This window comes from Megalobrama amblycephala, linkage group LG9, assembly GCF_018812025.1.
Source record: "Megalobrama amblycephala isolate DHTTF-2021 linkage group LG9, ASM1881202v1, whole genome shotgun sequence".
NCBI classification, from domain to species: Eukaryota; Metazoa; Chordata; class Actinopteri; order Cypriniformes; family Xenocyprididae; genus Megalobrama; species Megalobrama amblycephala.
The window spans coordinates 4,884,598-4,956,686 of record NC_063052.1 but is presented as its reverse complement, the minus strand read 5'-3'; the positions used below and the strand labels follow the sequence as shown (position 1 = coordinate 4,956,686).

The 72,089-nt window shown below is 37.2% G+C and overlaps 1 protein-coding gene across 14 annotated transcripts; it reads right to left on the bottom strand.

Annotated features, from left to right (window-relative positions):
- Nucleotides 1–14,326: 14,326 nt before the first annotated feature.
- On the bottom strand, nucleotides 14,327–70,208 carry fam49al (family with sequence similarity 49 member A, like). Of its 14 annotated transcripts, none has more exons than XM_048201280.1 (15): nucleotides 70,194–70,208; nucleotides 47,050–47,092; nucleotides 46,603–46,709; nucleotides 38,555–38,647; nucleotides 32,012–32,092; nucleotides 31,502–31,581; nucleotides 27,775–27,896; nucleotides 26,148–26,253; nucleotides 22,935–23,071; nucleotides 21,176–21,253; nucleotides 20,780–20,896; nucleotides 20,600–20,679; nucleotides 20,351–20,477; nucleotides 16,364–16,434; nucleotides 14,327–16,260 (listed from the first exon to the last, which is right to left on the bottom strand). In XM_048201280.1, exons 6-15 carry the CDS (start codon nucleotides 31,572–31,574, stop codon nucleotides 16,197–16,199), a joined length of 975 nt encoding a protein of 324 aa, XP_048057237.1. In that variant the 5' UTR covers nucleotides 31,575–31,581; nucleotides 32,012–32,092; nucleotides 38,555–38,647; nucleotides 46,603–46,709; nucleotides 47,050–47,092; nucleotides 70,194–70,208; the 3' UTR covers nucleotides 14,327–16,196. The 14 variants fall into 14 exon arrangements, 13 of the variants coding, with proteins under 13 accessions (XP_048057237.1, XP_048057234.1, XP_048057236.1 ...); XM_048201277.1 differs by lacking the exon at nucleotides 70,194–70,208 and adding an exon at nucleotides 51,099–51,432; XR_007186325.1 differs by lacking the exons at nucleotides 46,603–46,709; nucleotides 70,194–70,208 and adding exons at nucleotides 17,459–17,509; nucleotides 51,099–51,435 and having other exon boundaries at nucleotides 16,129–16,260.
- Between the last annotated feature and the right edge of the window lie 1,881 nt (nucleotides 70,209–72,089).

Here is a 72,089-nt window from a genome sequence, read left to right as displayed (position 1 = left end):
CATTAAATATGAGCCGATTTAGGCTGCGGCCCCTTTAAATGCTCACGCTCCCCGCCCACAGAGCTTGCGCTTGCCTTTAACAGCATAAACAAAGTTCACACAGCTAATATAACCCTCAAAATTGTTCTTTACAAAGTGTTCATCATGCAGCATGTCTAATCGCGTAAGTATGGTGTTTATTTTGATGTTTACATTTGATTCTGAATGAGTTTGATGGTGCTCCGTGGCTAAAGCTAACATTACACGCTGTTGGAGAGATTTATAAAGGATGAAGTTTTGTTTATGAATTATACAGACTGTAAGTGTTTAAAAATGAAAATAACGACAGTCTTGTCTCCGTGAATACAGTAATAAACGATGGTAACTTTAACCACATTTAACAGTACATTAGCAACATGCTAACGAAACATTTAGCAATACAATTTACAAATATCATTAAAAATATCATGATATCATGGATCATGTCAGTTATTATTGCTGCATCTGACATTTTTTGCTGTTGTCCTTGCTTGCTTACCTAGTCTGATGATTCAGCTGTGCACATCCAGACGTTCTGCCCTTGTCTAATGCTTGAACATGAGCTGGCATATGCAAATTTTGGGGGCGTACATATTAATGATCCCGACTGTTATGTAACGGTCGGTGTTATGTTGAGATTCACCTGTTCTTCGGAGGTCTTTTAATATGCGATTTTATATTTAAAAAAAGGAGATTTATATAAAAAAGGAGGAAACAACGGTGTTTGAGACTCACTGTATGTCATTTCCATGTACTGAACTCTTGTTATTTAACTATGCCAAGATAAATTCAATTTTTAATTCTAGGGCACCTTTAAAGCCAAAAATATGTATCAATGCAACTTTCATGAAGTAAACTTTCACAAAAGCCTTCCTTCCGCCGGAAAAATTGTCCGTGAACAGCAACAGAAGTTACATTATTACGCCATTAGATGGCGACAAAGACTGTTTTTATGAGTGTGTCAGTCAGTAGTGAAGACTTTTACATTGAAAAGATTGAATTGTGGTGAACACAGAACAAGAGGCAAAAATGCTTTGACTAGCGCTGTCAGTCATGGGAAAACCCCTTAACTATTAAAAGGACAAGATAATACATCAGACATTTAAACTGATTTTTTATTATGAACATAGGACTGACCTGAAGGAAAAAGCTAAATCTGAATGCAGGTAATAAACTCGCTCACTCGATCTCTTTCTCACAATACTCTTCTACATAATACAGTAAGCTTCAATGAACAATATCAATTGAGAACATACAGTTTACGTTACTAAGAGTGGTTGCTAAGAGTGTTGTGTAGTGATACACAGAACCGTTAAGTGAAGCGGTCATAGCCGTGTTATATCGTGAATAAAACACGGCTATTGACCAATCAGGATCAAGGACAGGAACTAGCCGTTTTATAAATAAATATATATTATAAAATTATACATTTATGCATTACGCACAAGCTACTTGAATCTTAGTTCTCTCATGTATTTCATTTATTATATTAATTTCAATCATTTTATATAATTTTTCATTAATTATATTATGTAATTATTTATGGGAAGAGCATGACATAATTTTTAGCTGTCATTACACAACCTAATCCTAATCAGAATCAAGCGTTCCAGCAAGATTTATGGAGCTCTTGTTAAAACTTTGGTGCATGTTGTTGCAATTTTGATAATTTGGTGGTGTAATGGCTTTTAGTAGCTCAGAAGTGTGCAAAGACTTGCTTTAATACGTCATGTGTGACTGTGTAAGTGTTTTCTGGAGGTGTCAGAGCATTACGCTGTCTGATTGGATGAGGCAGATGCGTGTTGGCAATGTGAAGTGGAATACTTCATTCTCCGGCTAGGTCAGAGAGGACGCATGCCGCTGATCTGATGTGAGAGGCCTGCAGGGAGACATCTGAGGTTCTGCTGTCTGCTTTGTGTGCGTGTCTGTCCTTGTGTGAATGCCGCTATTACGAGGAAACTGAGGGCAACGAGTGCAGTAAGTTTAGATGCATTTACCGAGTCTACGCGATTCTGAGAGAGCTTAATTACCTTGCGTTTGCACACTTAAAAAATGTCTCGGTGGGAAACAAACAGTATGATCCCAAACAGTTTTTGGCAAGCCAATTTGCATTTAATGTTGCGTAAGAGCGTGTATGTGCATTCAGATGCTGGGTTTCATGTGACTTTGGCGTAGACTGTTACAGCGCTGCAGATTTCCTGCCGTGTTATGTAATCCGAGGGCAGTGGGTTTTTTTTTCCCTGCACTTTTTTTCCCCTTCCTTGAGCAGCTCAACTCCTCTCTTCCAGAACTTCCTGTTTTCTCAGTGGCCCACTGAACCCTTTCCCAGAGACAGGATGAGAGGCGCTCAGCTGGAAGACACTCCCACCATGACTCACAGAGAGCTGGTTTTCCCCCAATACCCCCGTGTATTACTCAGCCTTTCAGTGCGCATTAAAAATAATTTGATCATAAACACTTAGCATATATCCCGGATATGCCCAGTGCTTTGTATTGTTTGTTTTTTTATTTATTTCTGAGGTGAAGATCACTATTGTTTTCCTCATATTTAAGGTTACACTGTGTCACCCTGTCAAGGCTTTTAAGTTAATAATGCACATTTTATTATTTTTATAAGACATGAGGTGTAGTCATGCATAAATGATAGTATCACTCTTAAAAACAAAGGTTCTTTATTGGTGTCTGAAGAACCTTTACCATTCATTTCTATTGCACAAAATGTGAAAAAGGTTCTTTATATTATTAAAATGTTCTTCATGCTAAGAAAAAAATGGTTCTTTTAAAGGTGCCCTAGATTCAAAAATTGAATTTACCTTGGCATAGTTAAATAACAAGAGTTCAGTACATGGAAAAGACATACAGTGAGTCTCAAACTCCATTGTTTCCTCCTTCTTATATAAATCTCATTTGTTTAAACGACCTCCGAAGAACAGGCGAATCTCAACATAACACCGACTGTTATGTAACAGTCGGGGTGTACGCCCCAATATTTGCATAATGCCAGCCCATGTTCCCAACATTATGAAAGGGATTACACAAGGGCAGCCAGTTAATGTCTGGAGCTGCACACAACCAAATCATCAGACTAGGTAAGCAAGAACAACAGCGAAAAATGGCAGATGGAGCAATAATAACTGACATAATCCATGATAGCATGATATTTTTACTGATATTTGTAAATTGTCTTTCTAAATGTTTCGTTAGCATGTTGTTAATGTACTGTTAAATGAGGTTAAAGTTACCATCGTTTCTTACTGTAATCACGGAGACGAGCCGTCGCTATTTTCATTTTTTAAACACTTGCAGTCTGTATAATGCATAAACACAACTTCATTCTTTATAAATCTCTCCAACAGTGTAGCATTAGCCGTTAGCCACGGAGGACAGCCTCAAATTCACTCAGAATAAAACTTTAACATCCAAATAAATACTTTACTCACATAATTCGAAGCATGCATACAGCATGCATGACGAACATCTTGTAAAGATCCATTTGAGGGTTATATTAGCTGTGTGAACTTTGTAAATGCGCTGTAATATAGTCGACAGCTCATGTGGCAGGGAGCACGCGATTTAAGGGGGCGGCGCCGAGTGTAAATCAGTGCATTGTTAATGATGCCCCAAAATAGGCAGTTAAAAAAATTAATTAAAAAATCTATGGGGTATTTTGAGCTGAAACTTCACAGACAAATTCAGGGGACACCTTAGACTTATATTACATCTTGTGAAAAAGCATTCTTGGGCACCTTTAAGAACTGTTCACTGAAAGGCTCTTTGGAAAACACAAAATGGCATTTCTGCAAAAAACCCTTTTTGAACTTTTATTTTTAAGAGTATAAGAAACAGTAGGGAAGTGTTTTCTAGGACAGAACTGAAGTGTGTGTGTGTGTATGTGTGTGCTGGATGAGGTAAGGCATGTGTGGTGGTTGGTCTGGTTGTGATTGTTGGCCCTGCGGCTAGAAAGTGTGGGAAAGAGAGCTGAAGGAATGGCAGCACTCCTCTATGCCCAGTCACATTCACTTCATACCACAACACTGTCAAGTCATTCCTACTATGCAGTACATTTGCAGATCCCAATCCCAGTCTTAATATACTGGATGAAAGTCAAATCTAGTTTTCTTTCATCACAACTAACTGTACTCAATGGTTTAAATATAAATAGTATTCAGCCAAAAATTGTGAAATTCATAATTTACTCACTCTCATGTTGTTCCAAACCAGTTTGGGCTTTTTTTCTTCTGTGGAACACAGAAAGAGAAATTTATAGCGGAATGTCCAAGCTGTTGTTTTCCATATAATTAAAGTGATCCAGGAGGATTTTCTGTCAACAGTGGTTGAAATTCGGTATTTTCCGTATGCCATGTCACCATGAGACTCTGAATTTAAAGGTTTAGTTGAATGGGTGACTTTTATAATGCAATTATAGTGGTTTTTAGTCATGTTGTTGTTGTTGATAGAAAATCCTCCTTGATGCCCGTGGTCACCATCTTACGGAAGAGGATTAGGGCCAAGCAATAATAAAAAAAAATAAAACCATCTCGAGATTAAAGTTGTTAAATTTCGAGAAAAAACGTGTTAAATTTCGAGAAAAAACTCTAGATAAAATGTTGAGAATAAAGTCATTAAATTATGAGAAAAAAGTCGTTAAATTACCAGAACAAATTCGTTAAATTACGAATTTGTTCTCATAATTTAATGACTTTTTTCTCGTAATTTAATGACTTTATTCACATAATTTAATGACTTTATTCTCAACATTTTATCTTGACTTTTTTCTCAAAATTTAATGACATTTTTCTCATAATTTAACGAATTTGTTCTCGTAATTTAACGACTTTTTTCTTGTAATTTAATGACTTTATTCTCAACATTTTATCTCGACTTTTTTCTCAAAATTTAAAGAGTTTTTTCTCGTAATTTAACAAGTTTATTCTCAACATTTTATTTCGACTTTTTTCTTACAATTTAACGAGTTTTTTCTCGTAATTTAACGAGTTTATTCTCAACATTTTATTTAGACTTTTTTCTCACAATTTAACGTTTTTTTCTCGTAATTTAACGAGTTTATTCTCAACATTTTATCTCGACTTTTTTCTTGAAATTTAACAAGTTTTTTTTCATAATTTAACGAGTTTATTCTCAACATTTTATTTCTACTTTTTTCTCGAAATTTAACGAGTTTTTTCTCTAAATTTAACAACTTTAATCTCGAGATGGTTTTATTTTTTTATTATTGCTTGGCCCTAATCCTCTTCTGTACCATCTACTTTTATTGTTACACTTCTAATTTACATACTTTCTTCAAAGCTGCATTTGTATTTTACAGAAGTCATACATGTTTGTAATAACATAAAAGTAGATAATGACAGAATTATTACTATTATCTATTATCATTTTTGTGTAAACCTTCCTTTTAATAAATATTCCAGGTATTTTTTTTTTATCAATATCACTTTACATTCTGTTTGTGGTTTGTACAATCATGTTAACTAAAACCAAGAACTACATCATCCTCCAGGAAGTGACATCACAGTGCAAATGCAGAATGGAGTATGGAGTGCAACAGTCAGGTTCCAGATATAAAAAGAGTTGATGCCATCTAGAACCTCAGTTTTGACTATTTACTGTAAAATGAAACTGGAGGACTTGCACAATATTATCATACTATTAATACTGAAGTGTTTCTTGTTGCTAGACTGATGGTTTTGTACACTGTAATGGGTTATAATAATTTAAAAATTCAGGTAAGGATATTTTCAAATCATTATTTCATGTTCCCGTCATCATTTATTTGGTGAAAAGATGTGTATTAAGCAGTGGTGTAAAGTATTTGAGTAAATGTACTTAGTTACTGTACTTGGCTACTTGGTTAGTTTTACTGAGTATCAAAGATATTAGCAACTTTTACTCTACTTAACAACATTTTTGAATAAGTATATGTACTCTTTACTCTGTCAATTACTTGTTACATTTTGCATGGCACCTAACTTTTTCTGCAGCAGTTTATTTCTGCTACAAAAGTGATATTGCCATCTACAGGGCATTGAAGGTATTGTATCTTGTGCTTAATCACCCAATTTTGTCAACAAGGCTACTCTACACAAATGCGAGTGCATAAGCAGGTAGTTGTGACTCGAAGGTGTTTCAAATATGCAATATTTATCCGTAATAGTGAAGAGACCTTTTTGAAGGATATTGGTTTTCTTGTGCCCTTTTTGAGCACTTGAGCTTAACCAAGACTTGAGTGTTTGTAGACATTTAAGAGGCTGTTTATCAACCTTGATTTATTGCAATATTGAGGTGTACAGTTTTATTTTGATTTTAGATCAACGTTCTTATTTTCACTGGCATGTCTCTTAGGTGCTGAGGACTACTGCATCTTTGAGTCGACATTCAGTACCAGTAAAAGACTAAAATCAGAAGCTCTAAGACTTTTACTCATGTCGTATTTGAATTGGTGACTTGTAATGGAGTCATTTTCACTGTAAGGTATCTGTGCTTTTACTCAAGTGTGGTTTTCAGGTATTCTTTACACCTCTCGTAATAAGTGATATGACTGTGCATTATCCTTTTAATGGTCTTGTTTAAACTTGTTCGTTCTTCTAGACTAGATTTTTTTGATAGGAACTGTTTTTCTTTGCGTTTAATGAGCTCATAAAATATTTCAGCGCACATCAATATTTTGTCTAATAATTGCTGTGTAATGAACGGGATAATGTACATCCAGTCGCAAAGCGGAGGGGTCTTGTATCACCCTGAAGGGTTTATTATGCGATAATAACCAGCTGGATGTACATTATCCCTCACTTAATTTATAAACAATTGTTTAAAAGTGGAATTCCTGGTGGAAAAACTACATTACCCATGATTCTATACTGTCCTATACTCTCAAACTACTTGAATATATACACATATATACATATTTTGCAATAAATGTATAATATATTGTTTTCTATATACATAACCAACATCTTAAAATCAGTAGTTTTATATTTTTCCATTGCTTTTAATACAGTTGTCATTCACAATGCTTCATGGGATTGTAGTTCTTTCCCTCATTAAAGTACACAGTCTTGTACCTTTGCCTTTTTTATCAGAGAAAAAAAAAAAAAAAGATTAAAAAAAAAATTGCTTCAAATCAAAGTTACTAATATTATTTGACCACGTAGCTGGTTGGTTTGGGTTATGACTATAACACTTAAAGTCCCTAATATGGTAATAAACTTCAAGTTGACAGCCTGATTTAAGCTAACTGTGAATGCCACACCGAATAATGGTTAAATTTAACTCTTTGTTCCAGGTTCCAGCCTGTTAATTTTCATGTCATTGTATAAATAGGATAATCTGAGCTTGACCAGATCATATTTCTGAAAGTTCCCTTTTATAAAAGCACTTTGTTAAATTACAACACATCCACATTTTTAATAAGTTACACAGCTTAAACAGCACTGCGTAACTGGAATGACTTGTTTATGAAAGACTCTATGCGCACTCTCACACACGCAGGCAACCCGGCAAAAATCCCGCCAAAAAAGCCCTCAGCTGCACTAATACACTGTGTATTGAGGAAATAGTTGAGGGAAAACAGTTTTACACAGCCTTGAGATTAAAGACATTGCAGTGTTAGTTTGTTCTGTGTCTTTGTTTACCTGAACAGTTTTTCCCTCACAGTCTATGTTTAGTTTTGTCAATATATGGGTCAATATGCAGTAAAAGGCACTTGGTGTGTGTGTCGTCGTATTAAATAACAGCTCTGCAGTCTCTTTTGTGTCCTGCCTTGTTCTCCACCTCTCATTTAAAATAACCTTTTATTTTTCAGTGCGTTTCGCGCCAAAACTAGGGAGAGAACAATGTGGGCGTTAAACATTTCCTTTTAACCCCTACAGCGCTCTGGGTGTGTGTGTGTGTTTCTGATATGTGTGCCATTGCTGTCTACTGCATGAGTCTTTATATGGGTGTGTTTGTTCAACACTATCTCTTTCCTCAAGCCGTGTATGTTTGTGCCAGCGTGTTTCGAGATCAAGGCTGAATGTTTTCACTGGTTGCCTGGGTACGCCGGGCCGTTGGCCACCGGTTGCCGCGGGAGACAGGGATGGGAGTGGCCAGAGCCGGTCTGCTGCACTCTAGCTGCAGTTTAGCGCGCTCGCTTTCCCGCCATCAGATCCCGCCATGAGGGAGGAGCTTTGGCACAAAGACAGAGCAGAGAAAGGAGGCTTTCCCGCCAAATGCCTCATATGCAAATAAGCTGGGAGGGGCATTCAGCCTTTTGCAGAACGGTTAACTGTTTCAGTGCTGAAACCTACAGCAGCCTTCACAACCCTCTTAACCTATAAAGATGACTTAAATATAAGCACACAATTTCACTTTGTCTTATGTTATGTAACTCAAAGAAACTCTAGCTTGCATATGTGTCAGTAACAAAGAACTTATACTGTAGGTGTTAGGTTAATGACTTTACCATGACTGGAAATATATTCTTATGTCTGGACTGAAATGTAAGAGTATTATGGTCTTTAATACACATTAGTATGGGAAATTTGCATGCGGAATGGCTAAAGTTTTTAAGTAATTGTTAAATGTTTATAAGTAATATGAGCTACACTGCTGGGTATTGAGATGAATGATCCAATTTCCATTACGTTTGAATAGATTTCTGAAGTTAAATCTCTGTGAACATTTTGTGTTGGCCCTCAGAGAGAGAAATTGTCTTTGTGATAATCTTTTCAAAGTTTTGCCACAGTATCTCAGGGAGAGCCTCTTTTCTTTTTGCAATATGCGTTTCTGTGCTTTAACACTAGAATGAGACCTGAGCAGTATAGAAGAACAGAAATGAAAGGAATATTTTGTCAGGATTTGCGTTATTCCAATAACTGACTTTTCCCCACAAAAGTAGAAATTAAAGAATTTCCAGACTGCCTTTTTTCCATAATTGAAGCATATTGTGAGTCATCTCAATGGCAAAATGTGTCCCAATCAACCTGAATTCACCCTATAGATATACAGAGACCTATCCATTTATCTATCTTTGATTGGGACTCTTTTTGCCATTGAGATGACTGGAAAAAAGTGTCCCATTCACCCTATAAATAAATAAATAAATAAATAAAATAGGTTTGTTTGTATATGTATATGTATATATATATATATATATATATATATATATATATATATATATATATATATATATATATATATATATATATATATATAGGTGTGTGTGTATATATATATATATATATATATATATATATATATATATATATATATATATATATATATATATATATATATATATATATATATATATATATATCAACAATATATACAGTAGTCAACATTTGAAGTGGATCAAAAAATTAATCAAAATTGTCCTAAGAACTAAGTTGTCCTAAGAGGAAAGTTTTAGGACAACTTTGATGAAAGGTTTTGATCCACTTCAAATGTTGACTATATATATATATATATATATATATATATATATAGATATATATAGATATATATAGATATAGATATATAGATATATATAGATATAGATATATAGATATATATAGATTTTATATTGTACATTATATATAATTATATATATAATGTGTGTTTGTGTGTAAACTTGTATGAACTTGTTATTTGTGTAAAGTACTTCAACTTAAAATGTATATAAAGTAAAATATTTGATGTACACATGCTTTTTTGCATTAAAAGAAATTAAAGATATTTTATTGTGCTACTGATAGCCTTGTTTCCTTAGACACAAGTGAGCTTCCATGTAAATGTTTTGAGTATAATTTGCTGTGTAACCGCTCTGTTGTTACAGTTGGTGTGGGTGTGGACAGGGCAGGTGGAGGTGATGACGGTTGGGGAATATAACCACAGTTCATTACAGCATTGTGCCAAGATTTCCCACCGATTCCGCACAACAACTGCATTGTTAGTTACCTAGACTCAGGGTTACAGGAGTGTACTGATAAAGTGCGCTAACGTTAATCTAACGCAGTTATAAGACATGCACACTTCCTTCAACCCTTAAGGGCCCCTGTCATAAAACACAGCAGGTAACTGTCACAGTCTGTGCCCTCCAGATAGAAAATCCACACTTTACTTCCCTCTCTTTCTTCTGTTTTCCTCTTGATGTTGGGGGTGGCACGGCCTGGTACACGTTAAGCCGGTTTGTGCACCTGCCAACGGACTAGCTCATCCTCAAATTACCTGAAGAACTTTGAAAAATACTGCCAAAGGCAGATCCTAGTCTAACATGAGTCTTCGGCAGGAAGGGTGATATAGCATTCTCATAGTCTCAATGGACAGATCTGAGATGATGAACTGCCTGCATCTTTACTAGGTCAGCACTGGACACGTCTAGACATGTCAGCTCAGTTTATGACAGGATAATCAGTCACTGATAAAATATTTATTTTCGGATGGATGCGAGTCTTGAATGTACAAAGGTACGGAGGGCTGAAATAAACATTTAATCTATCTATGAATAATGCAGTGCAGATGACTAGTGAGCTTTAATTAAACTGTAATTACAGTAAGGGTATATTCCAGGCAAAGTGGTTGAATCATTAAGTTTATAGTGTCACAGCAACACAAATATGAATACGTTGCTTGGAGATGGTGCATTTAAATTACGAAAAACATTGGACTGTATCTTTTTCCTCTCTATTATCACAGAAAGGCCTGTGTACATGAATCATATGTGTTTTCAGTTTATGTCTTGGCTCTTCAGTGTTCCAATAATAACCACACACTCCATCTCTCATCTCCTGTGTGTTCTTCTGGCCCAGATTATTAAAGCTCTCTTTGCACTAATATCCACCAGATCCTCCTCAAACTCGCTGGGGTTTCTGTAAAGATGTGGTAACATTTATATACATATGATATATGTGGGTGTAAATGTTTTAATAAGAGCTGATATGAAGCTATAAAAATTTTAGGGCCCCCTGATACATATGAGCAGTGAACAGAGACAAGAAATCTCAATTTTAATACTTTGCTGCCCCCTGGTGGTTAGATGTAAAGCTAATATACACCCTTTGAGAACATTCTTCCGGTTTGTATTGCAGAGTTGTAGTGCCACCTTAAAAGAAAGGGATTGGAGAAACAGATTACTTTTACAGTTCTCATAATGTCATAAACCAAAACACCAACATCGTAGTCTAAGGGGAAAACAATACTTAAACATTAAGTGTTTTTCCCCTATGCTGAAACCAGGTGTAAAGAAAGCAATTTGCATGAAATGCAAAAAATTTATATTCTGTGAGTCTGTTTAAATACCCACACTGCGCACTTAACCACTTTGTCTGCTTAAATGACATATTTCCTGTATTTGGTGTTCAAGTGGGCGTGAAGACCACAAATGTGTGTAGAAGATTTGATTACCTGATGGGACACACTTATGGTGTGTAAAATGCTTTTACAGAGCTCTGAAGTGGTATTTGAGGTAGTGTGGGTTTAGTGTGCTTTAAGGGCACTTGAGCTTTTGCAGTTTTTAAGACCTGGGACAGTCTTGCACACTTGCATCCTGTTGTGTGCACACACTCTCAAGTTGCCCAGACTGTAAGTGTGGGTACAGTCATGTGAAAAAATAAGGACACCTTATTGAATTCCATGGTTTTTATGTATCAGGACATAATAAAAAGCATCTGATCATTAGCAGGTCTTAAAATTTGGAAAATAAAACAACACATGACAAATCACACCATGTCATTATTTATTTAGCAAAAAAAGGCAAGATGAAAAATCCATGGGTGACAAATTTAGGACGCCATATGATTCAGATCCACTTTTAGCATCAATAACTTGAAGTAATAATTTTCTGTATGACCTTATCAGTCTCTCACATCGTTCTGCAGGAATTTTGGACCATTCTTTACATGTTGCTCCAGTTTATTGAGGTTTATGGGCATTTGTCTCTGCACAGCTTTCGCCACAGCTTTTCAGTCGGGATGAGGTCTGAACTTGACTGGGCCATTGCAACACTTTGATTGTTTTCTTTTTCAGTCATTCTGCTGTAGATTTGCTGCTGATCTTTAGATTATAGTCTAGTTGCATGACCCAACTTTAGCCAAGCTTTAGCTGTCAGACAGATGGCCTCACATTTGATTCTAGAATACTTTGGTATAGGGAGGAGTTCATGGTCGACTTAATGACTGTGAGGTTCCCAGGGCCTGTGGCTGCAAAACAAGCCCAAAATCATCAGCCCTCCACCAGCATGCTTGACTTTTGGTGTGAGGTGTTTGTGCTGATATGCTCTTTTGGTTTTCACCAAACTTGGTGCTGTGAATTATGGCCAAACATCTCCGCTTTGGCCGTGTCTGTCCGAAGGACTTTGTTCCAGAAGTCTTGTGGTTTGTTCAGAAGCAACTTTGCAAACGCTGTGCTGCCATGTCCTATTAGAGAGAAGAGGCTTTCTCCTAGAAACCCTTCCAAACATGCCATACTTGACCTGTCTTTTTCTAACTGTACTGTCATGAACTTTATCATTTAACACGTTGACTGAGGCCTGTAGAGTCTGAGGTGTAGTTCTTGGGTTGTCTGCAATTTCTCTGAGCATTACACGGTCTGATCTTGGGGTGAATTTGCCACTCCTGGGATGATTATATCTGTTTTGAATGTTTTCTACTTGTGAATAATCTTCCTCACTGTAGAAGGAAGGACTTCAAATTGTTTGGAAATGGCCTTATAACCCTTCTAAGATCAATGGCAGCAACAATTGCTTCTCAAAGATTATTGCTGATATCTTTCCTCCTTGGCATTGTGTTAACACACATTTGAAGGCTGAAGATGCTCAAACTGCCAGAACTTCAGCTTTTATAGAGGTGCTCAAAGGTATTTGATTAGCAGCACCTGACTGTTATTTACCCTCTTAATTCCTATGAAAGCAGTAAGGATGTCCTAAGTTTGCAACCCATAGCTTTTCCATTTTGGCTTTATTTTTGCTAAACAAATAATGACATTGTGTGATATGTCATGTGTTGTTGTCATGTGTCGTTTAAACAATTACTCACCCTCGTGCTGTTTTAAACCCGTAAGACCTTCGTTAATCCTCAGAACACAAATTAAGATATTTTTGTTGAAATCCGATGACTCAGTGAGGCCTCCATAGCCAGCAATGACATTTCCTCTCTCAAGATCCATTAATGTATTAAAAACATATTTAAATCAGTTCATTTGAGTACAGTGGTTCAATATTAATATTATAAAGCGACGAGAATATTTTTGGTGCGCCAAAAAAACAAAATAACGACTTATATAGCGATGGCCGATTTCAAAACACTGCTTCAGGAAGATTCGGAGCGTTATGAATCAGCATATATAATCATGATTCGGATCGTATGTCAAACCACCAAACTGCTGAAATCACGTGACTTTGGCGCTCCGAACCGCTGATTCGACACGCTGATTCATTATGCTCCGAAGCTTCCTGAAGCAGTGTTTTGAAATCGGCCATCACTATATAAGTCGTTATTTTGTTTTTTTGGCGCTCCAAAAATATTCTCATCGCTTTATAATATCAATATTGAACCACTGTACTCACATGAACTGATTTAAATATGTTTTAGTACCTTTATGGATCTTGAGAGAGGAAATGTCATTGCTCCCTATGCAGGCCTCACTGAGCCATTGGATTTCAACAAAAATATCTTAACTTGCGTTCCGAAGATTAATGAAGGTCTTACGGGTGTGGAACAGCATGAGGGCGAGTAATAAATGACAGAATTTTCATTTTTGGGTGAACTAACCCTTTAAGTTGAATTTATAAATTATCTCAGTGTTTGAGTTGAATTTCACAAGTCATCGTTCTTTACACATTGATAAGTTCTTATTATCAATGTGTAAAACACTTGTGCTTAATATTGTTACTGTAGATAACCCAACTTGTGTGAATATACAGTAGTCAACATTTGAAGTGGATCAAATAAGTTCATCAAAGTTGTCCTACGAAGAAAGTTTTAGGTCAACTTTGATGAGAGGTTTTGATCCACTTCAAATGTTGACTACTGTATATGCTTGTGTAAGTGTTTAGTTGCAAATAATTGTATTCATAATTTTGAGACATATTAATTCTCTGAACTGATAATGAATAGTCTGTCCTTGCAGTGATTAACATTAATTGAGTGTCGTGTGCTCGGAAAACAGCACCATGGACAGCAACTCAGAGCACTTATTTCCTTGAGTCGGTGTGATTCAAAGCATCATTATATATCTTAAACCTTACTCAAGAAAAACATTTCTGTGCTTATTTTGACTCTGCAGGTGGAATAACCTTTTATGAGGGGGGAACAAGGGTCAATAACAAAACGCAATGTTGAATGTAGTAAATGACAAGTTTATTTCTTGCACAAAATGTACAAAATAACAAGCAAATGGACATCCCGTCCCCCCACCCTCCTCCCTGCCCTGTTTGAATTTCCCCGCTGATATGAAGTTGAAGATCTGGAACAAATGTCTACGGCAAGTCCGATGGTCCAAGCCAAAACGCATGGTTTTCTTAGAGACAACACATACCCAATTCAGATTCACCGAACAATTAAAAATGAATAAAAACACCATATTTACAGTCTTGTCTGAACTTTTACAGCATGCCATCTATATATTCATACAGAGCTTTTGTTTTTCAACAGCACTCCATATAGAAAACATATTAGAAGATCAAATCAAGTTCGACTAATGGCGAGAGACACTCAAAGTACAGCACTGCGTTTGTCGCGGTAATCTTTTTGATTCATTCTTTTGTTTTTAAACCCACATCTTTTTTTTTTTTTTTTAATTCTGTAATTCTAACAAAGAATCTCTATTGAACATTTGTTTAGGCCTCATAAGATTCCACAAGAAAATCCTCTTATTTACACCAAGTCAAGTGTTTTGCACCTTCAAGCCTGTTGTTTTTTGAGTGAATATAATGCTAGTTTTCCGTCTCAGGAGATTGTGTTCATGACAAAACGAATCGCTCGAACGTCACACAGCGCATCACTTCTATTTATCTAAAAGGCAATGTTGCAGCCTCACTTGGCAATGGTTTGCTTTTGAATACAGAGGAAAGCAAATCCACATCGCTGTGTTGTCATTCACAATGGTGTGATTTTTTTTTTTTTTGTTAACTTTCTACTGATGATGTTTGTTATATGTCGCTCCGTCTGGACTGTGAATGAGACGCAGTGGTACAGGAAGCAGCTATGGCACAGGGCAGAATGTGTGTTTGCGTCTGAATTTCAGTTTCATGGCTTACTCGCTCCGTTTTAACGTCAACTTTACAAGATCAACAAAAAAAATCAAGCTTTTTAAAGGATTGTTCGTCTAATGATATGTACAACTGGCCTTTAAACTCCACAGACGAGCTGTTAGCATTATCCGGCGTCTCGTACGTTGGCATGAAGGCATTTCAAATGAACGTGTTTGCAGTTGTCACCTTGGTGGTAGAGTATTGCTGTACAGCACTAGTGAAGAAGTCTAACAAAACGCTTCATTTCTTTACAAAACTATCCTGTGCTTTCCGAGTATATACAGCTAGATGATTATAGTTTGTTTTCAGGCGATATGAGATGAATCTCAAGTATGTGATCTTTATATTTATCCTTTAACAGACTTTGTGCCATGATGAAATGCCAAGGACTGCAGTTTTATCAGGAAACCCACAATTTCCAGAACGCATTGGATGAAGCATATCGAGGATAATGAGGCAAAAGGCATTACAAATCAAATCAAGTCTAAACGCATGAAAAAGGATCTGAACTATACAGTTTCAAGCCATGTTAAAGTCTTTTTTTGTGAGGTGGGATTCCTTTTCAAGTGTGCAAAAATACTCTCGGACGTAAGTTGGAATATGAACCATTTTTGTTGGTGGTTTTAACTATCGCTTCTTAATTCAGTTTAATATGTTTTTGAAAGACCTTTATATTCACACTGGGTAGTTTTGTTTAGTTTTTGAATTTTAATATACATATATATCTCTATTTTTCCTGCTTTTATAAAATGACACATGACGATGAACCATCAACAATCTCTCTCTCTATATATATATATATTTATTTCCATATTCCTTTCTCTTTTCTAGAGTATCTTATTTAATTTGAGATCAAGTTGCTCTTGTAAACAAACAGGTTTCAGAGGTTTGCCAGCCACCATCGTTTATTCTCTGACAGTCTCTTTCTCTGTGGTCCCTCCCTCTCCTCCTGATCTCATTGAAGCAGAGCCCTGATTTGTTTAGAGGTGCTGTCATCATTTAAATGTCTTGTTGTATACCTGAATGAAAGAAAGAAAGAAAAGGTTTTCAGGTCATACATGTGCTGCACATTCTTTACAGTTCAGAAAATCACATGTGTGAGGTGTTTAAATCCACACTCACCTCAGTGCATTCAACAGTCCCTCCACGCTGTTTGAAGGCTGCTCTTTCAACACCTTGATGCAGCCCTTCATCTGCACAACACACACATGCATGCAAAAAAATACAGCTTTAAAAGAAAGGTCATCCCTTTCTGTCCATCACCCCTGACTGTGATCATGGACGCCCACCCACACACCCATAAAAACACACGTGAACAACCACAAACCCCTCTAGTGCTGTCCTAGATAGATATGTGTGCACCGCAATATGTGGAGATATTAGGTAGAATCAACAAGCTTTCTCATTTCCATAAATTGAAAGCCAGGACAAGTTCCAAAAATAACAAAATAAAAGTAGTCCACCTGAGTGCTATATTGCAAGTCTTCTAAAGTCATACAATAGCATTTGTGTGAGGAGCTGAGTAAAATTCAAAGGAACACTCCACTTTTTTTGAAAATAGGCTCAACTAGACTCTTCTGTAGTTACATCGTGTACTAAGACTGACGGAAAATGAAAATTTGTGATTTTATAGCGTCTCTCACAAATGTCTCCATGGTTGCAAGGCACGTTCTTTGATTATTATGCCAGAATGAGAGTATAGTTCCTAGTCATATTGGCCTAGAAAATCGCAACTTTTCATTTTCCGTCGGTCTTAGTACACGATGTAGATACAGAAGAGTCTCGTTTTAAATAGGAAAAATATCTAAACTCTTTGGTCATTTTTGAGCGAGATGCTAACGGTCTAATCAGATTCAATGATCTATGCTAAGCTATGCTAAAAGTGGTACCGCCAGACCCGGAGATCGGCTGAATGGATTCGAAAATGGTAAAACTGAACTGTTTAACTCTAGGGGAGTTGGAAAATGAGCCTATTTTCGAAAAAAAATGGAGTGTTCCTTTAAAGGTGGGGTAAGCAATATTTCAAAAACATTGTTTGGAAGTTAGTCGGACCGACAACAGCAAATGTGTAGCCAATCAGCATTAGGCAGACAGAAAGAGCAAGAGGGAGATTTGAAGAAAGAGAGTTGAACAGGGTGGTTAGGATTGGAGAGTGAGTTTTGGAGGAGGAGCAATGAACAATGCCCAACAGCATTTTTGAAATATAGCTTACCCCACCTTTAAGTCTTATTTACAGAAAATCCCTCTGTTGCAGCTCTCAAATGTCACCTGCATTCACATACACTACCAGTCAAAAGTTTGGAATAAACATTTTTTTCAAAAAGTCTCTTTTGCTCACCAAAGCTGCATTTATTTGATCAAGTGTATAAAACAGTAATGTTGTGAAACACTGTTACAATTTGAAAGTTAAAAAAAAAAAAAAAATAGTACGGAAGATGATTAGGGCGAAGCAATAATAAAAAATTAAAACCATCTCGAGATTAAAGTTGTTAAATTTCGAGAAAAAACACGTTAAATTTCGATAAAAAAAGTTAAATTTCGAGAAAAAAGTTGAGATAAAATGTTGAGAATAAACTTGTTAAATTTCGAGAAAAAAGTCGAGCTAAAATGTTGAGAATAAAGTCATTAAATTACGAGAAAAAAGTCGAGATAAAATGTTGAGAATAAACTCGTTAAATTTCGAGAAAAAACTCGTTAAATTTCGAAAAAAAAGTCAAGATAAAATGTTGAGAATAAAGTCGTTAAATTTCGAGAAAAAAGTCGAGATAAAATGTTGAGAATAAACTCGTTAAATTACGAGAAGAAATTTTTCTCGTAATTTAACGAGTTTATTCTCAACATTTTATCTCGACTTTTTTCTTGAAATTTAACGACATTTTTCTCATAATTTAACGAATTTGTTCTCGTAATTTAATGACTTTATTCTCAACATTTTATCTCGACTTTTTTCTCAATTTAACAAGTTTTTTTCTCGAAATTTAACGACATTTTTCTCATAATTTAATGAATTTGTTCTCGTAATTTAACGACTTTTCTTGTAATTTAATGACTTTATTCTCAACATTTTATCTCGACTTTTTTCTCGAAATTTAACGAGTTTATTCTCAACATTTTATCTCAACTTTTTTCTCGAAATTTAACGACATTTTTCTCATAATTTAATGAATTTGTTCTCGTAATTTAACGACTTTTCTTGTAATTTAATGATTTTATTCTCAACATTTTATCTCGACTTTTTTTCTCGAAATTTAACGTTTTTTTTCTCGTAATTTAACAAGTTTATTCTCAACATTTTATCTCGACTTTTTTCTCGAAATTTAACGAGTTTATTCTCAACATTTTATCTCGACTTTTTTCTCGAAATTTAACGACATTTTTCTCATAATTTAATGAATTTGTTCTCGTAATTTAACGACTTCTTGTAATTTAATGACTTTATTCTCAACATTTTATCTCGACTTTTTTTCTCGAAATTTAACGTTTTTTTCTCGTAATTTAACGAGTTTATTCTCAACATTTTATCTCGACTTTTTTCTCGAAATTTAACGACATTTTTCTCATAATTTAATGAATTTGTTCTCGTAATTTAACGACTTTTCTTGTAATTTAATGACTTTATTCTCAACATTTTATCTCGACTTTTTTTCTCGAAATTTAACGTTTTTTTCTCGTAATTTAACGAGTTTATTCTCAACATTTTATCTCGACTTTTTTCTCGAAATTTAACGAGTTTATTCTCAACATTTTATCTCGACTTTTTTCTCGAAATTTAACAACATTTTTCTCATAATTTAATGAATTTGTTCTCGTAATTTAACGACTTTTCTTGTAATTTAATGACTTTATTCTCAACATTTTATCTCGACTTTTTCTCTCGAAATTTAACGTTTTTTTTCTCGTAATTTAACGAGTTTATTCTCAACATTTTATCTCGACTTTTTTCTCGAAATTTAACGAGTTTATTCTCAACATTTTATCTCGACTTTTTTCTCGAAATTTAACGACATTTTTCTCATAATTTAATGAATTTGTTCTCGTAATTTAACGACTTTTCTTGTAATTTAATGACTTTATTCTCAACATTTTATCTCGACTTTTTTTCTCGAAATTTAACGTTTTTTTTCTCGTAATTTAACAAGTTTATTCTCAACATTTTATCTCGACTTTTTTCTCGAAATTTAACGAGTTTATTCTCAACATTTTATTTAGACTTTTTTCTCGAAATTTAACAAGTTTTTTCTCGAAATTTAACAACTTTAATCTCGAGATGGTTTTATTTTTTTTTATTATTGCTTGGCCCTAATCCTCTTCCGTACATAAGAGACTCCTTTTAAAAACATTTTTAAAAAACTTAATTATTCCAAATTTTTTAAAGATATATTATTCAAATATAATATGCAAGGATGTGTAGTTGGTTTGATCTAATCTAAAGTGTGACCTCTATTTTTAGCATTTAACACAAAGCTATAATATGGCTACAGCCATGCTTCAGAAAAACTGTGCACAACTTGAAACAGTTTTAAGCAGTCCCCATTCACTTTTATTCTACAAAAAAGAGTGAATATTCTGCCTATTATCATATTTTATGTTCTGCAGAAAAAATAAAATCATACAGGTTTGGAATGACATGAGAGTCAGTAAATGATTTTGGGTGAACTACTGTATAATATACCTATACAGTTAATTTATATATTATTCTCAAAATATGCAGCAGTTGAATCTGCCTGTAGACACTTTAGCCACACTTAAATGTATGAATTTCATTGCATTAGACACAAGCAAAATGGCATCTGCTAACCAATTATGCTTTTCCAAGCCATTTTTGCAGTGACTATAAACTAACTACCCTGATTTTGACATTAATTCTCCACAAGATATGGTTCACATTAACTGTGAATGTGTTCTACTAACATTTGACATCCAGAAAGTATTTTTGACAGTAAAATGTGTATATTTTTGTAAAATGTTTTTGGATGGAAAGTGTCTCTATAAAATAAATTAAATTTGGTTTGATATTTTAATATATAATGCAGTGACAATCATACATTTTTAAGGTGCCCAAATACTTCTTTGGGTCCACTGTATCTGAAATCAATAAAGTGGTCTTACATCAATCTTGGAGGTCTTGGCAAAGGCACCCACTGGATGAACATGGTCATAAAGGATGATGACGCCCACCATCACACGCATGCAGAACAGCATGGTGTCTGTGTTAGTGAAACGGCACCGGTACTCCCTTGAGACAGGAAATAGCAATCACTTTAAACAAAATTTAACCTATCCTGGATAACTGACATAAAGAAATACTCAAATAATTGCTTTCTTTTATTGAGAAGACGTTGAATCGGATGAACTTACGGAGTCTCCAACATGACACGGCACACGCAGGCCATAGTGCTCAGGCAATCTGTGGTGTCCTCAATTGGCAAAGTCTTATTCTGCAACATGCATGTGAATCAACACCAGTAAGAGCCTCTAGAGGGCGACAACATTTCTGTTTTCTCCATTTACAGAAGATTCAGTGAAATCTTGACTTACCTCTGACACAAACTTGGTAGTGGCATTGCTCAGGGTTTTGAGCATGGGTGTGGCTTCAGCGTAGAAGAGCGACATCCGATTGGCCATTTCATTATTTACTTCATTCTCAGCTTCTAACTGTAATGCAAATGGAAAAATTTAACTTCAGATGTTCCAGTTGCATGTAAAGACTGCTTCTTTGAGCAAAACATTAGCTAATCTCCACATACAAATGTACTCTCTGATCAGACATTTACAAAATTCTCAAATGGTTACTTTTAGGGTTGTTCTCTGCACTATTTTTTATTTTGATTTGTCGTTTTCATTGAAAACGAATTACCTCATTTGTCACTGCTAATAAGTGGCAGAGTGAACACTTCTAAAGTAATGTCAATTTCAGCAGATCGTTGATCTTACCTGCTGGTTGTTCAGACGATTCCTGCTGATGGTCCTCCTATAGTAGCTAAAGTCATTCTGTATGGCTGGATTTGTCATCTAGTAGAAAAGACAAGATTTAGATTAAAGCGTCTTCAATGCATATTATTTCTCAGACAAAGAGAAGGGCTTTTCACACTTGAAAAAGTTAACCCTGGGTCATTCTCAACCCCGGGTAAATGGAGTCCTGGCTTATCTTGCTTCACATTTCGTACTGCTCATACTTTACCTGGGGTTAACAATTAATCCTGGGCATTTAGCTGTAAACTGAAGTTATACTCCTAAACCCTTGGGTCAACGCTCTAATTTGCATATTTGCAGTGTCAATGTCATTGATTCTATGAAGGCAGCACGCGACCTGCTGTAGAATAGAGTGCTGCAGGAATGACGTCAAAACCCAGAAAAATTCACCGGTAGAGATATGGGCTGTGTTCGAAATTGCCCCCTACACCCTCATTCACTATTCCCTACATTAGTCCACTAATATAATTCACTTTAAGGAGTGAATGAAAACGAGCGAGTAAATTCAGACACAGAGTGTTCTGTAAGAGCTGCCGCTTCTACGTAGTTTGTGCTTGTTGTTTAATAATCATTTGACACTTAGGTAAATGGTAACTCCAATAGTAATGAAATAACTGAATGAATTATACCTGTATGATATTACGCTGTACCCACATTGGACCAGCGGTTTGGAAAATGGATGGATGGGCGATTCACATCCGGGCACCATCTTCTGGCGAGATGACCGTCACAGTGCATTATGGGTATTCTCTAGCCACTGAATGTACATCAGTTGTACACTTGTTATTGCGGTGCACTCGATAACATCCACTATGGTTTCGGGCACCACTACAAATGACTGTCCCCTCAAACAGTGCCCTTTTTAAGGGAATGGGGGGTGATTTCGGACACAGCCAGACTGGTGCAGGGATGACGTCAAAACCCAGAAGACTAATTCACCAGTTGTTCCCTTAAGATTTACCTATGGGGTTTTTTATAATGTTTTTTTTTTTTTTCAACTTATGAGTAAAATAAAATAAGTTCTATGATTTTGTTCTACAACTTAAATTATACACACTCACACCCCAAAAGTTCTTATCTAGTTACTTAATAGAAACATAAGTATTTTAACAGCTTCAAAATTCATGTTTTCAATATGGGTGTGTTTAATTTATGTCCAAAGCACATGAATATAAGGCATGCAATTGGTTGTCGGTTGCTAAGCATCTAGTCCTAACATTCTACCACCGTAGCGTTCCACACTGTACACGTTTAGCACTGTAATGTGGCGTTAACACATCAAAAGTGGCAGAGCAGGGTTTTATAACCCTAGGTAAAAAGCGGTGCTAACCCACTTCTAAAATACATGAGCGAAACGTGCTGGATTAAAAGTGGGGTTTAGAACGATGATAACCCGGGTTTAAGCACAGTGTGAAAAGCCCTAGAATGTTTCCAGCCAATTCACAGATGTACTGAGCCTTGGTTCAATAAGTGGATACTTCCACCTTCAAGAGGTGACACAAAACCATGCATCACACTGTGAATAATTATCTTATATTTCCATTCTCAAGGGAGCACTTTAGAGACCTGCCAGCTAATAGTGTTGTCATTTAGACATTTTGTTTAACGTGACTCTCAGAGAACATCAGTGTGAAGAGGCTTGACTGAGTGCAGGGCTAAATATTTTAGCAGAACTCATGCCACATGAAATCAGAATGAGTAATGCATGAGAAACACTCACCTTAAGCTCATCAAAGCTGAGAGTGAAGTGCAGGATTTCGGCGAACTGTTTGGCGAGGGCCTGCTCTCTCTCCAGATGCTGCATGGGAGCGTAGGGTGGGCTGGTTAGGGCCTCCAATAGACTGCGCAGGGCGTTCTCTGCAAAGAGATATTGATTATCTATGAGACTATGTCTTACATAGGTCTTAGTTCAATTAGGACATTTTATAAACATACATTGCTGGTGTGCATCTTGAGACAAAACAATGGCACTGACATATTATAAGATATGTCAGTGCAAGTTGCTTTCAGTCAAAACAGCTCAAACATGCATTTTTAGTCTGGGACTAGGCTTAAGCCTTGTCTGTGAAACCGGGGGATACAGTCATTTCTTTGTAGCAATTAGTTTTTTCAAATTCATTCACACTTAATACTGTTGTCGTACCTCAGGTTTTCCAAAGCTTTTTATCATCTGTTTCCCACCACACATCTCTGACCTTTAATCCAATTTGTAATTCACACGGCATACCAGCATAATGTATCAATAGCGCTGCACTGCAATATGTGTACTTCATCTCCATGGTTACCAGCACAACAGTTATCATTGTATTTACCTCTAACGCCTCTCTTTTGTATTTTTGTAATTGCTGCAATTTATCGTAAGAACCTGTAATCCTGTCAGTGTTGCCTAGATACTGAGGAAAGTTGGAAGCCGCAGCTGATGCAAGCATTAATGATTTCAAACTGCAGTATATGACCATGATTATAAATGCTGGTTGCTTTTAAAACTCCAGTTCATTTCAAAACCAAACTCTTATGTATTAATAAGTAATAAAATTACTGACTGACTGACTGACTAGTGTCTTACCAAATCATTTCCCCAGTCATCTCAATGGCAAAAAATGTCCCAATAAACCTGATTTTACCCTATATATGCATATGTTTGTGTGTGTATATATATATATATATATATATATATATATATATATATATATATATATATATATATATATATATATATATATATATAAAAGTAACATTTTAAACAATATCTCAATGAACACAAAAACAATTTCCAAAATGTTAACAAATTTTTTATAACATCTGTTAAACTTATAACATGAAGGTAAGGTTAATAATATAACTTAGAGAACAAAATTTTCAGTTTTACTCAAATTAGGTTGATGCAAAAATGAGTACACCCCACTGAAAGTCTCTGAAGCAAAGCTAAATTTTATACTACAAATGTCTAATTTAACAAGAATTCAACCACAGGTGAGTCTAATTATTCATTACACAGGTGTCCAGCAGACAGTTGACTATAAAAGGGTGTTAAAATCCCTTCCCATTTCATGCTGTCAGCAATGGCACCACATGGAAGAGAAATGTCACAAGACCTGAGAAAGAAAATAAAAAGAAGCCTTTCCTAAAGAAGCCTTTCCTAAAGCCCAGGCACAAAAAAACCAGGCCCCATGCTGACAAAGATGAAGACTACTGGGACTCTATACTCTGGAGTGATGACACCAAGATAAATGTTTTTGAAACTGATGGCTTCAAAACAGTATGGCGTCGCAAAGGTGAGGAATACAAAGAAAAATGCATGGTGCCTACAGTGAAACACGGTGGTGGCAGTGTCCTTATGTGGAGCTGCATGAGTGCTGCTGGTGTCGGGGAGCTGCGTTTCATTGAAGGCATCATGAATTCACAGATGTACTGCTCTATACTGAAAGAGAAGATGCTACCATCACTTCGTGCCCTTGGTCGTCGTGCACTTTTCCAACTTGACAATGATCCTAAACACACATCTAAGGCCACTGATGGAGTTCTGAAGAAGAACAAGGTGAATGTGATTCAGTGGCTCCTGATCTGAACCCAATCGAACACCTATGGGGAATTCTGAAGTTGAGCATCACTCTCCATCCAGCATCCAGTCTCTAAAAGAGGTCATTCTTGAAGAATGGAAAAAGATAGATGTTGCAAAATGTCGCCAACTTGTTCATTCCATGCCTAGAAGACATGGAGGCCATACAAAGTACTAGATGTAGTAGTTTTTGTTGTGGGGTGTACTCATTTTTGCATCACCCTAATTTGAGTAAAACTGAAAAATGTGTAATCTAAGTTTTATATTATTAACCTTACTTTCATGTTAGAAGTTAAACAGATGTTATATTAAACTTAGTCTTGTCAACATTTTGGAAATTGTTTTTGTGTTCATTGAAATACTGTTTAAAATGTTACTTTTCAAAGTGGGTGTACTCATTTACGCTGAGCACTGTATGTGTATACATATATTTACAAACTTTAAATTTAGATGCAATTAATCAATTTGACACCACTAGTTTAAATTAATTGTCTAATTATTCTTTTGAACAGTAATATGCAAATCAGCAAATTAGAATGATTCCTTTTTTTTTTTTTTGATCAAATAAATACAGCCTTGTTGAGTAATTGACTTCTTTTATATTTGACCACTCTGCAGCATTATTGATCCATCAGAATCAAGTATTCCTGAGAGACAAGTCATAAGCAGTGTTAATGCAGTATCATCAGTATTATCACTGCATTAATGTTATCTAATGAGAGTGAATCTATACTGTATGCCTGTGTTGTGCTGCTTACCGGTGTAAAGCTCTTAGCTTTTGTTTCCTGTTTGGTGACTAAAAGACGTACAGCTATACCATCAGAGCTAAACCATCTCTGAATGTCATTAGTATGCCTAAGCATGTCTCCTGAGGAGCTATCCTTTCCTCTCATGAAATATGCAGCAGCCCTACTATAAATAAGGAGCTGATATGTTTTATCTGGAGGCCTACCGAGAAACCTGACTCTATTAGCCGGGGACCAGATATTGCGGATCGCAGGATGTGTTGAAGAGGGTGGAGCCTCATTTTCTCATGAGTCACTGCGAAAGCTTATCTGCATGTTATCTGTCTGGCCAGAGATCTGTGTTTCTCACTAGTCAGCACTGCTGTGAAAAAAGAGGCAGCTGATCGACTATTGCAAACACAGTGCTGTATTGTAAGCTCGCATAGGAGGCAGAAACGCAGCCTCCTCTACGCTCTGCTGCCACGGTTGCCATGCCAACTCTTTACGAGGTCAGCTGCAGAGGAGGACAGAAACGGATGCTTGCACCACTCGTTGTACGCACGGTCAGCGCGTTGGATGACTTGTGCACGCAAGGCCCATTACATGACTATAAAAAAAAGACAATTGGAAAAAATGGCCACCCACTTACCTAGCCTGAGAGAAAATTCATAGAATCTCTTGAGCTTGGCCACCAGAGGGCAGACTGCATTCCAGGCTTTCTCCTGCAACTGGAGGTCATTGGGGTTCTGAATCGCCTGGAGAGAATGATGAGCAAGAACATTTGAGACTGACAGGCAAAAATTCATTTACAGTGACTAAACTCAAGGTCATTTGTACACTTTTGAATTAATGTACACTGTAGGGTTTGCGCAGCTGAATAACTCCTGCACATCTGCTGTTGATTCAAACCACCAGTCTTAAACTTATGCCTTGTGTGCCTATTTGCTTTATAATAGGTGAACTGAGTAATTATTAGCAGTTCTTTCTAAGGAAAGCAACACTACTAATAACTCACACCCGGTTGAATGTGGGGGGAGTTTCACTGAATTGAAAAGAGATCACTGTGATTTTGCCAAGTAAGCCACTTGACATTAACTATAAATCTATCCCTCTAATCTGATTGGTTGATTGGAATGTTGTTCCAGGATTAACACTGATGTTGACCCATGAACATGTTCTACTCGGTGAAATCACGTTCACCTTGAAAAAAGGGAGGGGAAATACTCTACTGTTAAAAAAGATTATACTTTTATTCAGCAAGGGTGCATTAAACTGATCAAAAGTGACAGTAAAGACATTGATATCACAAATGATTTCTAGTTCAAATAAAAACTGTTCTATTCATTAAAGATTCCTGGGGAGGAAAAAAAAAATATATATATATATGTGTGTGTGTATGTGTATATATATATATATATATATATATATATATATATATATATATATATATATATGTATATATATATATATATGTATATGTATATGTATGTGTGTATGTATGTGTATATATGTATATATGTGTGTGTATGTGTATATGTATATATATGTATATGTATGTGTGTATGTGTATATATGTATATATGTGTGTATATGTGTGTATATGTGTATGTATATATATATGTATATGTATGTGTGTATGTATGTGTGTATGTATATATATATATATATATATATATATATATATATATATATATATATATATATATATATATTTATGTATATATGTGTGTATATATAATATAATAATTCTGAAGGATCATTATTGCCATCACTGGAGGTAATTACATTTTAAAAAATATTAAAATAAAAGAATTTTAAATTACATTTAATAATATTTTGATCAAATACATACAGCCTTTAAAAAGGCTTCTTTCAAAAACATAAAAAATGTTACTGACCTCAAACTTTACAACGGTAGTGTATATATTATGCAAATAATTAAAATAGATACGTTTATAAAATTTTTCATTAGATTTAAACCAATTCAAACACTGCCCACATCAATTGCACTGTGTGCAGGCATGATAATTCAAATCATGCATCTTGTTGAGAAAATGTATGCTTACAACATTACCCTGGAGGATGAATAAAATTCATACTTAGATTCCAAAATTAGATTGGCCTTTTTTTTTTTTTTTACTTGGATGAGTAAGCAACCACTCAGAACACCCTAGCAACCACCTAGAGCACTCTATCGTTGTAGCGCCATGTTTTGCACAGGTAAACACCACTAATGTTTCTTCGGAAAATATAAAAATGTAGAGTCATAGTCCCACCTCTCTTATTTCTTGTCCTGCTCCATTGTAAGACTGTAACTCTGCCAGTATCCCATGGGCCTCTTCCAGCACGGCACTAACCTGGTTCCACACGGCTGTCTCGGCCTCTGTGGGCTGAGCATCTGTGGGCAGAAGTCAGATCAATTAAGTCAGAATGTGATAGTCATATGCCTAAATGATACACCTTTTTCAATTCCTCGCTCGGCCTACCTAAATTATATATCATGTCACCTCTGTCACACCGTCATACTGATATAATTTCTTCCTGTCCTGATGGGTAACAGTTATGTTTTGGATTGTGTTCAACCAGTCAAGTCAGAGTTACATCTGAAACCTGGGCAATTAATTGAAATAAAGCTTCATGGTGTGAGTTAATATGGTGCTAACATTGAATTATCTTCTTTCTTTGGCACCCGGAGGGGGAAGCTCTTTCCAACGGGCTTTGAAAGATAGGAACCATAAATCCACATGGATTAATCTGGTAATGATGATGGTGTTATTGTGAGTCAGAAGTACATGAGGAGGATTTAGGTCGTGTTGGTGTGTGTTAGGATTTGTTGGGCTTGATATTAACAGCTCTAGTGGGAAGTGTCAACGAAAGGCCAATGAAGCAGCTCCACGCGGAGTCGCTGGCGAAGCTAGGATGGGTTTAAAGAGTCGTGTCAGCTTCCAACACAGCGAGCGTCACAGACATTTGATTAATAAGCTGACAACAGCAGGCAGGAAAGCAAAGGCAAACGAATGTCGCCCCCTGGTGGATGTCAATTTAGGTGGTGGACCTCTCTCTATCTTTTAGTTTTCAACCACAGATACACTCTTAAAAATAAAGCTTCCAAAAAGGGGGTTTTCACAACGATGCCATAGAAGAACCATTTTTGTTTCTCCAAAGAACTTTTCAGTGAACAATTCTTAAAAGAAACTTTTTTTTTTTTCCCTTAAAGAACATTATCTGAAGAACCTTTTTCCACTTCAACAAACCTTTAGTGCAATGGAAAGGTTCTATGGATGTTAAAGATTCTTCATGGAACCACAAATACCAATAAAGAACCTTATTTTTAAGAGTGTACACAGTGTAAAAACTGCAGAAAGGGGCATTTTGGGTAATGCCGTCATTAAAAGTCTTTGCTAGATCAGATTTCTTAGTCTCCCCAAGCCTTGATAAGTACGATAAGTGATCTGCGTGAAGCAGGGGTCTCTCTGCCTAATTTAAAAGTGCACTCCCTTATTATTGCATCCAAACCAATGCATTTCCCCTGTCTTTCTGTCTCTGTTTGAATGAATGCACACATACATGTTTGTGCTATCAGCTGAGCAAACATACTTCAGTGCAAACACACACACACACACACACATTACGCTTCAGTGTAATTGCCAGTGGCTCCTCCCAAACATGTCACCTCCGGGTCTGCTTGCTTATCCTGCCTGTGATCTTCAAAGAACAGATTGTGTGAAGACTAGCATCAGTGTTACATTATTACTGTAATGTTTGCTTTCCCTTTTGCACACTTTTATTGTGCAGTGCACCATTTAGACCTTTTGGTTCATCGCATGTATCAGCAATTCAGTAAAACAGATCTGATCTTGGGCTCAAAGCCTATTTATATGTTGTTGTGTCTTGTATTTGAGATATTATTGAATTTTTATGAATGCCATTAGTGGCACAGTAACCCATTTCAGAACTAAGGAAATGTAAACCAGTGTTGTGTAACAGAGGTGGTCATTGTTTCACTGTCACAAATTTAAAAAGTCTAGATCAGGAGAGCGGCTGTTGTCCAAATGTTTTGATCATGTATTCAACATTTTGATATTACTTTTTTATATTTCATGGATTCTGCTATAGGGTCAATGACAAGTAAGAATTGTTAAGATTTAGTTTAAAACACATGTGCCGAGTTCTTGGAAATGTAATATTTGTGTTCTTGTTGGTTTTATGTTACCTTAATGCATGTGAGTGTACATATCATTCTTTTTCAAGATATTTTTATATAACATTATTTAAAAATTGTATTCATGAATAGTTTGACTTCCTTCCACTATAGAAAAATGAAGCCAAAATAGGCCTCCATAGCCAGCAATGACATTTCCTCTCTCAAGATCCATTAATGTACTAAAAACTTATTTAAATCAGTTCATGTGAGTACAGTGGTTCAATATTAATATTATAAAGCGACGAGAATATTTTTGGTGCACCAAAAAAACAAAATAACAACTTATATAGTGATGGCCGATTTCAAAACACTGATTCATTAAGCTTCGGAGCATTATGAATCTTTTGTGTCGAATCAGCGGTTCGGAGCGCCAAAGTCACCTGATTCCAGCAGTTTGGCGGTTTGACACGCGATCCGAATCATGATTCGGCACAGAAGAATCATAACGCTCTGAAGCTTAATGAAGCAGTGTTTTGAAATCGGCCATCACTATAAGTCGCTATTTTGGTGCACCAAAAATATTCTCGTTGCTTTATAATATTAATATTGAACCACTGTACTCACATGAAGTGATTTAAATATGTTTTTAGTACATTAATGGATCTTGAGAGAGGAAATGACATTGCTGGCTATGCAGGCCTCACTGAGCCATTGGATTTCAACAAAAATATCTTTATTTGTATTCCGAAGATTAACGAAGGTCTTACGGGTGTGGAATGACATGAGGGTGAGTATGAGTGGGTGAACTAACCCTTTAATGATATTTTATTAATGATATGAAATATTATTAAATAAAATAACTTAACTGCTTTTTAAAGAAATATTATGCCTAATTATTATTATTTTAAAATTCTATCCTTTTAATGTGACTTTTTTCTTATTATGATCTCAGGTCATTTACACCACTAAGACGTTTTTCACTTTAAGTCCCACAAACAAATATCATAATGAATTTCAATATAGAAATGAAACACATGTCCATCAAAGGAGAGGTGTATTTAAGTCAATTAATCAATATATTTGGAAGAAAATGAACTTATGTCATTGACCCTATAATGAATTACAAGCAAAGGAATTGTACAGAATGGCCTGTGTCTAATTATTTTTTAGAGGAAGGACAGCCTACATTTCATATTATAGACTGGACAACAACCGCTCTAAGTCTTCCGGGTTCTCACACTTGAAGGACAGGAGTTTTTATTTCCTCCATAAATAAGGAGATGTTAGGCATGTAGCTGTTAGAGGTGTCATAAAAGGAAAGATTACTCAGGAGGGAGAGAAATGCTTAGGTAAGGGTTAAAAGGGAACACGACATCAGAGAACAAGGAAATTGAGGCTCCCCTTTCAAAAGGCAGCTTCCATTCCCACTTCCTTTATTTCTCAGACTGGTTAATAATGCATTCACACACTCACACATACACATCCAGATGCACAAGGACAACAGGAACAGATTATGAAGCCAACACACTTTACAAGTCTGCAAAGGTTTGGGCAAAAAAGAGGAGATAAGTTAAGTGTTATGTGATTATTTCCATCCCACTCTTAACTGCTAAAAAAAGCGTGGCATTCGTACAACGACCTTTAGTTCAGCGGATCACAGTCGACCTGGAGATGTGCGCAAAAAAAGTCACGTCACAAATTGAGGTCACCGAAAAACACTTGAATGCCAAGCATTGATGCACAAACAGAGGGATGGCGGAGAAAAGGAAGTGAAAATGTAGAGGACAGCGAATGAGGAGGAACCGTGATGAAAAGGGAAAGAAAAGCAAACTCAAAACATAAGAAGCTGATGGTCTCACGTTCAAAGTCAAGGAAAACTATTGGGCCATGCTCAAGTTCGGTGCAAGCCAGCAGTTTCAGGAGATTTCCCATGATCCCCCTGGAACAGAGAGAAGGGAGAAGCGTGTGGGTCATGGGAGGTGTGGCAGATGTGTCTCTGGTGTTGGGTGTGTGTTCGTGTGAATGTGCGTGGAGTCTGGGGATGAGGGGTCGGGCGTACAGGGTTTGGGATGGACTTTAGGTGTCGCTCCGGATATATGAGATTCTCGGGTGATGTTGATATGGTCACATGGATCACACTGAAACTCCTTCTTTCTGCTCCCTTACTATACATGAAGGGAAATGAATGACCTTTTGGTTGGCTTCCACATTAAGAGAGCAAAAAGAAACGGCTTCCAAAAACAAAAGTCTGTCTTAATCTACCAAGAGGATGCATTTATACCTGCTCCAACCCTGATATCTCCATCTCCAGTCACACACATATACATCTGAGCACACGTACACACACTGTACACCAGCGAAACACTTACTTTCAAAATCCAGGAAAAAATGAGGACAGTTCTCTAAATCCTTGCCAAGGACTTTAATGAGGTTCCCCATGGCCGGCAAACCTGGGCAAGGAAGACAAATACATATAGTACAAAGAAACACAACCTAGATGATAATCATTAGCAAAAATCCTGTGTATTTTCACTGTAAAAACTCTGGATGTTTTCATAAGCTGTAGAAAGAGGCCAGAATGTGTATTGTGAAATGCTGGAAAAGAAAAAAATAGTGCTAGTTTTCAACAATAATGAAAAGGCAGCTTGTGATATAACTTTGCTGAATAATATTTGTTGTGTGGACAGGAATGAGTTGATTTTTTTAAATATAATTTTCCTAGTTTTTCTTGGCTTTGTCATAAATTGAAATGCAATGAGAGGGGAAGCATTCCATGTCTTTCCTTCAATAAGAACGTATGTACCCACCCCAAGTCTTCTGGCAACCGTGAGAGGATCAGTAAACTTTATGTGTCCTTTAAAGGGGACCTATAATGCCCTTTTCACAATATGTAATATACGTCTCTGGTGTGCCCAGAATGTGTCTGGGAAGTTTCAGCTCAAAATTCCCCACAGATCATTTATTATAGCTTGTCAAATTTGCCCCTATTTGGGTGTGAGCAAAAACACACCATTTTTGTGTGTGTCCCTTTAAATTCAAATGAGCTGCCGCTCCTGGCCCACTTTCCAGAAGAGGCCGGAGCTTTAACAAATAGCGCTTCAGTTGCTCAACAACAACAAAGCTGGAAAATCTCTCGCAGCCAAAATGAGGATTGTCAGTAACGGTGTTCAACCTTACATTGTTCAAACTGGAGTCAGACACTGATGGAGAGACTCAAGAAGAAGTTATAACTTTTAGAATGCATCTGGACATTTCTGAATGGTTAGTGGATAAATTTATGTAGTTGCTGTCGAGATGATTCAACTCATTGACTAGCATGTGCCGTCATGTTAATCTTTTGTGAAAATCCAGCATTGAATTGATCCTCGTTTGTGAAGCAGTCCGGCGTAAAATAACGGCATGGTGACAACACTCTACTACAACAACTCTTCCTCTTATCTAAAGCAGCCCAACATAGCCTTGTTGCGTGTTCTCGGAGGCAGGGTTTGTGTAAATTTTAGGGTTAGTGATGTCACTAACCCAGGAAGAAGCTTGTTGATGTCCCTACCAACAGTTTGTTGTAGTCCTTAAACAGCGAATTCTTTAAAAGAAAATATCTCCTTTTGCATTGAACTTTGAGCGTCGTAACTTTGCAGATGTTTCTTTATGCTCTAACAGCAACATTACACACTAACTAAAGTTAAAGTGAAATCATAATCAACCACCCCTTTAAGAACGTGCAAGGGGTTCTTTTCCCATCACTTTATCTCCTCCTGGAAACAAGGAGTTCCAGTACCCCACTCAGCATCAGTGAGAGCTATAATAGTGAGCTTTGTGTGCATTTGCCTGCCATTAGGAGCTGAAAGGGTGAAGTACCAGTTGCAGCATGTAGAGTGGCACGGTACACCTGCAAGAAGTCAGCTTATGGTGCTGGATGGCCATTTGGACAGTTTGTTTGAGCACATGGTTGAACCATTGAATTAGCTGATGGGTAGTAGAGAGAAGAACGATGGTGACGATTATTCCTTCCTTTCAGAGAAGCAGTAAAAGCAGCAGACATAAACTGAACACTGTTTTTCCATGGTGGCTGATGACAGAAACGAATCCACAGAATCTATATTGACAGTGTTAGTAAAGAAGTCCTCAGCAGTGTCAAATGGCCTGACTATATCCACAGCCACTTTCCACCATGGTCCATCTGGCAGCGGCACTGGCTGGAGAGGAACATGATGTGACTTGACAGCTTTGTCATTGAGCTGACACACGTAGCAGGAACGGACAGCATCATGAACCTCAGCATCCAACCCTGGCCACCAATACCAATAGAGATCACAAAAGCATTATTTGGTTCTCACCTCTCCCTGATGTCATTTGTGCACTATGGAGACCAGCACAGATCAAAGAGCAGCAGATGCAATCATCAACATCAACAGCAGACAGAGAATAACAAGTGGCAGATAGTCCATGAAGTCCAGCACAGCCAGCACCCTTAGTGGTAAGCAGGGTTGTCAGTGCCTGATCTGTAGACTGAAATGGTGGCCCCACAGATAAGTACGGCACCTCTCAACGGCCCATATGCATACTAGCGCCTTCTTTTCCACCATGGCATATGCTCGGCAGTATGCAACGTATGCGATACAAAGGCCACAGTTCATTCAATGCCATACAGGCTGAGTCATGCGTAGTGTGGGGTCCTATAATCCCAAACTAGGGCTGTTTGCTAGCAGTCGTTTTACTTTTGTCAAACTTTGTTCAGTCTCTTTTGACCTGCCTAATTCTTTGGATCTTGTAGGCATGCGCACTGGAGCTACAACGGTGGCAAAATCAGTCCAAGTAAGGAGTGCAAAGTAGATGCATCAGAAGGTGCAGGGGCATTGAGAATCGCCTGTACACATGATTCATCAGGAAGAAGATCCTCCACAATATGACCTAAGAACGGCAGGCTGGTTTGCCAGAAGCGACACTTGTCTTTATTGAAATGCAAGCCAGCAGTTTCTAGTCATTTTATGACGGCTTTGTCATGCATCTGTATGCCACGTCCGTGGATGATAATGTCATCCAGGCAAATTTAATGGTCATCATCTTCTGAAATTCTGTAGGTGCTGAAGCCAATCCGTGAGGAACACAACAAAAATGGAACAGTCCGTCGTGAGTAATAAAGGCTATGAGGTTTTATTTTTTACTTTTGGTGCTTAGGTGTGACAGTTTTATCCAGCTTTACACGGTGTATAAAGTTTTTAGCATATCCAAACTCAGTTGACTTAGCAACTGTGGACTGAAAGACTGGCACAGGAGAACAAGGCACGGGAAGAGCATTAGGAGGCAGGACTTCATTGTTTTTGATCCCCACATGCAGTGCAGACATTAGGTCCCTCTCAATGAGTGGTGTCCCTTTGTCTACAATGAAGAACGTAGCAGGAACTGAGTGGTCATGTAGGGAAACATTCGCAGACAAACACCCAACCACTGGAATTTGGGCTTTTGAATACGTCACAAGCCTGGCTGTAGATTGCGACAGCACAATGTTACTGAAATGGCATGCCTAAGTGCTTTAGAGTAGGATAGATACGGAAGACCCACTGTCAACCACCAAATCCACCACACAAGTCTGTGAGTCAGAAGAGGATACTGTCACTGTGCTTATAATGCTGGAAAAATGAGCTGAATATTCTGTGTACAGTACAGTAACTTCTGGTAATTCAATTTCACGGACCTCATGCGTATTTGATTGCGCTAATCGGCACAGTTTAGCGTAATGTCCACAACCCGCTTGTACAGGGGTGGTAACTTGGCGTAAATTTGAAATGGATTTAGCCTGATCGGCAGCAGAATCAATCTGGCTTGCTAACATAACAGCTCTGTCCAGTGTAAAATCAGTTTCTAGTAAAAGTCTCCCACATATTCATGGGCTAAGCACATTCTCTGATCACAAATCATTTTGTCATTTTGCTGGCACCAAACTCAAATGAAACAACAAGTTCTCACAAAGCACAATGTACTGTAAAACTGTCTCATGACGTGAGGCACCTGACAGCATTTACAGAAGGCATGGAATTCAGCTATCTTGTTAGCTTTTGGTACGAAGTAGGCTTTCAATGCATCCTTATACGTTGTACCAGTGTTAGGCAATTGTCCCTCTGTACTGAGGTATTGAAGCAGTACAGCCTTCTGTCTTTAGTCCGGCCAGGCATCCCCTGTGGCATCAATAACCCGTAGATCATTTTCAAAAATCTGTAGCCATGTGCTGAACGGCATAGCAGGCTCACCAGGGCAAGGCAGGAAGAAACTCGGGAAAGGCACGTTAGCAACAGCCATCTTCTTGACCAACAATAGCAGAAAAAAGCCTAATCCTTGTTGCCAATTTGTGGTGTCTGTCAGGAATTAAGTTAAGAACACAAGACAGGAGTAGCGAACTTCATCCATCTTTACTCTTCAGTTCAGAAACAGTTCAGACTTCCTTTTCACAATACAATTCACTTACGAACACAACAATGTTAATATAATGTTAGTCTTTTTTCTGTCACCATATTGTTTGTTGCAATGCAGCATTTGAGTGTATTGCAGGAAAATGAGCAGAAATAACTGATCATGACACGTATCACACAGGCATGAACAAACACTTTTTGGTGGTGATTTACTATTGTGTGTTAAACTATATTGAATGAACAGAATTCAAACTAACCATGTGTAACAGCACTATGTAACCAGCTGTGACTAACAGTTTCTAGCGAATTTGATCGTCCATACTGTCAGTGCAGTGAAGTTGCTATGTGACATGATACAATAATAGATAATTATGTTTTTAGCCCATTGAGATTTCAGTGTGGGTGGGGCTACCCAGAGTGACATAAATAGAAGTTGACAAAACGTCTTGTCACTTGTCGCATTCATTATTGGCTTAGACAAAAAATGCTTTTTGCTTTATTACATTGCATTTGGTTAGACCATTATGTTGTACCATTAACATAACTGTTCCGTTTGTTCAGTTTGTTCAATTTGCATGTGCTTAATATCAATTGCAGTTGGGAAGGGACACCAATGTTGCAGCTTCTCTTGGTAATAGCTTGCAAGAGAGGAATAATTCTGAACACAATGCTATCTAGAATCATTCAAGAAATAAGATAGCTGGATTATCATGGTATTGGTAATAGTACAACCCATCATGCCATTTCCCAAGAGACACAAATGCGCATATTGGCAGTGTTTGAACTAAGAATGTTTCATATTTCACCTTCAAAATCCTTCATATCAAGCCCTATCCTTTTCTTATGGCACACAAGGCAAAGATGGCTCCTCTCAGCCTGTTTATCACTTAAGAGGCAGTATACCCCCCTTCTGCCTGTCTCCTGGCAACCACCAGTAGAACCCTGTTTCCATGGCTGGACCACATTGCCTCTCCTGTCTGTACTCTATCTGAGGCTTTCATAAGCTACCAGCCAAATCCGAGTCTAAAGTATCCAACTGTCTATTAGAAGGTCTATCTATCTATCTATCTATCTATCTATCTATCTATCTATCTATCTATCTATCTATCTATCTATCTATCTATCTATCTATCTATCTATCTATCTATCTATCTATCTATCTATCTATCTATCTATCTATCTATCTATCTATCTATCTATCTATCTATCTATCTATCTATCGTCATCCCATTTGCTTCATAGGATGAAGTAAACCTCAATTTCATCAATCGTGTCTCACTAAAGTTCTCACTCAGGAAACTGTCAACGTGTAATTAATCTTCTGCAGGTGTCATGTCAACAAAAAAATCATACAGTTTGACATATATGACTATCCATTACTTACCAGCCAACAAATCTTTGCCTTAAAGCCTCACTGTGCTAGTCCTTTCCGTTTCCCACTCCTATCTCAGTCTCTTCCTCCCCTGTACTCCTCCTCCGGAGCTGTCCCTGAGCCCAGCTGTGAAGAGTCCGTGCCGTACAGCCCCACAGGAACCCTCTCAGCCTTACCAACGGTTCCCTCTGCAGCTCTATGTTCAACATCGCTCTGCTCTTTTCACACTTCTCTTTTTCTGACTGCTATTTAAAGGCAGGGCTTATTTTAAAAGAGCCTGGTTAAACCGTTTCTCTGTGGTGCCACTGTATGCGTTCGCTTGGTTTTGATGGGGTGAGAGGTTAGAGAAAGGGTGGCTTATTCTAGTGCAGGGGTTTAACTATGGCTTGAACTCTCTAGCTGCAGTTTCCTGTGTACGAAACATCTCCTCTGCTGAATTTAAAAAAGCACAGTCGCTCTGCAATAAGAGAAAGTACCCAGTCTTTTTGCTATTTTCTGGTTTGAAATGAATGGTATGATATTAAAATGTGTGTTTGGGATTAAAACTTAAAAAAAAAAAGAAAGGAAATTCATTAAAGCAGACTTTGTAGAACTAAATATTGAGAACAGAGCCCCAGTGTACTAGTTATAAGGAAGTGACCCTGGTGGCAACTGTCTGAGGTAGAAACTAGAGCAAAAATCGTGTGCTTACAAAGCAATATCACACTGTCCCTTTCTGATCTGCTCAAACTAGTCCAGACCTGACCAGGGAAATGCATATTTATTGTAATATCACATCCAGGATGTTGCATAACTTTAACAGTAAAGCTTTTGTCTCAAATATCTTTTCATGATTTCATTACTGCATATAAAGAGATAAACAGCAGACTACTAAATAAGCACTGCTTCAAAGAAGGAAACAAATATCTCTAAATGTTTCTGCATAGCATCTGTTCGTAGGCTATTTTTGATTGAATTGTGTCTCTGCTGTTTGTGCTGAAACCGATACGAAAATCTGCGCCATCATAAAGTGGGCAGACAGAATGCAGTTGCTTTCAGACACTTCTGTGGCTTTTTGCCTTCTATTTTCACATCTTTTTCTCACACATGCTGCCATATGGCTTGGCGAATGGGGCCGCATTGTTTTTGGTCCATACCTTTGCTTGCGATTTTCCTCACGGAGCACTTCACTGCATCAAATGAGAGCCTGTATGTTTCTCCTGCAGTATCACAGCATCAGCCTCCGCTACCTGAGAGAAACAACAAGAATTAAATACAGATTAGTTGGATTCGGAGAAAAGGCTCAGAATGTGAACAATATGGCAGGGTCATATATGGAGGTTATGGCTGTGCCTACATACAGAGGCTTGTTTTTAAGTAGTCACTCTGGCAGACAATAAAATGATAAACCTCTGGGGAGGGATTCATGGGATGTATTCGACAGGTCACAATCTGATTCATTTCTTGAGTGGCATGGCCGGCCACCAATCTATCATTACATCCAGCAAACACACTCGCCCACCCCAGTATAACCCTCCAAATAAGAAGCCATGTTAATTGTTAGCTCAATGCATTATGCGGCAATGTCCCTCATAAATCTGAGGCAGTGTGCAGCACATTGTGCATCACGCAGCACACAAAGAGATCTGCTCACTGCAGTGGCTTTATGACTGATCAGATACTTCTACTAGAATAACATCTGGGGATCATTTACCACACCAACATGATGTAGGCTAGGCTGACTCAGAATCAGTTCTACTGTTTAAAGGTGAAGTGTGAAATTTAAAGTTGTTTCTTTTTTCTATGCAGAAAGTGGAAACATTGTGTCTTTTGTCATTGACTCATGCAATAGACACACTGATTATGAAAATATATACAATTGGAGTTGTCAAAAGTACTGACTTCGGTAAAAAGTTGGTACTGAAATGTAAAAAATGTGCTTTGAGCGCTGTTGAATGGATTCGTAAACACCTCTGATTGGCCATTGTGTTCACGCGCTCATCGGATATGTCTGTGATTGGCTACAATGATTAACGCATGGGAGCGTTTGAAAGCACATGGAAGTGTTTTAATTTGAAAGCGTTTTGAAAGAGCGGGAGCATTTGAAAGCAGCCATCTATCAGTGGACTGGTCCGTGATAAACGCCTGCTTTCAAACTCTCCCGTGTGTATCTGTGTAAGAGCTCGGTGAAGAACTTCATTGATTGCAACATGTTTTTGAAGCGTTGATCATTGAAGCCAATCACAGACATATCTGATGAGCGTGTGAACACAATGGCCAATCAGAGGTGTTTACGAATCCGCTCAACAGCGCTCAAGGGTCACATTTTTTAAATTTCAGTACCGACTTGGTACCGAAGTCAGTACTTTTGACAACTCTTTATACAATACCGTTCAAATGTTCAAAATTTTGAATCATAGTACCATTTGTTTTTCTATAAAGTAGCTAGTATTCTTTAAAACAGTGTTGGATGCATGCTGTGGAGTTTCAGTATAGTCCAGCGGTTTATGACCTGCAATTGAATTCACTGCAGCACTGAGGGACTTAATGACCGTGCTGAGGACAGGGTCATCCAGGGTCACCTGGGACCAAGAAATGTCTTTGAGACCATGTCTAGTACATAGATCAAACCTGTCCACCCCCAGAAGAAAAAGAGTGTTTAAATGTCAGAGGATAAAGTTGTAATGATTTGTACTATGTAGGTCTGACTGATGTTCATGTCACAGTGAACAAAACACAAGGTCAAGCATTTCTTAATGAACTCTGACCTTTGCTAGAAACATCCTAACAATGCTGTGTCAGGTCACAGTAACTTTAAAAGGACTTAATCTAAAGGACTTGCATTACAATAGAGCTCTCTGAGAAACTGGAACAGATGTTCTCTTCTGCATTCAGTCTTTACAAAAGGCTCTTAAAGTTATTTTAGCCCATTTAAAGACCATTTATAGCTCCATGTGCACTAATTTTGCCTTTATTTTCAGTTTTTGAAGCAGAAATTAGTGAGAATAGACTCTACACTGTTTAACAGAGCACTATGGGAGCACATAGGGTCACCAATGCACTGGAAATCACATTGGTTGTTCAGATTTCAATCAGTCTGCTGTACATTGTCAGAAAGAAATTGCAAAAATTGTACCTTCAGGCATTCAACAGCTTGTCATTGGGTAAATAAGGTACAAATTTGTCCCTTTAAGGGTACTGCCCCCAGTGATAAGATGTTGAACCCCTGAAGGTTCAATTTGCACAATCTGTACATAAAAAAACCCACATTTGACTGGGACTGTGATCTGCAAATATTTTAAGCTCTTATAGAAAATTGATTGTGATGTTCCTCATTTGTAAGTCACTTTGGATAAAAGCGACTACCAAATGAATGCATGTAAATGTGTGAATAGGTCCATAGAAACCATTTTTTCTATTCAAAATTCAGGCTTGATGTGAATATGTGAAAATGCTGTTTGCAAATTAGAGTCAAACTAGAGTAAAAGCCTCCAAGTCTACACATTATCAACCTTGAATGAGCCATCTGTTTGATCGGAATGCGCCTTTAGAGGGGGCATCATTTATTTATGATTTAAATTCATAAAGTTAAAGTTATATGGGTATGGGAGAAACTAGCCCACATTATTCTACCTGCCATTATCAAAAATGACTCATTAATATAATTAAAACACAGAAGCACTTTCAGCATGTATTTCTTTCAAAGAAGAATGAAAGTGTGTGGGTAATAGAGAAATTAACAAATGATAAAGAGCTTTTTCATTTTTATTGTCAGGCTTTGATAAATTCAGTAAAATTGTACTACTTTTTGACGGGAATGTGAAAATGTGGCACAATTTACCTAAATTCACCCTATTTTACTCTTGCCACCTCATTATTCTCAGGCAGTGAAACACTTGTGAAAAAGATTTGTGTTTAATTTTAGTGAATGTGCACTTATAGTGTACTTCAAATCTTAGAAAAAATGTTGTTTTTTGTTTTGTTTTTTTAAACTGTACTAGCAGATAATATAATATTAGTGAAATAAAAGGCCATTTGAGTCTACTTAAAGAAAGTACACTTTCATTGCTGTTTCTTAAGTGCACTTTTGTAATAATGTCAAATTAATAGTTTTATCTTAAAGGGTTTGTTCACCCAAAAATGGAAATTTTGTCATTATTTACTTACCCTCATGTAGTTCCAAACCTGTAATACTTTCGTTCATCTTCGGAACACAAATGAAGATATTTTTGATGAAATCCGAGAGCTTTCTGTCCCTACGCAACTGAAACATTGACGCTTCATAAAGAGATCAAAAACTAATCCATATGAATTGAGTGGTTTAGTCCAAATTTTCTAAAGAGGCTTGATCACTTTATATCATGAACAGATTTAATTTAGGCTTTTATTCACATATAAATATTCATCAAATCACATTTTTGCATGTCAAGCAGGTACAGTTGAGCTTCTGTTTGTTCGCTGATCAATGTTTATATTTGAATAAAAGCCTAAATTCAATCTGTTCATCATATAAAGCAATTGAGAGTCCTCAGTAAATTTGGACTAAACCGCTAGATTCATATGGATTAGTTTTATGATCTCTTTATGAACTTTTTGAAGCATCAATGTAGTTGCATGCCATGGACTGTCAATGGAGGGACAGAAATCTCTCAGATTTAATATAAAACATCTTCATTTGTGTTTCAAAGATGAACGAAAGTCTTACAGGTTTGGAATGACATGAGGGTGAGTAATTGATGTAAAGTTCTTGATTATAACTTTAACTGTGGTGTGTTATTCGATATACGAGAGTTATTCGAGAGTGCCTCAGGGATGATGCACTTTTGTAGGCAAAATCCGGAAGCGAGTTAGCATTTTAGGACTTCCGGTTCCAACGCCGTCAAGACTATGGGTTTTTTGAATGTGTTTTTGCTAAATCGCCTGAAATAAGGTCTGTGGTTAACAAAGCCTCTAAATACTTTCGCGTTTTGATCTATGACATAAAACACACCAGTTATAACCCACTTGTGATTTTTTTTTTTTTACTTTTACTGTGTCTTAAAATCGGCGGTTGCTAACAAATTGCTAAAAGGGACTACTTCCTTTGGCGGGGACTTTAGACGTCATCATTAAAAACGGGACATTTGGACAGCATTTCTCATGAAAAAGTGGATAAGTATTCATACACAGCGCAGATCATAATCAGTGAGCATGTTTTTAAATAGAGTTGTTTTCTAAATAAAGTTTGAGGAAGCTTGGTGGTGACGTTGATCCGCGACCATGGTGTGCTGTAGTCCGTTTATAGCCTACTGTTAGCCTTTTATATCTGACGACTTTATTTAGGCTTCAAAATCTATAAATGTTGTGTTAACTTGTAAAGATTATCTTGATAGACAAAACGTGTACGTGTCATAACCCTTATTTAAACACAGAGCTTATTTTCTATAACCCGCTAACTTCCGGGTTGGCCTACATCCCTGGGGCACTCTATTACATTTTAAGTTAATACATTTTAAATATACTAAATTGCTACTACATTACAGGTGTGCAATTATAGATATATTTAAATACATGACATACAAGTTTCAATATTTATTTATTTTATTTTACCTTAATTGCTTGTCAGTACACTCAGCTGTCAACTTTAACCAAATTTAAAAGACAATAGAATTATGAAATTACATGTAAAGATGTACTACATCAAGTCCTACATAAGTGGGTCAAAATATTATCAGCTAATTACAATTAACAGTGTCCAAAAACATTACATTCAGTTCGCAATCAAATATATTCTTTGAAAGTGTATTATTTCCGCAATAAGTATTCTTTTCAAAAGTATGCCAAAGTGTACTTCTTTTTCACAAGGGAAGGCAGTGAATAATAGTAGTGATGATTTCTCTTTCTTTTTCACTCTGCCTATCCCTCTCACTTCCTGTCTGACATGTCCAACTTTTTAATGGGTATCATTATAGCTTCTACAGCGTGTGGAGATAGCATTAGCCTAGCACGACGGGTCCTCTAAGAGAAATCGGTATTGACAGTGGGCTCGCCTCTGGGCTTGATGGGAGATGGCAGCGGCAGGGCCGGATGAAGCGAATGAATGGAAATCCGATGCTACAGCTGACAGGGTTGAGGATGCTCGGCCATCATCGGCCCCTTGTCACCTACGCCAATATTGGAGAACAGCAAAACATGCTAGTGCAGGAACTGGAAAGAGGAGAGAGAAAGAAGGGAACGATTCTCCACCGCCACCCCTCCCCCACGCTCTCTCTCCATCCATGGCACTGGAAGAAAAAAGGCTGAGACCGGAGAATAGCGAGCAGGGCAATTGCAAATTAGCATTGTGTGCCTTTGCTCAAGGGCTGACAGGAGACAAAAGTCTTGATCGCAGAGAATCTCTCATCTTTTTGCTCATTCCTTTTGATGACTGGAATTTAATTATAGAGCGAAATTAATCTTTAGATTTTGGAATTTTCCAATGAATTGCAATTTTAGAACCTTATTAGCAAAACATAATGCCAAAACAATGAGCTAACATCAAACGAACAGTCAGGAATGGATAAATGGATTTTTGATTTCACTGTTTTGCTTCATTGTCCTCTTAATAGAAATACAGCGGCAATATCCAGATCCATAATAACCAAATTCTATCCTCAGGCTCATTTTTTATCTCTTGTTTTTAAAAACAGAACATCCCCTGAGAGTAGCTATTATGTTTTTAGTAACAACTTTGTCAGCAAAACATTGAAAAGCATCAAGAGAATGACCTATGCACACGCACACATTTAAACACAGGCACGTGCCCCATGCATTGTGATATCACTGTCTTCACCCTTTGTGACATGTAAACAAAAGACCCTTACAAATCGTCATTGCTATTGGTGTGATTGAGCCATTCTGGCAGCTCATCACCCAAACAACATTGCACTGAGGTCTACCTGCCAGTTTGTGTCTGTTTCACCCATTTTCTTGCCTTCTTACTCCCTGTGTTGAGCACACCTGCTCAAGGTCAGGGAGCAAAACCAGACGCTAAATATAGCACTTGCAATCTCCTTGGAATAAAGCACCCATCATGCCTGATATCTTAGTTCAGAATCATTTGGAAAAGAACAAACATGAATATCCAATGGTCCAAGCTGGTTTATATTGGTCGGTCTAGCTGGTGGACCGAAGTGGCACACTAGCAACCCTTGAACTGCATCCAAAACTTATGATGGTAAACATCTATGTAGGCCTTTTTAGCAGGCTAGCCACAATTAACCTGATCAAAAGGTCTTTGCAATATTCAAAAAAGCTTGGGGAGAAATAGGAATCCTAAAGCAGTGATTATCAGATGACTTTGCATTAAAGGGTTAGTTCACCCAAAAATGAAAATTCTGTCATTAATTACCCACCCCCATGTCGTTCCACACCCGTAAGACCTTAAAGACCATAAAGCTTTGAAGCTTTATGAATCTTTTGTTTCGGATCAGAGGTTCGGAGCATGGATCAAACTGCCAAAGTCACGTGATTTCAGTAAACGAGGCTTTGTTACATCATAAGTGTTTCAAAACGTTTCGAAATTTCAGTGGTTCACGTGACTTTATTCGAAACAAAAGATTTGTAAAGCTTTGATGCTTCATGAAGCAGTGTTTTGAAATCGGCCATCACTAGATATTGCTGAATGAAGTTATTTTGTTTTTTGCTGCACAAAAAGTATTCTTGTCACTTCATAACATTAAGGTTGAACCACTGTAGTCACATGAACTGTTTTAAATATGTCTTTAGTAGCTTTCTGGGCATTGAAAGTGTTAATTATCTTGCTGTCAATGGAGGCCTCACTGAGCCATTGGATTTTATCAAAAATATTTTAATTTGTGTTCTGAAAATGAACGAAGGTCTTACGAGTGTGGAACGACATGAGGGTGAGTAATTAATGACAGAACTTTTATTTTTGGGTGAACTAACCCTTTAAGATGCAGATTTATACTGATGAACATGTGGCGATCATCACAGATTTTTGTATCAAAGCAAACAGAAATGTCCTAAAAGACCCCCTGTGCTGAAAATCAAGTTTTTAACATTGTTTATGTGGTGTTTTTAACATGCTTTAAGACAAACCATGTGCAAATTCATGTCAACACTGCTGAGTATTTTCTCCTTAAAACTGACAGTCTCATTTTCAAACCCGCGGTTTGAAATCGCTAGTGTCTGTGACATCACAAACTACCTTGTAACCAATCACGTCACGTGAGAGGACCCAGGTTATTCCGGTATAATTTTCTGTTGATGTGAAAAATCGTGTAGATTTAGTAATATGGTGTGTTTGTAAGGATACTGATTGTTAGAAGGCAGCTGTCTGATTCTGAGATTAAGAATGGGAACATGGTTTGTGTAACGTTAGCAACACATTATTAGCTGTTTGATAACATAGTCAAGCAAAAGTCTAGTTATATTAATTACCGTTATGTGACCGATGTTGTAAAGAGTGATATCATTGTGCAGCGTTTACCTCAGTAAGTTGACCGAGTGGATCTCTGAGCTGACGTGAGTGAGTTGAAGTGGGGCTAATTTGCATATTCATTGATCCGCGTATATTAAATGAGGCAAGGGTGTAGAGTTACATTTAAGCTATTTTAAGGCATGAAGAATTTTTTTTCACAGGGAAAAAAAAAATGTTTAAAAATGCATTTTGGTGATCAATCATTGAGTTTTAAGGGATAAAATGACTGACTACAGGAGGACTTTAAAATTAAACTTTACATTAATATTTTTATTTAAATTAACATTAGTATATTTTTTATTTCATGTCTATGTCATGTTTAATTTGCATTCATTTTAAATCAGTTTAAATAAAAAAAAAATTTTTATTACTTAAATGATTTGTTACAGTATTTTATTTATGTAAATTGTTTAACATTCGTTTATAAAAACACAACTTTCATTGTTAGTTCGTGTTAGGTCAGGGTCCATTAAATAATATTAACAATTACAAATTTTGGATGCACAGCATGATAAGGAGGCTTCTGATACCCATAACTAATGGGAATTTCAATATGACCCAGTTTAAAAACTTGGAGCGAGGATATTTGGGTTTGTGTGAACTCCTCAAGCTTCTGATTGCTCATCAAAGCGTTTGGTGGGATGTCTGGCAGCAACTTTCCTTTTCTCACTGCTCTGATTTTACAGGGTAGATAGACAGATAAGAGGAGATGAGAAACTGGGTATCAGCTCTACCATCACTCACTTTGCCTCTGCCCTTCAGAGCCTGTCTGCCGAAAACAAAAGTCTCCGTCTTGTACAGCAGTCTAGTTCTCACTGCTCCAATAGTGTGAACCAGCCTTATGGGAAAACCTGTTAGAAAACAGTCATTTTTTGCTATTCTATTTGGTAAGTGAAGCTAGATAATTGAAGTTACACTTAATCATTTTAATATAAAAATTTATGCAAGATGTTTCCATAATAGCATGTTAGACATCAGGACAAAGGACACTGACAAACAGTAGATACCTCTGCAACTCTCATATTCCCGAAGGTGGTGATGCACTGATTATAAAATGCATGCAAAAGCAAAAAAAAGGTCCTGAGACTATCCTCTGTCATCTAGATACATATTGTCCTTCTGAAAGAGATCTATGAGTCTGCATCAGTGTAAAGTGTCTGGCCTACATGCTATGGGTGCAGATAGACATACCATCTCAAATAGCGCTGTCTCAGCCGTTCCTCTCGCCTCAGGCCTGTAGGAAATCAAAATGTGGACATAGGTCACCATGACCTAATATAGTATCTGTAACCATTTCCTGTGACAGCTGTTCTGAGCAATGTACATATTGTATAGCATCATTTTTATATGTACGTAAGAAAATAGTTTAATTTATTTGAAGGATTGCACTTGAAGCGAGACACTGATCTTGAAAATGGCTAAATCAATCATAATTACGTTCCTTACAGTTAAACACATTGAGGGTAAATGAAGTTGCAAATTCTTTCAATTAATTATAAGCATTAAAGAAAGTTTGATAAAGAGCCTGACCTCGTTTAGCGAGACAAATTTTTAAGCTTCCTTTTGAAACTTCATTAATATGCCATAAGATCCATTGGCAAAATTTGTGATATTATTCCTGTAAGTCATTAAAGTCATTAAAGTGAAAGTATAGTGGGACTTTAAGAGGGGATCAGACAACCCATGCAAAAATAGTATAGAGTGTGTAGTGTGCCTTTATACTTCAGAATGGCTCTGTAATCCCTCGTCTTTTTATTTGAAATGTCTTTTGAACTGAAGTTAGCAGTGTAGACATTAATCAAGCATTTTGGTAGCACACAGGTTATCAATTGTATGGATTTAGTTAGATTTGATTCATCAGGTTGTTTAATTTTTTTTTTTTTTTTTTTTTTTTTGCGGTTTCAAAGTTAATCCATTAGGCCTCTCGTGAAAGATGTCAGCATCCTCATGGAGATAAATGGCTCTAAGCTAAAGGTCACTTAGCATGGTGTTCCTTTTGAATCATATATGACTTAACATATACAGATACACAAGGAAGATATTTTGAAAATCTGTTTTTTGTCCATACAATGGAAGTCAATGGGATCTGCTGTTGCTTGAACACCAACATTCTTCAAAAACTCTTTTGTTTTGAAGAAGAAGAAAAAAAATCATACAAATTTGGAACAACATGAGGGTAAATGATATCAAGAATTTTCATTTTTGGGTGAACTGTCCCTTAAATAACAAAAGGAAGTTTAGAACCAGAACACCTGTTTGATAAAAGTTATTTTTGCTATTCTGTTTGGTAAGTGAAGCTAGATAGTTGAAGCTACATTTAAAGGATTAGTTAACTTCTGAATGAACATTTCCTGATAATTAACTTGTCATCCAAGACATCCAAGTCTTTCTTTCTTCAGTTGAAAAGAAATTAAGGTTTTTGAGGAAAACATTCCAGGATTTTTCACCATATAGTGGACTTCAGTGAGGTGGAAGGTCCAAATTGCGATTTCAGTGCAGCTTCAAAATGCTCTACACGATCCCAGACGAGGATTAAGGGTCTTATCTAGCGAAACGATCAGTCATTTTGTCAAAAAAATAAAAAATATATACTTTTTAACCACAAATGCTCATCTTGCACTGCTCTGCGATCCGCCACGCATGACGTAATCACGTGACTTAGGTGAAAGTACGGATCCAGTGTCTACAAAGCGAACATGCAAAGATAAGGCCAAACGGCCTTTACAAAAAAGGTAAAACAACAATATCGGATGATTTTGAGTTTTTCGCCCTACCGTGGTACTTCCGCTTACATCACGCTTGACTTTCTAACGTGATTACGTAATGCGTGGCGGATCGCAGAGCAGTGCAGGATTAGCATTTATTGTTAAAAAGTATAAAATTTAGACATTTTTTTTAGAAATAAATTTGTATTTTTTTTTTAGAAAATGACATTGTTTTGCTAGATAAGACCCTCATTCCTCGTCTGGGATTGTGTAGAGCCCTTTGAAGCTGCATTGAAACTGCAATTTGGACCTTCCACCCGGTGTACCCCACTGAAGTCCACTAAATGGAGAAAAATACTGCAATGTTTTCCTCAGAAACCTTCAATTCTTTTCGACTGAAGAAAGAAAGACATGAACATCTTGGATGACATGGGGGTGAGTAAATTATCAGGAAATTTTAATTCTGAAGTGAACTAATCCTATAATAATTTCAGTATTCAGTTTAGATCTTATACAACAGAGTATTAGACAAAAGGAAGTTTTTGGTATTCTGCACGATATTCAGCCTCCAAGCTTGATGCATATGCATTATAATGCACGTATGGGTCAAGCTGCAGTGGAGATGGTGGAAGCTTGTGTCAAGGTTAGCAAAGACAATTCAGCCCCCTTCTCTCTTGATTCCCACGCTCTATATGACCGTCCAGTCAGGCCACTTCCCCGAGACACACATGACATGCCACACTTTCTACACTGACCCACTTACAGTACAGCACATATATAATGCTCATGTGGAGGTGGGGGTCAGAGTCTTTGCCACCAGCACAGGGGCAGAAATCACACATCAGCAGAGAGCAGAACACTGAGAATGAACTGCTTCTACTGTATTGAGCTTTGATGCTTTTCTTTTTTTTTTTAATACAATTTCCTAAAATAAGAATACAACAAAGAGAAAAGGATCAGCTTTGTAGCATCCCTCTATCCATCTAGCCTGATTGTAACAAAGAAGGGATGGATGAGAGAGATGCAGGATGGAGACAAGGTTCAGATGATCTATGACATGGAGGTAGACAGAAGGAAAGGAAGAAATGCAGACAGGCATGTTTCCATGGGCGAAGGGGAAAGATTTGGGGTGAGAAACTTGCATCATTGGCTGCAGCCAATCAGAGGCCTCGTATAAAATGTTCAAAGGGAGTGTCCTAGCAACAGACAAGTAAATACATTTTCAGCCTCAGACTGATTTCATATAAGGCTAAAACATATATTTGTGCTACACTGATATCTCGATGTGTATGTAGTACACATCAAGGTATGTGGTATGTAGTAATTTAATGATAATATTCAGAACTTTTTTGATTTAAAAAGCATTTTTGGTCAGTGCTAGTAGACATAAAATACATACAGTACCTTTGCAATATGCACATAAGCATTATATTTTGCTGTCAACAGCATTTATGCGCATTTTAACGGTGAGTAGAGTAGATTACACATCAAATTTTGAATGATTCAAGTTCTTTAATTGGCACTCGTGGGTTTTTTTTTCTTTTTTTTGTTCAAAAAAACAAAGATTTTGTACAATGATTGAAAACCAAAGCTGTTCTTTACCCTTGCAAATTCATTTTCAGTATATTACAGATCTTGTAGCCACCCAACCTGATTTTTTTCCTGACATGTCAGGGGTCTTTCTACAACCGAAAGCATTCATATCCGGACATGTATGACCAGACTCCGTATTCTAGGGCTTCATTCATACATCTACCTCTTTCTTCCCCCCTCAGGTGTGAATTTCCTCTTCCACATCCCGCTCATGAGAACGAGAACGGATCGAAAAAAGGAGTGGTTCATTTCTCCATTCATGATTTCATTCATTTCTCTCAGCCGTTCACATGCTACATGTTTTTAGCTATAACAATGCACAAGCGTACACATATACAACAGCATGCAACCTAATTAGCCCTGAGTGGTTTATCGTTTACAGCAAATGCCTCTGCAAATGTCAGCGGGGAATAAAATGCCATTTCTATGCCTTCACTTTGCCTAAAGGGAACGTGCTTCTATGTCCACAAAAGGGTTGATAAACGAGAACATCTCTATTTACACCTCCTTATGCACCACTGGCCTTAGTTAATATGAGAGGATGAGTATTGATTAGGCTAATAGGTGCGTTAATTAGCCCTACTAAAGCAGACGGTTAGTTTTACAGGACACGTACGTGTAATACAACTGGAGTGTTGTGTGTTTGTGTGTCAGTGTGTGTATTCTGCCATGTGCTGCAGTGAAAGAGGACGAGCCCCAGTTGACCGATCGTGGGGCTGAAAAAGTAGAACACCCCCTTCCCTCTCCTCCAATCCCTCCTTCTTCCGCACCCAGTCCCAGTATAAGCCGGCCGCGACGGATGCCGGTACGGCATCACCTAGGTATCATGCTAGCACATCAACTGCATCTCTCTCTACCCAAGCAATAAGGATGAATGAAGCAGAAAAAAGATACTGACACACAGAAAAGCAGGAAACAGAAATAGATAGCGTGCCCGCTTACCGGCTCGGTGTGTTTCAGGGAGAAAACAGTGGTCCAGCTCTTTCCGCAGGTAAGAGGAAGAAGAGAAAGGATGGAGGGAGTAAAATAAAAGAATGAAAAGGGGAAAAAGAGCAGGGCCAGAAACAACACTCCTTTATCCCAGGGAGCTGAGACTGTGGGTTTCCCTAAACGCACGGCTAGTGTCTGCTTAAACCACAAGCTCACGCTGAGTGTGTGCGTTTCTCTCTCCCCCTCCCTCGCTCTCGTTCAGGCACCAAATGGTCTCTCTCACTGTCTCTCTGCTTTCAAGACAGTCCTGCCTAGCAGCTGCTCATCTATGAGAAATAGAACGCTCTGTTCCTCTTTCTCTCTCTCTCTCTCTCTCTCTCTCTCTCTCTCACAAAGACCTCCGCTAGCCTCTCCCCTTCACACCCCCTCCCCCTAACTAACAACTGACTGTTGGGGGGGAAGAGTGTGAGAGTATGCGAGTGGATGGTTTGCACGAGTGCTGTTTGTTTGTGTATATAAGGGTGGGGGGAATTAACCCTTCTCCTTCAGGCTACAACAGCAGGTGTGTGTGTTTGTGTTGGTGGGTGACATGGACGTGGCCCCTCCGAAAAGCTGATGAATCGCCGTGCTGATGGGGAAGGTGAAATGAGGCACATCTAATGGCCGGTATAGCTATTGTTTGTGGTCGTCACGATTCAAACCACTATTATATACATAAAGACATTCAACAATGTAGACTTGCACAGGACTGATGTTGGCACATCAGGAAAGCTATGAAGATGTCCTCGGATGTAAATTGTATGTTAAATTCAAGCAAACCAGGGTACTGGATTTACAGTACAGTAACAATGATTTTTCAAAGTTGTAGGTAAAACAAAGATTGTTCCATTTTAAAATGTCACATTTAATTCAGTGTGTTATTTGCCATTTATTTGTAGTTTATTGTGAAATTACTTGGAATTTCTGAGTGAAAATTGTTTCTACTCCATTTTTTTTTTGTGTGTGTAGGTTACTTAAATGGCCAACTTCATTTAATTTACAAAACTAACACATTCTGTATACTGATTTGTTGATGTTCTGTAAGTAAGCAGATGGCAACATAAACCAAGGTTAATTTGTCAGTGTTGCCATATTTCCTTTTGAAACAGGAAGTTGGGAATTTTCATGAAAAAAAGAATTGGCAGTAGTGTATAGTGTATGTCAGAAGATGGTTTGCTACTTGCCATTGCTAAATAGGTGGGAAGGCATTATCATTCTAGAAGGAATCTGATTTGGATATGCCATGCAGGATGAGTCATAATAAAACTTACTAAAATAGATAAAATATTATATTTGTTTATCTGCATATGTCATGTGACCATTAACCAACATTAGAGAACTGTGAACATGGAAATGTTTTGTTAAATTATTGAAATATTAACTTAAAAGTTGGATTAGCTCACTTTAAAATGAAAATTACCCCAAGATTTACTCACTCCTATAGGTGTCAAGCCATCTAGGTGTATATGACCTTCTTCTTTCTGATGAACACAATCTGAGTTATATTAATAAGTATCCTGACGCATTCAAGCTTTATAATGGCAGTAAACAGGACCAATGAGTATGAGGCTCAAGAAAATGCATCCATCCATCCATCCATCCATCATAAAAGTACTCACAGGGGTTAATACAGGCCTTCTGAAGCGAAGCGATGCGTTTTTGTAAGAAAAATATTCATATTTAACAAGTAAAATATCTAGCTTCCGCCAGACTGCCCCCCATATTCAACTTACGAAAAAAGTGTAACTGGCGCTTTTTCGTAAGTTGAATACAGAGGGCAGTCTGGTGGAAGCTAGATATGGAAGATAAGTTGAATATGGAACGTGCAGGACGTAGCGTAGCATTTTGAACTGCACTTTCTTCGTAAGTTGAATACAGAAGGTGTCTAGTGGAAGATATTTTACTTAATAACTTGTTAAATATGGATATTTTTATTACACAAATGCATCGCTTTGCTTCAGAAGGCCTTTATTAACCTCCCCAGAGCGGTGTGGAGTACGTTTATGGTGGATTCATGCACTTTCTTGAGCCTCATACTCGTTGGTCCCATTCACTGCCATTATAAAGCTTGGATGCGTCAGGATATTTATTAATATAACTCTGATTGTGTTCATCAGAAAGAAGAAAGTCAGACCTAGTACGGCTTGAGGGTGAGTAAATCTTGAGGTAATTTTCATTTTAAAGTGAACTAATCCTTTAATATTTATTTCAAAGGGATTTGGCTGAATCTCTACACTATAGCATATTGCATCAAGGCTAACAGACTAAAATAGGAACAAAACTCTGAGGGTGTTTTTCTTTTTTTGATTAAAAAGTTCCAGTTTAACAGTTACTTTCATTTCATCAAAACGTTCAGGGTCTGTCAGGAGACGGCATAGTGTTTTGAGACGTCAGTGGGTGAATCATGCTTTGTGGAAAAGTACAACAAAATGTTTTGTTGAAATTGAGAAGAACAAGAGTGTGTGGAGGACTGTATTGTGAGTGAGTGTGAAAATGCTTTTAGACATGCTTACCCCCAGCGTGAGTTTCCACCAGTAATGGTAGTGCATTAAAAAAAGAGTCAGACAAATGTATATCTAATTATAGATATAAGCCTTCCTGTCAGGCTGCTCTCCTCAATAAAAGGATGTTGTGAGGTTTCACTTTCAGACTTACTCACATATTCTTTCTGTGTTAATGTGCATTACTCTTGTCACAGTTTAAGCTGAAACTTTTATTTAGATTTGGATTTCTGCTTGTGAACAGACTTTGAATGCATCCGCTGCTAATTTAGATACTAATGCTTAATTTTGAAAATGTATTCATGATTTATTTTAGATGTATGTGCAAAAGACACCTGATTCTAGGGTATTCTGAGAAGTTGCTAGGGCATGCTTTGGTGTTTTACGTGGTTGTTGTGTGGTTGATAGGGCATTGCTATTTGGTTGTCGGTGGTTGCTAGGCCTATAGCTCCTGTGGCACATCCTGATTTTGCAGCGTTAGATGCGTTCCCGGGTCAACATATGTTGTTTATGCTGGAACAACTTTCCTGCTCGGAAATGTAATCCTAACCATATCCCTACCTCTAAACCTAACCCTGCCCATAACTTATGCTGGGAAATGATAGATGAATAACACTGATGTAGAAGCACCTAACTCTGGCTGTAAGCTTAAACTTGACATTAACTGTAAACTTGTCCATCAAATCTGATTGGTTGATTGGAATGTTGATCCAGGAACATGTTGCACTTAGTGAAATTAGGTTCTGCATCCTCTGTGATATTCTGGTCTCTAGATATGACTCTAGTCCCTTATACAATGTAAGTCCATGAGATTTTTTTGCATGTTCTACCACTTTTATTAGCACTGCTAAAAAAAAAAAGAAAGAAATAGTATGACTGACAGCCACAGTGGTGCCAAATCAGCAAATCAGTCTCTTCCTGCTGATGTCATAAACAGACCTGCTTATTGCCAGGTGACAGAGATTTGCTGAGGTGGTGTGTGGGGAAATGTTATTGTGACATTAAAAACGAGTGGTGAGATTTCACCTGATAATTTCCTGAACAGAGCGACCGTATTCTCATATCTTTATTTCCGCTCTTTTATGTTTTCTTATGACATATTCTAACTTTGGAGGTGAGATAATACTGTCTGTGAATGATAGGAAATGAGAAATGGGCTTTATAAAAACAAGGCGTGGCAAGGCAGAATCAAATTATTCACATAATACTCTTATGTAATATATCTTTAACAAATAAGCGCATGAGTTTCTTGTTTGGGGGTGTTTATTAGTGACATAAGTGAAGATTGTTTATATTTTGTTTTCTATCATTTTTAGATAACGTACTTTAAATTAGACTTTATTTAGAATTTATGCTATATTTAATTTGACATAATATGATAGGTCATAAGGTCATGTCACAATTTTCAAAATCCATAGTCTTTTATTGACTAAATTTTACCGTTCAAAAGTTTGGGGTCGGTAAGTTTTTTTAGGCAAGGTTTTTTTTTTTTAAACAAGTTTCTTTTTTTCTTTTTTTTGTTAATATTTTGTTAATTTTTAAATGTTAATATGAAATATTTTATATTTAATTTTAATAATGATAATTTTTATCTTGTATCTTTTAACATCTTTAAAATGTAATTAATTCCAGTGATGACAAAGTCTTTAGTCTTTAGTGTCACATGATCCTTCAGAAATCATTCTAATATGCTGATTCGCTGCTCAAGAAACATTATTATCAATGTTGAAAACAGTTGTGCTGCTTTATGTTTTTGTAATATATTATTTTTTGATGAATAGAAAGTTTGAAAGAACAGCTTTTATTCAAAATAGAAATCTTTTGTAACATTATAAATGTCTTTACTGCCACGTTTGATCAATTTAATGTGCCATTGCTGGATAAAAGTATTAATTTCTTTCTTTTTCTAAAAAAAAAAAAAGAAACTTACTGGCACCAATATTTTGAACAGTAGTGTATTTTCCATGTTTCATCAGCTGAATTATTGACACCCACAGTCTATCACAAACACAAAATCTGAAATGTCATACAGTATAAACGTTTTTGAGAGGGGAAAAACCCCAACCCTTTTAAAGGTTTCAGAATAATACCTTATTTCCGAGTTTGACAGCTCATTACATTCCAACTATTTACTATTGCATCATGCCTTCATATATGAAGTAACAACCAGTTTTCCCCCCTTCAACACCCTCTCATTCAGTAAACTCCACTTCCTCTTCTGTTTATTATGCGAATATTAGCCCAGTGACCTAAATCTTCCAATGGAGGGTGAAACTGCTCTAGTGAAGACGGCTGTTTGCCAGCCTGCTTGTTAGTGTTGGTTAGGTAAACATCTCCAGACATGTTGAATCCAAATGAACAGCTGTATTCTTGAACTCTAACCACTCTGTAAAACGATGTACAGCATGTGATACAAACATGCATTGAGATGTATTCATTGTGTATGTGTGGGAGAGTATGCATGTCTGTATCGCTATATAAAGAGGGAACCAGATTATAAGATTCATTTGGCTGAGACAAATTAGTTTGGAATCCTTTTCTTATGCCTGACAGTTCAAAAATAATTCTGTGCTTGTAATTTGAGGTTGTTGACGGTAATGAATGTGGAAGTGCGACCTGCACCGTTTACATACGTAGCATAATGCATTCAGGTCTATGAATGGATGTGATGACTCATGCTAATTAGCATTTAGTCAAGTTTGACCTTTGCATGAAATCATAGCGCTCTGGCATTCACCACTTCAACACTGAACAGTATAAGCAGCCACCATCAGGCCAAAACTTATGCCATTATTATCCTTTAACTCTTAATGCTGATGGTCTAATTGCAAATTTGCTGAAATGTTACGTGTAGGCCCTACTTAAATCATGCAAACTCATTTTGAAGTTCTGAAGTGTTTAATACCATAAGTTCAGAGGGTTTTTAATGGGTGGAACTGTACATTTGTAGGTGGACAGTAGTGCTAAGCAGCAGAACACTGACATTTCTTGATAGTATTGTAATACAGATTTCCCTTTATGCCATTAAATCCTAAAACAATAACACAACTTTGAAGGGTTTTTTTTAGCAGTACATCTGTATGTGGTTTTTTGCATCTCTGTAAGCCATGACTTAATTCAGGCTTTTTCAATTTTAAATCCTACTTTGTTCTAAGTTCCTTGGAGTGCTATTGAATAACACAACTTTGTTCTTTATGGAAGCTTGGAATAAAAAATGTAAAAGATAATTCCGACTTTTTTCTCACAATTGTGAGTTTACATCTCGCAATTCATGATATGAAGTCGCAATTGCAGCTTATGTCAGAATTGCGAGATATAAACTCACAACTGCAAGTTATAGTCAGAATTGCAGGATATAAACTCGCAATTGCAAGAAAGTCAGAATTGTGAGATATAAACTTGCAATAAACTACTTTTTTCTCGCAATTCTGACTTTTTTCTTACAATTGCGAGTTTATATCTCGCATTTCTGACTTTACAACTCGCAATTGCGACTTTATATCATGCAATTCTGAGGAAAAAAAAGTAAGAACTGCAAGATGTAAACTCGCATTGACCTTTTTTTATTCCATTGGCAGAAACTAGCTTCAATAGTTCTTAAAGGATTAGTTCACCCAAAAACTCATCCTCATGTTGTTCCAAACTTTGGTTCATCTTCGAAATACAAATAAAGATTTCCATTGACGATATTTTAAGGGCTTTATATACACACCCTGACAAAAGTCTTGTCGCCTATCCAAGTTGTAGGGACAACAAATAATAACTTGACTTCTAGTTGATCATTTGGAATCAGAAGTGGCTTATATGAAAGGCAAAGACCTCTAGATTATGCTTATTTTACCAAAATAAAATCTTATCATGCCTTGATTTTTAATTATTTAATTAGGACAGAAAGGTCAGACTTTGCTTAGACAAAAGTCTTGTCACATCTTTAAAGGATTCAACCAATCACAGATTAGAGCATCACCTGTGACAAATACTGTAATTTACACATTCCCAGGTGTAGCAAGAAGAACCCCAGCACATCCAACCTTCATTTGAAATCCTGACCTTTGACAGCATGCCAAAGATTCAACCACAGAGTGCTGGATTCAACCACCAAAGTGCTGATCATCAAGAGTCTGAAGACTAAGTCTTCTGCTGAGGAAGCAGACATCTTTAATGTGTCTAAACGTCAAGTGGAGAGGATAAGAAAAAGATTTGAAGACACTGGTGAAGTTCATGACAGGCCCAGGTCAGGCAGACCCCGTAAGACAACTGTTTGAGAGGAGCGTTTGTTGGTTCGACAGTCCAGGGCCAGCCCTTTTTCAACTGCAGCAGAGCTACATAACCACTGGTCACCAGAAACCCCTGTATCTACAAGAACAGTTTGTCGAATTCTGTCACGCAGTGGTTTCAATGGCCGAATTAGTGCTCAGAAACCAGCATTAAACAGAAGACAACTAAAACAGCTTGCAGGAAGGATGGACTGTGGAAAAGTGACAGAAGGTTGATTTTTCCGATGAATCGTCTATTGAACTGCATCCCAATCATTCCAAATACTGCAGAAGACCTATCAGAACCTGCATGGACCCAAGATTCACACAGAAAACAGTAAAGTTCGGTGGAGGAAAAATCATGGTTTGGGGTTACATTCAGTATGGGGGTGTGCGAGAGATCTGCAGAGTGGATGGCAACATCAACAGCCTGAGGTATCAAGACATTCTTGCTGCCCATTACATTCCAAACCACAGGAGAGGGCAAATTCTTCAGCAGGATGGCGCTCCTTCTCATACTTCAGCCTCCACAGCAAAGTTCCTGAAAGCAAAGAAGGTCAAGGTGCTCCAAGATTGGCCAGCCCAGTCACCAGACATGAACATTATTGAGCATGTCTGGGGTAAGATGATCGAGGAGGCATTGAAGATGAAACCAAAGAATCTTGATGAACTGGGAGTCCTGCAAGAATGCTTTCTTTGCCATTCCAGATGACTTTATTAATAAGTTATTTGAGTCGTTGCCGAGACGTATGGATGCAGTCCTCCAAGCTCATGGGAGTCATACACAATATTAATTTTTTATTTTTATTTATGTTCTATGTTTTATGCAGAACCTAATGTTTTATGTTTTTACTTTATGTTCTGTACTGTACATTATTTCTGTTAAGACAAGACTTTTGTCTAAGCAAAGTCTGACCTTTCTGTCCTAATTAAATAATTAAAAATCAAGGCATGATAAGATTTTATTTTGGTAAAATAAGCATAATCTAGAGGCCTTTGCCTTTCATATAAGCCACTTCTGATTCCAAATGATCAACTAGAAGTAAAGTTATTATTTGTTGTTCCTACAACTTGGATAGGCGACAAGACTTTTGTCAGGGTGTGTATGTGCATCCATCAATATTTATATGTTCGTCATATAAAGTGAATGTGTCTTTTCAGAAGACTTAAACCACTCAATTCATCTAGATTTCTTTTACAATCTTTTTTATGAACTTTTTTTTGTTTTTGGTGGACTTTCAATGGCAGTGAAGAAATTTCACAGGTTTCATTAAAAATGTCTTCATTTGTGTTTTGAAAATGAACAAGAATCTTAGGGGTTTGGAATGACATGAGGGTAAGTAAATGATGACAGAATTATCTTTTTTTGGGGGGGAGAAATGTGCCTTTAAGTAAATCTTTTAGGGGCCTTTCCGAAGACCACCATAGCCCTGGATTTTGCTGGTCTGGTGATGGTGGATCTGCCTTGACAAGATGTTCACCAGCAAATTCTAGCTTGTCAACAGTTAGGGTATTTCAGGTAAAGCTTGCTGGTCAAGTTAGTTACCAGCACACCATCATCCCATGTCAGCCATCCAAGGTCTATTCATCGAAGGAGGGTGGCTTTTAGGTCAGTTTGAGGAATAAGTTCAGCAGAAAGGCCCAACCTCTATTTGCTGAAATATTTATATTTGAGCAACATTTCCATGCATTTCAAAGCTGAGCCATCCATAATTCATACTAGGTCTATTATTTTTTGGGTCGATTGTGTCACCCCATACAGTTGCCTACAGCTGTGGACAAAAATAAAGTAGTCCATAAACGTCCAGCCAACGTATGTAGAGCTCACTTTAAGGCTTTAAATGCATGTGAAATCATTGCTAGTATTATCAGCAGATCTCTATACCTGAGAACTGACGGCATGTTTGACTGATGCAGGGTTTTGTGACCTTGGATTCTTCTGGTTTTATCCATGCCGAGGGCTTTTGTGTGATACCTTTAAGTCTGCACCTGTCTCCATGTGATGTATTTTATCTGTGACGCCTGCAATGACATTTGGTTTGTGCTTTTGTGGGGGTGGTGAGAAACACAAAGAAAAGTCTTCAAATGATCCCACTCAATGAATGATACTCAGTACAGGACTGACGCCACAGTCATCTGAAAATAACCCTCACAAACATGCTGTAACATGCTATCATCCCACTGAGAAATCCATAGGCATATTAATCACATCCCTCACTCTCCCTCCCTGCTCCTAAACCTATTTTTGTCCTATTCGGGGCCACTCAAAGAGGTGGCGTTATTCACACCATCTCCATCTCTTGCCCCCTCCACCACCCCTTACTTTTACACAGCTCCTCTGAACACCCCCTTAAAACATGAGCAGATGGTATGGTCCAGCTACACTCTTGCTCATCCCTCTCACTGCTCTCACTCTCTCCATATAAGGGCAAAATGCATTGAGAAAGAGCGGGAGAAGGGGCCGTACCAGCTCTCAGTGGCTGGCAGGGGGACTGCCGTTCTGTGGAGAGAGAGAATGAGCAGAAGTAGGGAGGGAATCGATGGTTCTGAAAGGACAGCGCCTTGATGTTCCCTATGAGAGCAGGAGAACATCTAGTACAGACTCAGAGCTCTAGTCTGAATAAGTGAAACAGAAAGGACACTAATAGTGTGTCTGAATGATTAGCCATGACTATGAACTTTTCTCTGTTTCTATGATGTTTTCTCAGTTTCTATGTTAATTTTAGTAGCAGGCTTTGTTAAGGCAAGTATCAGTTTAGCTATTGTTCATACATTAGTGATAGCCTTAGGATTCGTGAATGAAGTTATCAGAAGAGAGGAGAAAAAATCCCATAGACATGCTTTGAAGGACGGACTCGAGCAATATCTGACACCTGAGCAACAGGCTAGAACACCCTTAAAATACCCTATAATGACCATAGTAACTGCCTAGCAACACTATAGCAACCACCTAGTACACAATAAAAATCCCTTAGCAACAGCCTAGAACACTCATAGCAACCATCTACCAATGCCCTATACATGCCCTAGCAACTAGCCAGAACACCTTGTAATCACCAAGCAATATCCTAGTAATCACCTAGAACATTTTAAAAATGTCCACCCAGAAAACCCTACAGTAGCAGCCATAGCAACACTATATAAATGTTCTAGCAATTACCTAGCAACAAGCCAAAACTCCCTAACAACTGCCTTGCTATCACATAGAACACTCTAAAAATGCCTTAGCAACCACACAGAACAGCTGAGCAACCATCTAGTAAAACACTCTGGGAACCACTAAAAATACTCTAGCAATGCCATAACAACCTATCTAGTAATGCCCTAGCAGCTGCCCAGATCACCCTAGCAATCATCTAGTAACACCCTATAAATGCCCTAGCAATCAGCCAGAATGCCCTAACAATGGTTAGCAATACCCTAGCAACCACCCAGAACACCGTAACAATCTAGTTCTGTAATACATTCATAGGCATGCTTTTCTAAATGAATCACTTCCATTGATTTCTATTGTTTAAATTTACATATTGATCACATTACATATATTGACTCAATGATCCAAGGCATTAATAAAGAGAATTAGTGATATTCATGTTGGGTAAATGTGTACATGCATAGAATGTGCTGAGTGCATTGAAAGGGCTTTTCACACTGCGCTTAACCCCGGGTTATCAACGTTCTAAACACCGCTTTTAACCCCGGGTAAAGGAACTTCTAAACACACTTGTAATTTAGAAGCAGGGTTAGAACCACTTTTTACCCTGGATTATGAAACCCTACTCCAGAGCAGGGTTAGCACCATTTTTGCAGTGTTAACCCCACATTGTGGTGCCAAACTTGTACAGTGTGATACGACGTGGTGTTAGAATGTTACAGAAAACGCGACAATTAGAGTGGAGAACAGAGTTTTATTCCTACCTTTATAGTCTGAAATGTCCATTCAGTATAAACTCGATAGTACAGTCAGAAATACGAGGATGCGCAATGCTAGAGCTTTGTAAACAGGTCACGTGCTGCGTTTATCCAATCAATGACACTGACACCGCGAATATGCAAAAAAGAACATTAACCCAGGGTTTAGGAGGGTACAATGTGAAACGTCAGTTTATGAATACCCAAGATTAATTGTTAACCCCAGGTAAATTATGAGCCGTGTGAAACGTGAAGCAAGATAACCCAGGATTCCGTTTACCCAGGGTTTAGAATGACCCAGGTTAACTATTTCAAATGTGAAAAGCCCTAAATGTACCAATTGGCAGAACCTGATTTCACCAAATGCAACATGTTCCTGGATCAACATCTTTGTCTTTGTCTTTGTGTGTGCCACATGCTTTTACAGGTGGATGAATGTGTAGCACAGCACATTTTGTTGTGACAGATTGACCATATCAAATTAGACTTCACTGTACCGGCTACGTCTTCCCACGCAACACTTCTGAGATCAGACACACATTAGTGCGGATAATGAGGGCTGCCCTCATTGTAACACCTGAGTGCTGACAGAATCTTCTCTCAGATGCCACACACTAACAGATCAAAAACGACAGACCTTCACATCATCATTCACACATTTCAGCCTCACATAGAGCACAAATGGGAAGGAATTCAGGGTATGACATGCCATTTTGTTTCATACAAATACATTTTCATACAATTCTTGAAGGGCATTATTCTGGCATTCTGGCATTATTTCTTACATTATAAACCTGTATGACTATCTTTCTTCTGTTAAACTCTCCAGTTATTTATAGCAGAATGTCTGAAATGAAAGCAAGATTTACAGAGCACTTCAGATTACTTGGAAATTAATGCAAATAGTGCTGTATGGCTACTTTTATGGTGCTTTTATCATTTCTTTTAAGCTATTTTGTCCTTTTATGAATGTGAATGTTAGTTCCTTGTCCCCGGTACTAAATACGGACATTTTAATATTTATATTTATAAATTCGAACACAAAATTGTATTATATCAACTACCCTTTTACACAAGTAGGACATGTTCCTATTAACCAATCATATGGGTCAGGTTTAGGCAATAGGATTATGTGTTTTGATTGATGGAGCATGTGTAAATCCACTTCAGCTAAAAACACTTCCAGTGATAAGACTATGCAAATCATCTTTTTCATAGTCTGAATTTTATGATTTATAGATATGGCCACCGAAAGAATTTAAACTTTTGTTGCCCTTTATTTCACACAGTTAATTCTTATAAGCACTTATTGTGACTGACCTTTGAATAGTGTATTTAATGACTTCTGTTGTAGATTCTGCTGTATGCAGTTTAGAAGTATTGAGTTTTCTCACTGTATTGACTGTACTGGAGCTGACCTGTGAGAATACAGAGGGGATTAATGTTACTGCACCAATATCATCTCTAGTCTACCCACAGTATCTCAGACTGCTGCTGAGTCTTTGTGTGAGAGTCTGTCTACAGTTAAGGCTTGTAAGTGTTGTATAGTGTATTTATTGGTTTATCTCATGCTTACACATTCTTAATCCTCTCTGTCTGAGAATAGAGTTCAGTAATTGCTTACGCTATAAGAAGGCTGTGATAACTGACAAGCCAGAGTTAGGGGTGGTGGAACCCCCCTTTTTTCTTGATAAACATGAGTAACAGAGATTGTTGGCTATACAACAAAGTTCGATGTTCAACGTTTACACACAATAAATGTTTTGCCTGATTTCCCACACAAATCAGTTAAGTAGAAACTTAAAACCCAATGACTCAATCTTGCAGTCGTGTGTCAAGAAACAGGGATTCAGTTTCGAGTTCAGAAATATCATGGATAGATCTGATCGTGACAGTATCAGGATGTGCTACCAAAGGAGGGGGGGGGGGGGTTAAGTTGCGTCATCAAATGCAAGTAGCTTTTAAACCTCACATATCTATTTTTGTTGTTTTTATGTTCATCTTCCTGTTGTTGTTTTTTTGACACTTTCCATCTTCTTCAAATAGTCCTTGAAACACCCTGTCAATCTTGCCACCAGAGCTGGGTAGATTACTTATGAATTGTAATCAGTTACTGATTACAAATTACATGACAAAATTTGTAATCAGTAATATAATCTCTTTGATTACACATTTTTGGTAACATAATCTGACTCCTTTTGGATTACATTTAGATTACTTTTGTGCTAACCATTATTTGATATCACATATAGTGTAGGATAATCTTGTACTATTTTGAGATACAAAGAAAAAATATATTCTATTCACCAACAAGAGCCTAAACAGATTCTTTTTAAAGTGCAATGTATGGACAGTTAATACTTCAAAACACTAACACTAATGTACCTGTTAGTGTTTGCTGATAGTAACACTGAATAAAACAAAACCACATCTTATGATTTTAAAACATATTTACTTCAAATTAAGTAAATTTAGAAAACAGCAACATTACAAAAAGAAATATTGAAAAACATGAAATTCACAGCAATATCACTGCTACATCAAATGTTTAATCTAAAAACACTAGAAGTGCATATGACAGTATAAATGAAAAACATCAAACAATAGCAACATTGCAAACATGAATTTTGAAAAAGATTAAATTCACAGCAATAACATTTCTAGGTCAAATATTAATCCCTTTCATTTTCTATCATTTCTTGTTGTTGCTGATTTCTGTGCACGATTCCACACCCTCCCCCTCACCGCCGGAAAAAATTCTAAGAATCACGAACGTATATAAGCGGCAGGTTTATTAAAAAATATAAACTTTAAAAAAATGAAAAATTAGGAGAATCAATGAATTGTGAACAACTTACTGTCATTGTGTAAATAATATGTAATCATGTAATCCATAAAAAAGTAACTGTACTCTGATTACGAGTACTTTAAAAAGTAGTTTACTCTAATTACAAGTACTTGATTTTTGGAATCTGATTACGTAATCCAGATTACATGTAATCCGTTACTACCCAGCTCTGGTTGCCACCTAGTGGACCCACCAATTAGTGCAGGTAGACGGTGCGAATGACAGAAGAAAATTTGAGCGGCATTGTGACAGACATAGCGGCAAATGGACAAATGAAGCATGTTGAACTTTAGAGCACCATTTGGGCCTTTGAGTATATGTCTGAGACAGTATTAACTCAGTTGGATTTTCACATATTTGTTACTGTATGAATGAAAGGAAAGGAACTTGATTGAGGCCGTGAGCTAATTGGCGCTGTGGGTATGACGGTGTTTGCTGGTTTTTACTTGCTTGCCAAGTGTTTGATAGTGGGTAGTTGTAAAATGGAAGGGTTTGTGCAAGTTGGTTTGTGTGTAATCCTGAACTGAGCTGAGTGAGAATGTGATGGGTGGTTTTATTGTGGTGAGGTAAAAGAACCAGAGCTCTGGGGGATCTCAGCTATAATGATGCACCGCAGATGCAAATCTGTTTAGTCACAGGTTCCATGAGGGAGACAGCCGTAGGAGGTCTGGGAGTTAAACCTCAACTAACTCTATTAATGTGTATTATTTCGGTTCACAATTGTCTGTGTGTGTGTGTGGGGTGGGGGGGGGCTGTGGAGACCTGGGAGTTCCTTATCTTGACAAAACATCTGCTCTACTAATCTCTATTAACCTGTGGGCTCTCCAAATGTACCCACATCTTTCTGGGCTTGCTTCGAGCCTCCAATAAGAGTCCTGGATTTCAGCTAGACCCACTAGGGAGACCAGTCTCAGGGAAGAAATGTCAGGGGGTTGAAATAATGAAGTATTTGAAGATAAGCCTTGAGTTGCCTTCAGGAATTACCTGTAAGAGGCATTGTCATACTCTCATGAAGAAAGTGTGGATTACTGTCAGTACTTGAGAAGTGTGAGGTGAGTGTCATGGGGGTGTTTAGTTAGTGATGCTTGTTAAGGCAGACATCACTATTATTGCAGTATTTCTCATACTTAATATTCTTCATATCACCCAGACATACCAACCTACCAAGCACCTAATAACCATTCAGAACATCCTAGCAATCACCTACCAACAACCTAGAGTAGCACTGCAGAACATCATAATTGCCTAGCAATGCCCTAGCTAGTGCTACCCAGAATACCATAACAATGCAGTAACATCCAATCAGACCACATAGCAACAATCTGGCAACCACCTATCAACGGCATCTTCAGAAAATGTAAAATTGTAGTTCACACCTATAGTTGACACCTACTTAAATGGTACTGTGTGTGTACTATTGATTAAAGAGAGATCTTCCACCAACAGCGAGTATTTTAGTTAATTACAATCAGCAATCATTCAAGATGTTTATAGGACATATCTGTTATCGGAGAAATGTGACGGATATTCGCAGTAGGAGCTGGCACGTTTTCATTCCCATGCGTGGAGAAAGAGGGGGAGATAGACATTTGTACAGTGACTCATAGTATGCTTTCATACATCATACCAGCTATAGCTGCCACAGGGTTGGGCACCCACGTACTGAACTGTTTCTAATGCAGAAAGCCTGAGTAAACCTCTGATCATCACTGGAGTTCCTGTTATAAAAATATGCACCTTGACACAACATAAGTGAGAGGTGGGAAGATGAAGTTAAAAGGAGGTAAATGAAGACAGAGAGGATAATAAGGGACACTTCTCAGAATCGTGAGACATTGCTCTGTCTGTACAACAATTTGTGTGTATGCTCTCATTCTCTCTCTAGAGAGAGTAAAATACAGTCTAACAATGGAAATGTGCCGCCTACACATTTACACTGGGAAAGAAACTGTGTGTGTGTGTGTGTGTGTGTTCAGCTTTGTGTGGATGCGCTTCATTGGTCACATCTGCAAAACCCTGTTTGAAGAAGGAAGATGAGATAGATTAGACGATTTTTGGTGATTTCTGAAGTACGCATGATGTGTTTGTTTGCATGCATGAACATCTGTATGAATGAATATATGCATGGATGAATGTAATTGTTGGAGTGTATTTGTGTGTGTGCCCATGTGTGTGAATGTATGTTAGTTAACTGACTGGAAAAGGCCCATGGTGAGTTTAGGAAAAGCAGCTGCTCCCATATGGAAACAAACTCAGTTTTGTGCTCTACTTCATCACTGCTGTGATTAGAGACAGGCCTGACCTCAACAGTACAGTTAACCAGTTAACTGGAGCACTGGGTCAACAACAATCTGCTCATCTATTAAAGCATTTTGGCTGTTACTTCAATAATATATACAGTCAGCCACAGGCGATCCACACTCCAATCCAGAAAGGGGCGCACAGGGTAATGCAACGCTGTTTGCTATCAGTAAAAAGCGCAGAAGAAGAATAGTGTAAACTCCCTATATATTTTACAGCATTAGCTAAGATAGATTTTTTATCCTAAAAAAATGTTTAATTATAATTAAAACACATTTGTTAAAAAAACACATTTGTTAAAAAAAGTTTAATTAAAAAAAAGAAGCAATTTTACAATTTTGTTTAGTTTTCTCCCCCCTGCTGTACCGAACCCGTACTGAACTGTGATTTCAAAACCGAGGTACGTACCAAACCATCATTTTGGTTTGTGTTTATATATATCAGTCTGTGTTTTAGTGGTGGGTTTTTTTTTTCTACAAGCTAAATTGTTATGCCAGTATGTGGCATTAAGAGACTGTCTTTATGAGTAGCCTTTGAATAATTCATTCAACCGATTCATTCAAAAACACTGATTTAATCAGTAACAAATCAAGTGACTAACTGCATCCGAATATGCCAACTTCCCTACTATATAGTAGGTGAAAAAAAGTATGTGAAAGGGTATTTCCTAATTCATTAAACAGTAGGCAAAAACGACATGGATAACCAACCTGATCTCATGGCAATTTATACGTATTTTATGAGGTAGCTAATTTGTACGAATTCATACCTCACTCGTACGAATTAGTACATATTTTGCTAAATCGTACATATTTTATGAGTTGCTAAATTCGTATGAATTTGTACAAATGACTTAACACTAACCCTGCCCCTAAACCTACCCATCACTGGGGGTTTAGAATAATCGTATGAATTTGTAAAAGTGAGGTCATACAAGTGAAGTACGAATTCTTACGAATTAGCCACCTCGTAAAATACAATCGAATTGGCAGTGAGATAGCGTTGGGATAAGCTAGCGTTTCTAGTGGGATTCCGAAGTGCACATCCAATGACCACTTTACTATCCCATGAGGCCATTGTGAATGGCAGTGAAGAGACGCAACTGATGTTGTAGATCACATGACAGCATTAAGAATGTAGATTACATTTTACTACACACATTTATACTATATAGAACACACTTTTTATTCAGTCGTGAAGCAATTACTTATAGCCACTTTCTTTATGGGTGAATCATTGAATTATTCACTCAATCAATTTGTTCAAAAACATTGGTTCATTCAGGAATTAAACTCCTGTGTTGATTAAAATCATGTTTCATGTTAGTGTACATGGATTTAACGTTACATTATCAGTGCATGTTCGTGTATGTTTGATTGTCTAATTAATTTTTCTCTCTTTTAGGGGGCTGCAATCCTATCTACATGAATATGACATTATGAAAATAAAGGTGATGATACACAGGGCAACTTTTTGAGCAATTTTGCCGGGCAATTTCCCATTAAGAATAGGCAACAAATTTTGATCTAAAATATCCAGATAGAAATTTGTTGCCTTTTCTCAATAGAAAACTGCCCAAGCAACATCGGTTGGCAAAATTGCCCGGCAACATTCCTCAAAACGTTGCCCCGTGTATCATCACCTTAACTTTATCTGGAGTTGCATGACGCAGTTTGTGTGTGAGCAAAGCGCTGTGTGTTTTTCAGCACAGTACCCACAACCTCTTTTTTTTCACATTCACTTCCCTCTGGGAAAAAATGTCTTTCCCCTGCTGTGCAGAAATCGGCCCGGCCTATGAAAAACTCGAGTCATGATGACTGTGGGAGGTCTTTTATACAGCTGCAAGCTATGAGAATCTTGTGTTTGATGTTGCTCCGCAAAAACATACCCATTTGAAGCGCATTAGATGCATCTCTCTATCAGATCTGAGGATGGAATGATGGGTACAGAGAGGTATAAAAGCACAGAAGATAAAACAAGGGAACTGAGAAGTGATACCAGGAAGATTGCACATCTATGTCCCTCTCCATTAAGCGTGTTCAACCATAATGAGAAAACACACAAACATGCAAAAACACACTCAAACAGAAGTCTTTTAAAGCCTTTGTGAAGTCTTCAGTTCCCAGAGGAAAAATTGTACTGCTTACAACTCAGGAGACTTAATTCGTTGTTAAAGTATGAGCTTCTCTCAGATGTTTCTCCTAACAATTCTAAGGGGAAGTAAAAATGGAATTCTTCAATTAGAGGAACTTATCCTCTGTTCCCCTGTTTTTAAGTAAAAAAATGCTTCATTGTCTAGTTTTAAAGCATTTTCGCTCTTTAATTGTTTGAAAATATATCTCACTATTTTTACTATACTTTTTAACTTCCTTTTTATTGTGAATTTACAAGAAATTTCTAAATCTGGAAAATCCCAATTTGCACTTTTCCTAAGAACTTAAAATATTTCATATTTGCAAATTCTTTAACAATGAATCACTTCTCCCAATACTGTTATCAGTAAGGACAGAATAGGGACAGTCTGAGGATCAGGAATGTCATTCATTTAAGATTTTACATGCTGATCTGAGAGAAGTTTTATTAAATGTCATTGCCAAACCAGTCAGTATTAATTAATATAATTTTATATAAATATAAATTAGATCAGTTGTCTGTCAGATAATGTTTTCTGTTTGATTGCAGACATGCTATGATCTCTTTTGACACTCTAGATGGACATATGAGATTACTAGGGTCCATACAGCAAAACGATACACAATTGAGATATTAAAGATAACTCTCATGTAATTTTTTTTTTTTTTTCCTGTGGGTTTTAGCCTCTTTCTCTCATCTGCATGGACAGCTTGACTGTAATTATCTCTACTAATATCACACACAGCACTAAATTCAGCTTCTATTAAATGGGTCCTAATAATATGATCATTAATATCCATCAAGTTAATTACGCCTGACTGCATAAAACAGATGTAGAGATGATATACACATGCACACACTGCTGATCTGACCTGAAAGAGGGGGGTACGATTCTTAAAGGTCAGTGCTTAAAAGCCAAATGTAATGTGCCCTCATGACCCTGAAGCAGTCAGTCAGTGAATGAAGGAGGATGAGAGTGGAGGAACGGAAAGGCTTTTTATGGCTTGTTCAGATCAATACTGTCTTTTCTTTACCTCACTACTCTTATTTGACCAGCTTGTGTTTCCTTTTTACTTGTTTAGTTTATCTTATCTGTTTCATCACTCTCTTCAGTCACCTCAGTCTTTAATCTCTGGTTGCTGTTAGTGACTCCATCCATTACGAATCTCTCAGCCGTCATCTTTCTTTTCTCAGGATGTCTGTCCTTACTGGAGAAAGGTGTGGGACAAGGAAGAGAGAGTGAGAGATGACCACTGACTTTCACATTGTGTGACTACAAACCCGATTCCAAAAAAGTTGGGACACTGTACAAATTGTTAATAAAAACAGAATGCAATGATGTGGAAGTTTCAAATTTCAATATTTTATTCAGTATTTTACATAGTTGACATATCAAATGTTTAAACTGAGAAAATATATCATTTTAAGGGAAAAATAAGTTGATTTTAAATTTCTTGGGTTTGTGTATATATATATATTTACCGGTATTTACCACAAGCTTCCTGAAGCAGTGTTTTGAAATTGGCCATCACTAAATAAGTCGTTATTTTGGGGTTTTTGGTGCACCAAAAATATTCTCGTTGCTTTATAATATTAATATTGAACCACTGTACTCACATTAACTGATTTAAATATGTTTTTAGTACATTAATGGATCTTGAGAGAGGAAATGTCATTGCTGGTTATGGAGGCCATCATGGAGGCTGTCATCGGATTTCAACACAAATATCTTAATTTGTGTTCCAAAGATTAACGAAGGTCTTACGGGTGTAAAACGACACAAAGGTGAGTAATAAATGACAGAATTTTCACTTTTGGGTGAGCTAACCCTTTAAAGCTATGCATTGCTACTCTAACTTACTAAAATGCACTTTTTAAAGGTGACAGTGCATATACTGTACAATGGCCTCAATAAGTATTAAAGGGTTAGTTCACCCAAAAATGAAACTTCTTTCAATATTTACTCACCCTCATGTCATTCCAAACCCACAAGACCTTCGTTCTTCTTCAGAACACAAATTGAGATATTTTTTTATGAAATCCGAGAGGTTTTTTATCTCCCATAGAAAGCAACGAAATTACCACATTCAAGGTCCAGAAAAGTAGTAAAGACATCGTTAAAATAGTCAACGTGACTACTTTGGTTTAACCTTAATGTTATGAAGTGAAGAGAATACTTTTTGTGTAGGAAAACAAAACAAAAATAGCGACTTTATTCAACAATTTTTTCTCTACCCTGTCAGTCTCCTATGCAGTTGACGCAGTGCATGTTTACATCTGAACGGCGGCTCAGTATTGGTATGCGTGTGATACTGACGCAGGAGCCGGCCAATACAGAGTCAGTGTTCGGACGTAAACACGGAAGCTCTGCAATGTGTCTTCAATGTAAACTGCATAGGAGACTGACACTTGGAAATTGTTGAATAAAGTCGTTATTTTTGTTTTGTTTTTGCAAACAGTATTCTTGTCGCTTAGTAACATTGAGGTTGAACCACTGTAGTCACGTTAACTATTTTAACAATATTTTTACTACTTTTCTGGACCTTGAATGTGGTAATGTCATTGCTTTCTATGGGAGATAAAAAATAAAAAAAAAAACTCTTGGATTTCATCAAAAATATCTTAATTTGTGTTCCGAAGATGAACAAAGGTCTTACGGGAGTGGAACGACATGAGGGTGAGTAATTAATGACAGAAATTTCTTTTTTGGGTGAACTAACCCTTTAAGACATTTAAGTGACAAATGTATGAATATCCAAAATGACAATATCCCAAGTTAGCTTATTTAGAATCACTAGGACCCATTTCTCAATACTTTTGAGAAAAAAAAAAAAAATAATAATAATAATAGTTGAATAGTAAATAGTTAATAATAGTAAAAAAAAAAATAATAATAAGTTGCACAATGTATGAATTTTTTTTTTTTTAATTTAATTTAATTTAATTTTATTCCATTCAGTGTTTTGAATATATAACATATGGCATTTATTAACATTTCTCAAGCAAAGCATTT

Excerpts from the sequence above, each read along its gene's own strand:
- fam49al (XM_048201280.1), bottom strand. The coding sequence starts at position 31,574 with ATGGGAAATCTCCTGAAACTGCTGGCTTGCACCGAACTTGAGCATGGC. Across the intron at positions 26,254-27,774 it reads CAGGACAAGAAATAAGAGAG|GCGATTCAGAACCCCAATGA; the intron begins GTGGGACTATGA and ends CATTCTCTCCAG. Across the intron at positions 20,478-20,599 it reads CGTGTCATGTTGGAGACTCC|GGAGTACCGGTGCCGTTTCA; the intron begins GTAAGTTCATCC and ends TCCTGTCTCAAG.